The 60325-nt window shown below is 44.0% G+C and overlaps 1 protein-coding gene and 1 long non-coding RNA gene across 8 annotated transcripts; one reads left to right on the forward strand and one right to left on the reverse strand.

The window, feature by feature from the left end:
- Positions 1 to 8120: 8120 nt before the first annotated feature.
- LOC132507383 (uncharacterized) lies at positions 8121 to 27368 on the reverse strand. 3 transcript variants are annotated; one of them, XR_009536163.1, is made up of 5 exons: positions 27043 to 27368; positions 13274 to 13404; positions 11045 to 11119; positions 10777 to 10944; positions 8121 to 8979 (listed from the first exon to the last, which is right to left on the reverse strand). It is a non-coding gene; the product is annotated as an uncharacterized LOC132507383 (long non-coding RNA). The 3 variants fall into 3 exon arrangements; XR_009536166.1 differs by lacking the exon at positions 13274 to 13404; XR_009536165.1 differs by lacking the exons at positions 11045 to 11119; positions 13274 to 13404.
- Positions 27369 to 27678: 310 nt separating this feature from the next.
- Positions 27679 to 49452, forward strand: DDX59 (DEAD-box helicase 59). 5 transcript variants are annotated; one of them, XM_060126706.1, is made up of 8 exons: positions 27679 to 27833; positions 28975 to 29795; positions 30871 to 31038; positions 33896 to 33985; positions 41321 to 41572; positions 42800 to 42952; positions 43466 to 43594; positions 48458 to 49451. In XM_060126706.1, the coding sequence occupies exons 2-8, from the start codon at positions 28986 to 28988 to the stop codon at positions 48719 to 48721; spliced, it is 1866 nt and encodes a 621-aa protein (XP_059982689.1). In that variant the 5' UTR covers positions 27679 to 27833; positions 28975 to 28985; the 3' UTR covers positions 48722 to 49451. The 5 variants fall into 5 exon arrangements, with proteins under 5 accessions (XP_059982689.1, XP_059982725.1, XP_059982716.1 ...); XM_060126742.1 differs by having other exon boundaries at positions 43466 to 43581; positions 48458 to 48624; XM_060126723.1 differs by lacking the exon at positions 27679 to 27833 and adding an exon at positions 28244 to 28258 and having other exon boundaries at positions 48458 to 49452.
- Positions 49453 to 60325: the final 10873 nt, after the last annotated feature.

Genomic DNA, 60325 nt, shown 5'->3' on the forward strand with positions numbered 1-60325 from the left:
AAATAGTAATAAAAGGGGACATCCTTGTCTTTTTCCCAATATTAAGGAGAAAGCATTTGGTCTTTCACCATTAAGTGACATTTTAGCCATAGGATTTTGTAGATTCTTTGTGAAGATGAGTTAATTCCTCTATTCCTATCTTGCTGAGAGTTTTTTTTTTTAATCATAAATGGGTGTTGGATTTTGTCAAATGCCTTTTCTTTGTTAATTGATATGATCATTATGATCCTATGATTTTTCTTCTTTAGTCTGTTGATATAGTGATTACATTGATGGATTTTCAAATGCTGAACCAGTCTTACATACCCAGAGTAAATCCCACTTGGTCATGGTGGATAATTTGTTTTAGATACTATGTTGGAATCAATTTGCTAACATTTTGTCAGAATTTTTGTATCTAAGTTCAAGAGAGATACTTGTCTGCAGTTTTGTTTTGTTTTACTGTCTTTGATTTTATATCTAAGTAATACTGGCCTCCTAACACATGAGTCAGGAAATATTCCTTCTGTTTCTATTTTCTCGAAAAGACTATGTAAAACTGGTATTAATTCTTCTTTAAATGTTTGATGATCTCTCCAGTGAAGACATCTGGGACTGGATTTCTTTTAGGGAATTTTAAATTACAAATTCAGTTTTTTAATGGCTGTAGAATGATTTAGTTTCTCTATTTCACCTTCATTGAATTTTGGTAGTTGGTGGTTTTTAAGAAATTTGTCCATTTCTTTTAAGTTGTCAAACTTATGAACATAAAGCTGTTCATGGGATTCCTTGAAGGATTTAGAGTAGCATCCCTGATATTGTTTTGTGTCAGCTCTCTTTACTTTTGTCAGTCTTGCTAGAGATGATCAATTTTAGTGATTTTTTTTTTTAAGAACCAGGTTTTTTTTCATTGATTTTCTATGTTTTTCTATTTCCAATTTCATTATTCATTTCATTTTTTTTTTAAGTCTCCTTCTACTTGCTGGGGCCTTATTTTGTTTCTCTCCTTTTAGTTTCTTGAGGTAGGCACTTAGATGACTGGTTTAAGACCTTTACTTCCTTCTAATGTGTGTGTTTGATGCTATAAATTTCCCTCTCAGCACTGCTTTAGCTGCATCACACATATTTTGATATGTTGTATTTTTACTTTCCATTATTTATATTTTTAAAAAATTTCCATTGAGACTTTCTCTTTGACCCATGGATTCTTTAGAATTATGTTGCTTGATTTCTCCACGTGCAGAGGAACTAAGACCTCTGGCCAACAGCCATCCAACTTGCTGGTCGTATGAGTGACCCATCTTGGGTGCAGATTCTGCAGCTCCAGGTAAGTCTTTAAGTGACTGTAGCCCTGGCCCCACTGTGAGTTCATCTTTGTAGCCTCCTAGCTAAGCCACTCTTGATCCACAAAAACTGTGAGAGATGATTAGTGTTGCTTCAAGCCCCTACGTTCTGGGGTAATTGTTATCTATCATGGATAATTAATACAATATAAGCTCTGTTCAGATTAATTTGTTATTTTTGCTCACTTTCTCAAGTTTTTTCCTCAGCTGGTGGTTTGTCTATGATATATTCTCTGAATCCTTGTATATTTACAAGTATCTTTCATTCAAACTGATGGGTAAGTGATAATTCACCTGGGTATAGAATTCTTGGATTTCAATCCTTTTCTCTTAGTACTTTGCAAAGTTTGCTCCACTGTCTTTTAACCTCCAGAACTGAAGATAAATCACATGCCTGCCTGATTCTCTTTCTTTATAGTTTGCTCATTTATTTTCCTGGAAACTCTTAAGATTTTATCTTTATGTTGAAGTTCAAAAATTTTACTCATATATGCCTAGATATGGTTCTCGTTATTATGCCTGGAACTTAGTCAGCCGTTTGAAGTTGCAGACTCTGGTCTTTCTTCAACGCAAAAATATTTTCTTCTATTTTTATCTCTTCTCCACCTGCTCCTTGCCCTCCTTCTAGAATCTATCCTCCAAGGTCTATCTTCCAAATCCCTTACCTTTATGCTTTTGTCTATGCAATTTCTATCTCTTTGTGCTTTTGCTCTGTCATTTGAGATTTTATTCCATTGAATTTTCCAGGCCTCTAATTTGAGTCTCAGCAATGGCCTTCATTTTACTAAACTTTTAGTCAGAAAATAAAGGTTTGATTTATCTAGAGAGTCTCTTTTATGCTGCACATAGATCTCCTTTGTGTTCTTATTAGTTTTTTCTTACTGTTTTTCTTACAAGTTGTTGTCTGTCTCTTCCAGTGGCTCTATTTCCTAAGGGACTTAATCTGATAGTTTGATTTGCTCCTTCTCTTTCCGGTTGTGGAATCCTGGGAGAAGCTTAAGTATCACTGGTCCAGGGAGGATGGAAGGACAATGGTCTCTGATTGTCTGATGGCATGGCAGCAGACAGGTCCTCAGGAAGGAAACCCTTTTGCTCCCTGATCTCCTTTAATTCTCCTGGCCTCAGTTTGGTTCTTCTCCAGCTCTTTGGGGTCAACAAGAATATACCCATGTACAAGGGGCAGAAATCAACCTGCTGGCAGGCCAACTATCATGGCACAATCAGGGGGTCTGTCTACTAGACATCATCGTTTTTAGTTCTTTACATCAGTTCCATCCTACCCTGACCCCCAACCTCCATCCTGCCCAGAGTGAAGAAGGCATCACACAGGTCTGTGATTCCCACCCCTCTTGCCTACTGAGTGGCCCCAGCAGAAGGAGTTGGAATGCAGTTGGAGTTAGAAGCAGAGGGAACGTGAGAGACAGTAAGCTACAATCTTTCCCTTGCGTAAATTTGAAATTAATTATTTTTTCACATTCATTCAGATCATCTTTCATGCTAAGTAGACAGAGTGCAAATAAAGTTTTTGTGGTTCATCTAAATATAAAAACATACTTGGAACTAAAATTCCAAGAACGTTTTATAGACTCCTTACAGAACTCCAGCCAACCAAATGATTTTTGTTCAGACTCTCCAATGTGAATGTTTATATGTAGACATCAAGCATGAGAAATGTCAGACCTGGCATAAAAACGGAACAAACGGCAGAATCTATGGTTTTAGAAAGGAACGGTTATTTGATCTCTGTGCAAACCTCAGCATATTTCTTCTCTCTCCCTTTTTTTATCCTCTGGAAAGCTATAATTTGAATTTAAGAGCAGTAGTTAGGAGCAAAATGCTAATCAAAATCAGAAAACCATACATTAAACCCTCTCATGAGTGAGGCACTATGTAAAGCAGAACCCAGCAACCGTTCTGAAGACTCGAAGCACTTTTTCTGACCCCAGCATCAGCCCCTCACTGTCCCAAATTTCTTCTTGCTGATCCCAGGATTTCCCCAGATGGCTCCGCTCCTTGGCTATGAACAGTCTGGTTTCTCTTCCAGAAATCCCATTCTCCAAGGTTAGCCTCAAAGGGGGCTACTCCTGCCATTTTTAAAGCCGGAAACAAGCCTTTTCATTTGAAGGGTTTTCACTGCTCCACGTTATTGAGAAATAGGGAATTAAAAGTAAACAAATGTTGGAAAAGTTACAGAAGTTTAAGAACTTACCAAAAGTTATCTTAAATACGTGTCCTTAGGCCGCAGTAAAATGTAGCTGAGGCTGGGATGCCTCATCCAACGTCTCTCTTTGGTTGCTCACATAGAGAGTTGTAAGCGCCAGCCTTGCGGGGCTTCCCCCTTCTGTTTCTATCACCCTTATTCCTCTGGCTACAGCTCAGGGAGACTTCCTCTCCCAGGCCCCCACCCTAAGCCCCTCTCCTTTTCTATCAGGTTCGGATATTCTGATGATCTTATTGGAGTAGAACTTTGGGTGCCCTAGTAATTCCACCAAATGCCTACAGGCATTTGAAGTGGGTCATTTATATCCCCAGAGCAGTTCTGTGTCTATAACCTTCATACAAGACATGTCATTAAATTATCCTTTAACAAGTATCACAGATGGAGGGAATTATAAAGCAATTATGAAGTCAGTGTCCTTAGTTTTCAGTAACAATCAGGCTCACGTGTAAGTCACAGCTCCAAATCCAAGTGGGGTAATGTAAGTTGGAGAAGAGGTTCAAAGCAAATTCAAATGATTAAGGACTTCCCTGGTGGTGCAGTGGTTAAGAATCCATCTGCCAACGTAGGGGACACAGGTTCAAGCCCTGGTCCAGGAAGATCCCACATGCCGTGGAGCAACTAAGCCCATGCGCCACAACTACTGAGCCTGCGCTCTAGAGCCCGCGAGCCACAACTACTGAGGCCATGCGCCACAACTACTGAATCCCTCGCGCCTAGAGCCCGTGCTCCGCAACAAGAGAAGCCACCACAACAAAGAGTAGCCCCTGCTCGCCACAACTAGAGAAAGCCCGGGTGCAGCAACGAAGACCCAATGCAGCCAAAAATAAAATAAATGTTTTAAAAAATCAGAAAGAAAATTCAAATGATTACTAAAGGTCTGGAAAATAAGAATATACTAAGAAGATAACTAGTTTATCAACCTTGGTACTATTAACACTGGAGGATAATTCTTTGGAGGGCTGTGTGCATGTGTGTCCGTGTGTGTCCGTGTGTGTGTGTGTGTGTGTGTGTGTGTGTGTGTGTGTAGAACCACCCTGCGCATTGTAGGGTGTTTAGAGCATCCCTGCCCTCTACCCACTAGACGCCAGTAGCATTTGCCCTCCAGTTGTGACAACCAAAAAAGGCCGCACACATTGTCAAATGTCCCCTGGGGATAAAATCACCCCAGTTGAGAATGACTGGGTTAAAGGTTAAAGATATTCAGCACAGGGGGAGAGAGAAATTAGGAGTTTGGGATTAACATGTATATATAGAATAGATAAACAACAAGGACCTACTGTATAGCACAGGGAACCATATTCAATATCTTATAACAACTTATAATGGAAAAGAATCTGAAAAAGACTATTATGGATATATACAATTGAAAATATATACAATTGAAAAAATATATATATACATCTATATATAAAACGGAATCACTTTGCTGGATACCTGAAACCAACGTAACATTGTAAATTAACTCTACTTCCGTTTAAAAATGGTTTTTAAAAAAGAAATCATAAAAAAGATGTTCAGCACAAAACAGAGCTTTTAATACAGGTTCAAATACATGAAGGGGCCTCACACTGACGACAGTCAGTAGCTTTCTAATTCCACTGAGGACAGAGGAATTTCAACCTGACGGATTTGGATAAAACATAGTTGAACTTCTTGTGAGGCTTGTTACGTAACTACATGGGTTACTGAAAAGGACTGGAATTCCCTCCTTTGCCCATCTTTTTTAAAAAATTAATTAATTAATTTATTTATTTTGGCTGCGTTGGGTCTTAGTTGCTGCGCGCGGGCTTTCTCTAGTTGCGGTGAGCAGGGGCCACTCTTCGTTGCAGTACAAGGGCTTCTCTTCGCAGTGGCTTCTCTTGTTGGGGAGCATGGGCTCTAGGCGCGAGGGATTCAGTAGTTGTGGTGCGTGGCCTCAGTAGTTGTGGCTCACGGGCTATAGAGCGCAGGCTCAGTAGTTGTGGCGCCCGGGCTTAGTTGCTCCGCGGCATGCGGGATCTTCCTGGACCAGGGATTGAACCCATGTCCCCTGCACTGGCAGGTGGATTCTTAACTGCTATACCACCAGGGAAGTCCCTGCCCATCTTTAAGATGAGATAAACCCTTTGTTTCTAAGGTAACTCTGATGCGGTGATGCGGTCGTTCGTTAGAGAAGATGTGATAGAACACCTTTGCATTCCCCTCTGCCCGCACGTCCCTTAATCTCGCACAAGGCAGGAGCCTTGCAGGGTTCACGTGCCTGTTACCAGCACCACCCTGTCGGTCAAACGGGCCTTTGCCAAACGGACAATGTGAAGTATGAGTGTTGTTATTATTTTGACCTTATTAGGAAGAATAGAGGAATCCATAAAAGTGGTCTTCAGTGTTTTCTTTTGAAGATACATCTTAAAGGGCTTGGAAGAAGTCTATCAGTTCTAAGTTCCACTGGGTATTATATTACCCTGAATTATTTACTCAGTGTAAGTGGTAAGAAGAAGTATTGTTGGCGTCTTTTAAGAACCACAGGGTGAGAACAAGAGGTCTGTGTAAAAGGAGAGTTTGACTTCCTAGAAAAGAAGCTGTTAGAAAGAGGAAGGAACGGCTTGATGCCTTTTAAACTTATTTATATTCCCACGTCGTTCCACAAAGATTTCAGGCTGAATTCTTGATAATGACGGAATTTTCAAGCTCTTAAATCTACAGTAATATTCGTTACCGAGCAACGTGTGGCAAAGAATTCTTGCAGCCTGTGATCAGGCTAGGGCTTCAGATTCCGGCAGCACGGTGCAGAACAATGACGCTTTGTATATCTCTGCTATATAACAGTTCATTCATGCGAATAGATGAACTAGTCAGATATCTTACTTGGTTTTTAATTATCTTATTTAATTATTTTAATTGTTTATTGTGTTATTTTCCATGTAGGAGAGTTAGGAATAATCTCAGATGTCAGTTAGGATTTTTTTTCTATTGCAAGTTACAGAAAGCCCACTACAAACTGGTGTAAGGAGAAAAACAAAACAGGGATGGAGAAGAGGATTTCCTGGATCTCGTGGCTATGAAGCCCCAGTGGAGAGCAGACGTGAAACGTGGCTGGATCCTGGGCTAAAAAAAAAGTTCTTTCATTGTCATATGCTCCACATGGCAAGATGGCAGCAGAATTAAAGGAACCTGCTTTTCTAGTAGCTGGAATGAGTCACGTGCCAATCCCGACCCAGTCACGCTCGTCCAGGGACTGTGGGGTTCTGAGAGGTTTGGCTAGGTCACAAGTCACCCCCAGACTCCCCCTCAACCAGATGGACAGAGAGGAAGACTAGATTCCCAAACAAAACCCGGAATTGTGACTGGAGGTGGACTGAACGGGTGTTAGCCAAGAACAAACGTCTTTCACACACGTTCCTTGTATTTGAATATTTCAGTGAAGCTCTCAGTTTAGGACGGCTACGCTGCAGTCTGTGCTCCCTGCTTATCTGGTGTGAAACTCCTCGGATTCAAGCTTTGTTCAGCAGTCAAAGCGGAGTCCCAACGGCCAGTGTCCACTGCCAGGCTGGTTGTTCCAAAGCGTCGGGTGCCGGGCTGTGAGTGCGTCCGTAAGAGCTAAGAGCTAAGAGCGTTCCTCTAGATGAGGACTTTGTTTTTTGTTTGTTTGTTTAATTTTTATTGTATGTTGAAGCATAGGTGATTAACAATGTTGTGTTAGTAAGACCAATATACGATATCGATATGCGGAATCTAAAAAGAAAGATGCTACAAATGAACTTGTCTACAAAACAGGAAGAGACTCACAGACTCAGAGAATGAATTTAAGGACTTGCCTTGTAACGCCACGGAAAGCTTCACTGGCACAGGGTAGCTGCTGGAGACGAGAGGCCCTGGGGCAGCACCTGCCCACCTCCAGGCAGACCCCCCCGAGTCGGACACTGAAGGCTCTTGGCTGGAGGACCCGACCAGACGCTGTGGAATGTCCAGGCGCTGCCCGAGGCCCTGTCCCAGCCGAGGGCGAGTCCCACTCACAGACGTCCTGAAACCATCACCCACCAGGGACCCTGCTGGCGCTGAGCTGCCTCCTCCCGGACTTCTCCTTCGCGAGGTCGGTACCCCTTCTGGGTTCTCCCTACTCCTACTAAGCTGTGCTGTGTGCTCACCACGTGCACTACATCCTATGATTCCTGAACTGAATACTGGCTCCGTTCTGTGTGTCTCCACTCCCGTGACCCTTACGCAGCCTCACCATTGGGCCTGGTGACAAAACCGGGACACACTGTCATTATGCTATGTGGTCGCATAGATTCTATTTAGAGTTATCGTGGCAGAGATGCCAAGAGCCCCCCACGCTGCCTCTTCCCTCCTTCCAGAGCAGGGAAAGTTTTACCCCGGCCAGACACACACTACCTCCCCCAGCTCCCTGACAGCAGGTGCAGCCACGTGGCAACGCTCCAGCCAGTGAGATGTGAGGACAAGTGATGTGTACAGTCGCTAGGTCTTATCCTAAAAGTGACTGTGGGTGAGGCTACCCTTTTCTAATAACATACATATATATTTTAATATAATATACATGTAATTTCTTATATATAATTTATACTTCATTATTTATTATATTTTAAAAAATATATAAACCTGTATTACCAATATTTCAAAGAGCAAGCAATGTTTACCCTGGGGAAGAGAAAACTTAAGAGAGTGGTTTTCAAACCACTTTTAGGGACTTCCCTGGTAGTCCAGTGGTTAAGACTTCGCCTTCCAACGCAGGGGCTGTGGGTTTGATCCCACACCCCCCGCACTGGGGGAGCTAAGCTCCCACATGCCTTGTGGCCAAAAAACCAAAACATAAAACAGAAGCAATACTGTAACAAATTCAATAAAGACTTTAAAAATGGTCCATGTCAAAACCGAAAAATCTTTAAAAAAAATAAAATAAAACCATTTTTAAAGATTTTAGCGTATGTTCTTGTTTTCTAACCACTGAAATAAATTTCTAACCTCAACAGAGCATCACGGCATCTAAGGAAAAGCCCCCAACTGCTAACCTTGGCTGTTCCAAGGAGCTGCTATTGTCCAATAGGATGGCTGTCCCCTCACATTCCCTAGACTCCAGGTAGGAATCACTGACTTGGGGTGGGGATGAGAACACTGTCTCTAAGACTTGAAGTGCTGTCCTGGGAAATGGGGAAGACTGGTTCCTGGTGAGGCAACAGTGAAGCTTCATAAAATGTGGCTGAGATTTCCTATTGGAGGTGTTTATAGAGAGTGGATGGTTACCTACCAGGGATGCTGTCGAAGGACCTCACACCTTGCCTTTCCACCTTCACTTGGATTGCACCTTAATTTGAAAAGTGACCCCGTGGCGTATGGCCCTGGGAGACCAGGAGACAGTCTTGCTGCTTTGGAGTCAAAACCGCACCAAAGGGCTTCACTGGTTGGTTTGAAATATTTGGTCTTCTAAACTCTCGTTCATTCCTATGAAGACATACAGAAAAAAAAAATTCCAAAGACAAAACACACAAGAAATCAGAACATCACCATCTTCGCCAGGCCTGCTCCAACCCCCTTGACCAGCGTATCACTTGCAATCGACTCTGAAGAATCAAACGTGTAAAGACCAGGGAGCTCAGTACCCTCATGAAGTCGGTGGCTTTTAGAAAAATCATCACCTTCGAGCTGTAGATGTTTCACTGACGCCCGCCCTTGGGAAACAAGCTCATGAACTCAGCAAAGTCTGAGAATCTGTGACTGATGAGGTTTAATGTGCTGACTTGTAAAGGGTGTGAGCTCTGGACAAGAAGGGTGAACTAAAAGGCACACCTCTTTAATTACAGGATTTAAGCCAAGAAAAGGCAAAGACAGTGGGTGGGGTTTGTGACCCTGTCTCTGCCTTTAGTAGAGAAAGCCTTCTGGGTAGCTCTTGAATTTTTTTCTTTCTTAACGACCAGTTTGTTTAAGAGCCAAATAAGGGTCACGTGTTACATTCAGTTTCTATGTCTCTTCTAAGCCATGGGTTCCTCCTCTGTTTCAGTCAGGCTCACTTCCTTTCTTTTCCTGGAAATGTATTTGTCATTTTTTCCTGTAAGTTTTTCCACAGTCTGAACCTTGCTAATTGCATGCCACTGACGTTGTTTAAAAGCCTCCTCTGTCTCTTATATTTTCTGTAATTCATACATCTAGAGGCTCAATCAGATTTAGGTTCAAGTTCTTTGGCATGGACACTGTGTAAGTGGTTTTGCGTGCTTCCATCGGGAAGCACGGAATATCTGTCTGTTTCTGTGACGCTGGGATTGTTCAGAGGGCCCAGGCCCTGCCAGGCTGACTCATAACACTGTCAAGTTCTGTCCTTTTTTCACCTAATGCTTTTAGCAGCCGTTGGTGATCTTTGCTTACACCCGCTCTTTCACTGGAGGCTGCAGCCCTGTGATATTTCTGGATCTAATGAGGCCTGCTTCGCTTCTTAGCTGGAATCTCTCTACAAAGGGAAACCATTTCATCAACGAGTGGTTACCCTCAGGTACAGTTTGTACAGGAAGGCCAGACAAGTGTTTGATTCTTTCTTTTTATTTATAAGTTGTTAGAATGATAGGTTGGTTCCTAAAAGAAAACTATGACTATTTCTTCTACTCACAAAACTTCTGAGGCCAGATGTGTGGGATGCTCTGTCCCATTAAGCAATTCTGACACTAACTACCCAAAGTTAGTGCAGACGGGCTAGAGGCACAGTCCCTCAAGACCATCCCCAACTTGAGATGCTAGTTGCAAATCCCGGGTACCTGTACTTCTGACCAACCAGCTATAAATCGGAGATCCCCACAACCCTCACCTCAGCTTGATCATTTGCTCACAGAAGTTAGGAAAGCACTTACTATCACCCATTTATTACAAAGGGCACAACTCAGGAACAACCAAAGGGACAAGATGCACAGGTATGGGGGGAGGGGTGGGGCATCCATGCCCACCACTCCCAGGACTTTGACGTGTTCACCAGCCCAGATGCTCTCCAAAACCTGTTGTTTAGGGTTTTTACGGAGGCTTCATTTCTTAGGCGTCATCATCGATTAAATCATTGGCCATTGGTGATTAAGTCCACCTCCAGCCCCTCGCCCCTCCCCCGAGGTCAGTGGGTGGGGCTGAAAGGTCTGACCCTCTAATCAACCCAGCCTCCCCTCAGTCCCATCCTTAGGGTCTTTTCTAAGTCACCTCATTAACATAAACTCAGGTGTGGTTGAAAGAGGCTAGTTATAAATAAGCAAGGAGGCCTCATTTTACCCGATCGCTCAAGAAATTCCAAGCGTTTCAGGAGCTCTGTGCCAGGAAGCCAGTGTAGACACCACATACATATTTCTTATTATGTCACAGTTCCCTGGCGTCCTCTGTGGGTGACTCATGGTTCCTTCTTTTCTTTTCTTCTTTTTTTTTTGTCATTATGAAATCTATCTACATAAAAGACAAACATAAGAAAGGCTAAGCAAAATGATTTATTACATTCATTTTCCAATTTTTTACGTTGTAAAAGGAAATCGATTCCACATCCTACCGTATAACATATTTAAGCTACTACGGTGTCTTAATCTGTTCCAGGTGCTCTACCGAAGTACCACAGACGGTCATTCTGTAAACAAAAGAAATTTATTTCTCATAATTCTGGAGGCTGGGAAGTCCAAGGTCAACACCGCGCCAGCAATTCGGTGTCTGGCGAGGGTCCAGTTCCTCATTCATAGACGGTGCCTTCTCACCGTGTCCTCACGCGATGGAAGGGGCGAGGAAGCTCTGTGGGGTCTCTTTTATGAGAACACTAATCCCACTCATGAGGGCTCCACCTTTCTGACCTAAGCATCTCCTCAAAGTCTCACCTCCTAAGACTATCATGTTGGGAGTTAAGATTTCAACAGATCAATTTTGGGACGACACAAACATTCAGATTAGAGCATATGTTTTTTTTTTTAAAAGTAATTGCAAGGTAAACTAAATACTGATATTTTTACTCACAAGATGAAAATTATAATTATAGACATACAAATTGATACTTGGCTATTTACAGAAAGCAAGTGAGGTAAAGTTGCAGCAGCCATATTCATAGGGAAATCTTATTTGATTTAGGAAATGTAGCATCTTCACGTTTCTCAAAGTTGAATCCTAATCCAGAAATATTTGTAATGCTTTTTAGGAATAATCCAAGTGGCACACTTGGATTAGGTAATCCTATTACCTATTAGGTAAATCTATTACCTTTCAGAGAAACAAGCTAACCAAGCTTGTGGTACAAGCTTTTGTATGACCCACTCTTATAAAAGGGAGATACTGGGACTTCCCTAGTGGTGCAGTGGATAAGAATCTGCCTGCCAATGCAGGGGACACGGGTTCAATCTCTGCTCCGGGAAGACCCCGCAGGCCGCGGAGCAACTAAGCCCGTGGGCCACAACTACTGAGCCTGTGCTCTAGAGCCCGCGAGCCGCAACTACTGAGCCCTCGTGCCACAACTACTGAAGCCCACATGCCTAGAGCCCGTGCTCCGCAACAAGAGAAGCCACCACAGTGAGAAGCCCCAATGAGGCAACGAAGAGTAGCCCCCGCTCACCACAGCTAGAGAAAGCCCGTGCACAGCAACGAAGACCCAACGCAGCCAAAAATAAATAAATAAGTAAAATTTTAAAAATAAATAAAAAGGAGATACTCTAGGTGTAGGAACGAGAATGTTTAAGGTGGAGAATATTAGGGGCCAGGAACTCCCTTTGGTTGTTATCTTACCCAATGAGAATATGCAAACAGCTCCTGTTAGCAGCTCTCTCTACTCTGAGAGCCACCAATTACCTTAAACTGGAAAATAAATTCTTATCGTTTAGTTGGTAACTTGGTAGATTATTACATCCTTGTAAATCATTCAAATATTTTTGATGTGCCAAGGCCTACAAAGGTGTTGGTGACAAAAAGGGGAAAATTCAGGGTCTCTACCCTCAAGGAATTACAGCAGGTGAGGCAGACAGGAGACAGGCAATCTTAGCAAAGGGCTCTGATAAAGCCTCAGTGTGATTCTTTTTCCTCCAAAATAAGTATTACATAATAATCCTGAGTGGAAGCGTGTATCTTGTACTTGACAGCATTTCTCCGACGCGCCACCCTCTGGTCTTTTGCTTAAGCAAAGTCTCCAAGGGGTACACACACAATTGCATCCTCCGCTCTTTGACACACATCTGGGCTGTTACGTAGCAAACACTTCTGACAGCGGGTTCTAGCCCAGCTGCGGGTCTGCCTGCATCGCCATATAAGGGCTTTCCCTTTTCCACCTTAGAATTCAGGGGCAGGTCACGACTGCAAAGATGTAAACGTTTACATAAGTGGTCACTGAAAAACCAGCGTTGGTTTCCAAGCTTTTTTCCATTTTTTTTTAAGCTCCAGACCGAGTATTTAAATGAAATCACCCCTTTGTAGAAAACTGAAGGCTGCTACCCACATTCCCAATTTCCAGGCGCCTCTGCAGAACTCCGGCTGTTTCTCAGAACACTGACTTCAAGGATAAAAATTCAAAAACATAAGCAAAAACCTTCAACTTGAAATTTCTTGCAAAGGCTTATGTTCATGCTCTTTAAGAACATATATCTTCTTCCTTCACATAATAATAATAATTTCTATTTTATACTGCTTTTAACTTTCGGAAGTGTTTTTCTATGAATTATAGCAGATTTTGTGGTCTGGTCCCCCCTCCCCCTTTTTAATGTAGTTATTTCTAATTTCATGGCCTATGTCTAAGAAGAAAATTTGATATTACCTATTCATGGATTTTTCTCACTGTTTAAGCAATGTAGCCTTTTGACTAAGTAGATCTCTTTTAAGCAAGTATGACTTGAAAGTTATTTTCCTTAAGCCCAGTTATCATCTGATACTGATTGATCCACCCACCTGCAAAAAAGAATTAATCAACATATTAACATATGCTATAATAAAGAGAAAATCTCCAATTCTTTAAAATACTTTTATATAATCTTTCAGACTATTTATAATCTATTTTAACACAGTCATTTTAATTCCCACAGTATATTATTATACTGTCAAATTGAAATTTAAGATTTTTTTTTTTTTTTTGCAAAACACTGTTGCTTGTATCTATCACTGTGAAGGGATTACCACCAAATGCTAACCCGTCATGGGGTAAGGGAAGGATGTGCTAAAGTGGATTAAAGTATTAAACCCAATTTGTGAAACCACACTGAATATATTACCATTGCAAATTAAGATTTTTAAAGTGCAGAGGTTCTTGGGATGCAGCAAACAATGAAAAGTCAAAAATGGAAAGCCATGCAGCCTGGAATGAATCACCACACAAGACAAGAAAAGTAGAAACACCCACCAGATATCATTATTTGATGGAAAAAAAAAAAACAGAAACGTTCCTCTATTCTACAGTAGAGGACAGTTAGAAGATGTAGGAATGGCTTGGGAGAATGGAGCAGTTTGCTTCTGAAGACAGTGATTTAACTTAAGAATGGTCTTGGGGCTTCCCTGGTGGCGCAGTGGTTGAGAGTCTGCCTGCCAATGCAGGGGCACGGGTTCGTGTCCCGGTCCGGGAAGATCCCACATGCCACGGAGGGCCTGGGCCCGTGAGCCATGGCCGCTGAGCCTGCGCGTCCGGAGCCTGTGCTCCGCAACGGGAGAGGCCACAACAGTGAGAGGCACGCGTACCGCAAAAAAAAAAAAAAAAAAAGAATGGTCTTAAACCCAAGAACTTCTATACTTAATTCTAAGAAGTTACCTTGCTGAGACAAACCATTGAAACGAATAACTTTCTTTTTTCTTACGACTAGAAACGCTTGTTCACTGCAGGGGATACAGATGAACAAAAAAATAAAAACCAGCATAAGCTCACCTTCCAGGAAGAGCTACTATTAACACTTTAGAAAGCTTTCTTGAGATTCACATACCGTACAATTCACCCATTTTAAGTGTATAATTAAATATTTTAAAATATGTGTACTGGGTTGTACAACCATCACCACAATATAATTTTAGAACATTCCATCACCCCAAAAAGAAACCCATTAGCCATCACTTCCCATTTTTCCCTACCACACAGCGCCCCCTACTCAGCCCTAGACAACCACCGATCTGCTTCCTGTCTCTGTAAATCTGCTTATTCTGGACCTTTCATATAAGTGGAATCACAATATGTGGTCTTCTGTGACTGACCTCTTTCACTTCGCTTAATGTTTCCAAGATTCATGCAAATTGTAGCATGTATCGGTACTTAATTTTTTATTGCTGAATAATATTCCAATGTATGGATATGCCGCTTTTTAAAAATCCATTTATGACGCACATTGGATTGTTTCCAGGTTCTGATGGTCGGGAATAATGCTGCTATGAATATTCCTGTACAAGTTTTTGTTTGAACACCTGTTTTTGAGTCTCTTGGAGTGTAGGAGGAGAATTTCTGGGTTACATGGTGACTCTATGCTTAACATTTTGAGCAACTGCTAGACTGCTTTCCAGAATGGTTGTGTACCACTTTACACTCCCGTCACCAATGTAAGAAGGTTCCAGTTTCTCCATATAACACTTTTTATTGTCTGTCATTTTTCTCTTTTAAATAGCAATCCTAGTTGGTGTGAAGTGGTATCTCCTTGTGGTTTTGATTTGTATTTCCCTAATAAATAATGGTGTTGAGAGTTTTTTCTTATGTTTATTGGCTATTTGTATATCTTCTATGGAGAAATGCCTATTCAAACTGTTGGCCCTTTTAAAAATTGGGTTACTTTTCTTTTTATTGTTGGGCTGTCAGACCTCTTTATATACTCTGGATATAAGCCTCTTATCAGATATATGAATTACAAATCATTTCTCCCAATCTGTGAGCTGTCTTTTCACTTTCTTGACATCATTTCTAGCACAAAAGTTTTAAACTGATCTATTTTTTTCTTTTGTCCCTTGTGCTTTTGGTGTCATATCTAAGAAGGTTTTGCCTAACCCAAGGTCGTGAAGATCACTCCTATGTTTTCTCCTAGGAGTTTTAACATCTTAGCTCTTACATTTGAGTCTGTCCATTTTGAGTGAATTTTTGTGTATAGTGTGAGGCAGGGACCCACCTTCATTTTTTGCATGTGGATATCTGGTCCCACCACCATTTACTGAAAAGACTATTCTTTCCCCTACTGAATTTTCTTGGCACCCTTATTGAAAAACAGTTGACCATAAATGTAAGGATTTATTTCTGGACTTTCAATTTTATTCCACTGATCTAAATGTCTACTATTAATATTTGCCACAACTCCTCCCTCTTTTTTTCTGGGTATTTATTAATATTTTTCAAAATAACTGGATGATACTAAATACAGTTTTTAACCTTTTTTTTTAAAAGAAATCACTAACATCCTCTCATGTCATTAAATATTCAACGTAAGTTTTAATGGATGCCTTTTATTCCATTGTACAGATATACAATATTAATTTAATTCCCTTTTGGTGAATATTTAGGCTGTTACCACAACAACATTATCATCAAATGACGTAAAAAAAAATACACCCAAAATATACCTTATGTGTATCAGTAATTAGTTTATAAGGAAAAAACCTAGAGTGGGAATTGCTATGTAAGAATATTTTTAAGTCCTTGATACATATAAGAGCTTAAGCGTCCCTCATTGAAATCTTGACTAATTCTAAATTCACATTTTATCATAGACTTACACAAAGAGGGACATCTCAAAACTAATAGTTTTTGATAGCTTGACTTAAAGTCAAATAACCAACTCTTCCCCCTGTGTTAAATATCTCAGTTTAATGTTATTTTCTTCTCCTATATGAAGTACTGATTTGTTTTGCTGCACTAGGTAAACTGTCACTGAAAGTGAACATTTCAAATGAAGCAACTGAACGAAACCACCAAGGTTTGTGGCAGGTGTGCTGAAGTTAACCCCACAGTACAGAATCTAAGTTGGATACGATGGGAAAGGAAGACATAAGATGGCATACATGTTGGGAGAAAATAGAGAAATTAATAGACTAGTGGTCCCAGTGTGGTTGAAAAATGATCACGGCAGGAAAAGTAGGGCAGGGAAAACTGGGAGGAAGGAAGATTATTGCCAGATAAAAGAATATCTGAATTGCCGCTCTCAATATGTCCACTGCTGAGAAATTTAGAGTTGCCTTGGAAAAACTTAAGATCTCTTGAGGGGACTTAGCTGGTGGTCCAGTGGTTAAGAACCTGCCTGCCAATGCAGGGGACGCGGGTTTGATCTCTGGTCCGGGAAGATCTGACATGCCGCGGAGCCACCAAGCCTGTGTGCCACAACTACTGAGCCCACATGCCGCAAGTACTTAAGTCCGTGCGCCCTAGAGCCCATGTGCCACAACTACTGAGCCTGCGTGCTGAAACTAATGAAGCTCGCGCGCCTAGAGTCCATGCTCCGCAACAAGAGAAGCCACAATGAGAAGCCCGCGCACCGCGACGAAGAGTAGGCCCTGCTCGCTGCAACTAGAGAAAGCCCGCGCGCAGCAATGAAGACTCAACACAGCCAAAAAAATAAATAAATATTTAAAAAAGAAAAAAAAAGATCTCTTGAGAATATAATGTCCCAGAAACAGGCCTAATCTTGAAAGGGACAGTCCACGCAGCATCTTTCCCTCTGGAAAATGGACGCACACTGGCAGATTTCTAAGTGTTCCAACGGGCATGGCTCTTGTATGATGTCTTCAGAGTATACCAGCTTTGCAGTGTTTAATCTAATGAAAACTGTATGTACCTCCCTTTGCTAAGGTCTACATATGCAGACTTTATAGTGTAGGGGACCAAAATTTCCACCCCAAAATGTCTCTTTGGGATATGGATTATTTTGAGCTGAAAACAATCAAGGCCAAAAGACGCAGGGAGAAACTCTGACCTTCCCCCAGCTGCCTAAAAGAATTTCGATAGAGGGCCTGTTCCCAAAATAGAGCTATCGCCAGAGATCTCTGCAAAGAATACGGGCCGGGTCGGTGTGGTGGGGAAGTCGGCAGGGCCTGGAGACCAGAGTCCACTCTGTCCCATTGTGTCTGCTGGCTCAGCAAACTCGCTCACCAAGCATTTGCTTTTCCATCTCCATGTAAATGGCCTTCCTCCCCTTTGAGGTCCCAAACCACTACCCGCAACTTCCTCTTTTGTCTTTAGTTGAAGACGGTATTTAAGGTGAGGGTTTTGGCCATTTGGGGGAGTTACTCAGTTTTTGTGGATCTCTCCCATGAAGACATGTTATGAAACTTTGCGTGATTTTCTCCTGTTAACGTTTAATGTCAATTTAATTCTTAGACCATCCAGAAGAACCTAGAAGGGTAGAGGGAAATTTCTTCCTCCCTGACAATTGTTCAGTACCAGTCTACTTTTTCTAACCATCCAATGACTTTGTAAGTTCGAGGGGTATTTTTAAGATTTTTTTTTTTTTGATGTGGACCATTTTTAAAGTCTTTATTGAATTTGTTACACTATTGCTTCTGTTTTATGTTTTGGTTTTTTGGCCGCTGGGCATGTGGGATCTTAGCTCCCTGACCAGGGATAGAACCCGCAGCCCCTGCATTGGAAGGTGAAGTCTTAACCACTGGACCGCCAGGGAAGTCCCATAAGTTCAAGTTTTAGGATGAAGTTTTAGATTTGTAACACACACCTAGTTTTAACTAGACACCTCCTAATTTGGCATCCCAGAAGCCTCACTGCCAAGACTTATGTAGTTCTGTGAATATATCTGTGCCAGGAGTTTGGGCAGAAGGAATAATATGATTACCAAGATCATTAACTCTATGATGTGTTCAAGATTAGTAGGAAGACGTTTCTAAAATTATTAACAATAAAATATTTATCACGCTATTGTATTAAATTCATCTCTATAAAAGCTTTAATCTTCCTGCTCTGCTCTGTGGTTAGAATAAAGCAACTCGAGTGTCAACCATGGTTCCTTTCTTTCACCCTCCACATCCAGTCAACCAGGGAGAGCTAGTAACTCTACTTCTGCATCTCTGCATCTCTTGATTCCGTCCACTCCTCTGTATCCCCATGGCCTCTACCTGCGTTCAGGCCACCGTCTGCTCCAGCCTGAATTATTACCTCAGCTTCCTCCCTCAGTTTTACGCCCAACAATCTTTTCTCCACACTGCAGCATGAATAAGAAATAAACCACTGTTGTTGTTGTGTGCCACTGAGACTGGGGGTCACTTGTTACTGCAGCATAACCTGGCCTAAGCAGATGATCCCTAACTTCTTTCAGTTCCTTGCATGTGCCGTACTCTCACTTTGGGCCTTTCCCTCCTCCTCTTTTTCCTGTGTCAATTGTCCCAGTTTATCTTTGGCCTTTCAGATCTCAGCTTAGGTGTCATTTCCTCTGGAAGGCCTTCTCTTTTCCCCCACGTCTGGTTTGTGTTCCCATCCTACACACTCCTCCGACATTCTGTACGTCCCCTGTCACAGCATTTACTGTGTAATTATCGCCCCACCTCTACTGTAAGACAGAGACTACGTCTTTCTTGTTCATCATTGTATTCCTACGCTCGCCATGTGGTAGATGCCAGAAATCCCTTGAATGAGTAAATCAATTTTTAGAACTTGAAGATTTTGTCATAGTGTTTATCGGGAAAAGTCACCGACAGCAGAAGGTAGTTGAGTCCAAGTTGTGGTCTGATTCATTGTGATGATACAAGTGAAAAAAGTATCCATGCAGCCAAATGCTATCAACCTGTGCTTTCCTGTCTTCCCCTCGACGTAAGTTATACGGGTTTCCAAGCCTCCATACTAAAGGAATAAGGAGTAATATATATATTTATAACTGAATCACTTTGCTGTATACCTGAAACTAACACAACATTGTAAATCAACTATACCCCAATTAAAAAAAAAAAGGAGTAGCTATAAACGAATAGGTGTGAGACTGAAGGTCCCTGGAATCAAAGAACGATAGGCATTATTGTTTCTGTACATGTCTGAACAGCGCATGAGGATAACATACAGGTCAGCTCACATTCTTGCAGCATTTCCGGTTCTAAGACACAGCCTAAGGCAAACTCTTAGCATGGTTATGCAAGATGTACGCATTCCACAACTCTTGTCTAACTGAGTCACCCTGGATAGTTTCCTGTCCCTCCCTGCCATAAAGCATAATGCACAAGAACAATGCATTCATCGTGCCATCTGTGATCCCCATGTGAACTACCACGGGTAAGGCTTCCCGTGGTCCCACAATTAAAAGACCATCTGAAAACCATGTCGGTGAAGACGTTTTGTGCAGAGAGCAGGAGTCGCAGCTTAGGTTAACTAGACTGTGCTCTGGTGAGACCTAAGAGGAAATCTGACTCTGAGCTCATTACTAAAGAGCATACGGTGGGGTACAGCCACATGTGAGGCCTGAGTGGTTCTGAGGTTGACTTATTAACACCAAAAGATGAAGGGCTTGATGTTTAATAGTAGGCTTCATGTAGCATGCCTAACTCACGTGCAGAAATGAGTTTAACTCACTAGGCTATATATTAAGAATGAAACACCCCACATGTAAAAATTGCCTAGTTTTTGAAAAAGAAAAAACAGAAGAAAAAGACTGACTAGTTTTCTTAAAGTCATAGTAAGAAGAGGCATGTATACAACAAGGGTCCAAATCTTCTATGAGAAAACTGATGAGCGTCAGGCAGGGCAGGGTTATGCAACACGTATTAGCTTGAACTATTTCTGAGGTTTCCAAAGGATTAGAAAGTGCTGGGAATGCTAGAAACGATGGTTAGAACCAGGTCCCTTGATTGAAAGTTAAGGGGACATGGTTTTAGGCCCAACGTAAAGAAGCACTTGTGCGGGCTTCCCTGGTGGCGCAGTGGTTGACAGTCCGCCTGCCGATGCAGGGGACGCGGGTTCGTGCCCCAGTCCGGGAAGATCCCACATGCCACGGAGTGGCCGGGCTCGTGAGCCATGGCCGCTGAGCCTGCGTGTCCGGAGCCTGTGCTCCACAACAGAAGAGGTCACAACAGTGAGAGGCCCGCGTACCGCAAAAAAAAAAAAAAAAAAAAAAAAAAAGAAACACTTGTGAATGTTACCTGTTTCTTCATTAGTGCAATTCAGATAAAATACCTACTTTATAAGATTGTACTGAGAATTAAACATGATAATGTTTGTAAAATGCTTTGCACAATGCTGGTTAATTAAATGGTAATTATAATTAAGCAGAGATCTCCAATGAAGAACTGGGCTTCCCTGTAAGGTAAGAAGTTCACTGCCTCTAAAAGTACTTAATAAGTCAACTGGTCATGTGCGGTAACACAACTCCTCCTGTTTGGGTACGGAGAGTGGCAGGGGCTATGATTGGACTCTGGTAAATGTACTCAAATCTAAGATTCTAAGACATATTGATGCTTACATTTCTTTGTACACACTGATTCTAAAATAAAATGGCCCCCAAATACACAAAACTAAAATTGCTGGAACTACAGGGAAAAATGGACAGATCCACCATTTTAATAAGAGATTGACTGACCTATTTTATCTATTCATGGGTGATAGATAGGCATACTGATAGGCAAATCTGAACATGAGCGTTAGTAAAGGTGTAAAACGTCTGAACTACCAAGCAACATTCTTCTCTGGTTTAGACTATTTCTAAAAATTGACCATGGACCAGCTCATACAGCAAGCCTCAAGGATCTTTGATTCTCTGGCCACAATGCAACAAATATATATGAACAAAACATAAATACATTTTGAATTAAAAAGTGCTGGGCTTCCCTGGTGGCACAGTGGTTGAGAGTCCGCTTGCTAATGCAGGGGACACGGGTTCAAGCCCTGGTCTGGGGGTATCCCACATGCCGCGGAGTGACTAGGCCCGTGAGCCACAGCTGCTGAGCCTGCGCGTCTGGAGCCTGTGCTCCGCAACAAGGGAGGCCACGACAGTGAGAGGCCTGTGCACCGCGATGAAGAGTGGCCCCCGCTTGCCACAACTAGAGAAGGCCCCTGCACAGAAACGAAGACCCAACACAGCCAAAAATAAAAATAAATAAATTAAAAGTCCTTAAATAACTCATGGTTTAAAGAAGAAATAACAATGGACATTTTAATATACGAGAACTGAATAAAAATACTATGTATCAAAACTTGTGGGATGCAGAAAAAGCAGTATTTGAGGAAAACTTATAGCCTTAGATGCTTATATTAGAAAAATAGAAAGATTAAAGGTGAATATGCTAAACTCATTAACTGAAAAATAGAATAATCTGAAGACAGTAGTAGAGAGAGAAAAAACATAAAGCAGTGAAATGGAAAACAAACTTGCAATAAAGAGGATCAACAAGGTCAAAAGTTGATTCTTGGGAAACGTACAATGAGACAAACTTTTTGGTGAGATGGATTAAGAAAAAAAATGAGAGAAAGATCAAGTCAGTATTAATGAAAAAGAGACATAGTATTATATATAAAATACATTTTAAAAAGATAAAATGAAGAACTTTCTGAAAGTAAATATGAAACAGTTGAAAAGAACATTAAAACACATATAACTTAGCAACACTGACCCAAGAATTCCTTAAGAAAGGCTGAATAGTTCTATGACTGTGAAAAACAATAAATCTAAAGGTAAAAATCTTTCTATCCACACAAAAAAAACTCGACACCCAGATAATTTATAGGGAGCTCTGCCAAACTTTCAGCAGACAGGTCATTTCAATATTATATAATTTATTCCAGAGAATAATGGAGAAAAAAAAGAAATATTCCCCAATTCATTCTTTGATGCCTGTAAAACCATGGATAGTGTGAGAAAGGAAAATTACAGATCAGTTTTACTTATAAACATAAACTTAAAAATCCTAAACAAAAAGTTAACATAAAATATCAGATATATAAAATATATTATGGACAAATTAGGCTTATTTCAGGAATGCAAAGGTGTTTAACATTTGAAAAACCTTTAAATTATAAATATAATTCTTCATATTGCTAGATAAGGGGGAAATGCTTTTGCTGATCTCAACAGATTAAAAAAGAGAGGAGAAAAGCATTTGATATAATCCAGTACTCTTTCATGGTGAAACTTTTAGCAAATTCACAATGAAACAGAACTTCCTTAACTCGATAAAGGGTATTTGAAAAACCTGCAACACACGTCATTCCTAATGAGGAAATGTGTGAATTAAAGTATTTTAAAACCAGGAACTAGACAAGAATGTCTGCTATCATCACATGTATTCAACCCCGTGCTGGAGATGGTAGCCAGCATGATAAGGTAAGAGAAAGAAAAGGAAAGGAGGGCTTCCCTGGTGGCGCAGTGGTTGAGAATCCGCCTGCTGATGCAGGGGACACGGGTTCGTGCCCTGGTCCGGGAAGATCCCACATGCCGCGGAGCGGCTGGGCCCGTGAGCCATGGCCGCTGAGCCTGCGCGTCCGGAGCCTGTGCTCCGCAGCGGGAGAGGCCACAACAGTGAGAGGCCTGCGTACCGCAAAAAAAAAAAATAAAAGGAAAGGAAAAACAAAACTGTCATTACTTAAGATGTGACCCTCTAAATAGAAAACTAAAAATAATCTACATATTATTGGAAATATGAAGAGCATTTAGCAAGGTGGCTAAAATATCAATATGTGAAAATCAATTTCATTTTTATAAATCAGCAAATAATTCAAAAACACAAGTTTAAGGACTTCCCTCATGGTGCAGTGGTTGAGAATCCGCCTGCCAATGCAGGGGACAGGGGTTTGATCCCTGGTCCGGGAAGATCTCACATGCTGCAGAGCAACTAAGCCCATGCGCCACAACTACTGAGCCTGCACTCTAGGGACTTCGTGCCACAACTACTGAGTCCATGTGCCACTACTACTGAACCCCGCACGCCTAGAGCCCATGCTCTGTAACGAGAAGCCACTGCAATGAGAACTAAGAGTAGCCTCCACTCGTCACAACTAGAGAAAGCCCACACGCAGCAACAAAGACCCAATGCAGCCAAAAAAATAAATAAAAAGTCACCAAAAAATCTTATTAAAAACAAAAACATAAGTTTAAGACACATTTATGATAATAACATAAACTGTAATGAATCTAGAATAAATCTGACCAAAGATGAGCAAGTATCTCTAGAGAAATTTAGAAATTCTATAGAAATCGTTAAAGAAAACCTAAATAACTAGAGATATATAGCAAAATCTTACTATAGGAATTTCAATTCTCCCCCCAAACTGACCTACAGAATTAATGCATTTCCAATCATAATCACATCAGGACTTTTTTGTGGAAATTGACAAGTGGATCCTAAAATGTATATGCATGAAAAAAGGGCCAAGAATAGCCAAGCCAATCCTGAAGCAAACCTGCTCAACCAGACAGCAAAATGTATAAAGCTATAGTAACTCAGGCTGAAGGGTACTGGTACAGGGACAGAAAACTAGGAAGAGAATAGTGAGTCCAGAAACAGACGTTCACACTTTGGGGCCTCAATATGTGACCAGAGATGGTAACCGAAGGTCACTGGAGAAAGGATTCTAGTCAATATAGGGTGTTTGGACAATTGGCTGGCTATCTGGAAAACAGGAAAGGAAAGGAAATGGATCCCTACTTCATACCAGACAAAACCCAATTCCCTATGGACTAATGATTTAAATGTAGAAGGCAAAACTTTAAAAATTTCCCCCCAATTCGAAGAAATACCTTCCAGATAGCAGGGTGGACAAGGATATTTTTTTCTATTTGATAGACTTTATTTTCTAGAGCAGCTTTAGGTTCACAGCAAAACTGAGAAGGTACAGAGATGCCCCATCTACCTGCTGCCCCTACACAGGCCCAGCCCCGCCATTATCAATGCACCCCGCCCCACCAGATGGCACGTTTGCTTCAACGAACCTACAGACATGCATCACCATCACCCAGAGTCCATGGTTCACATTAGGGTTCACTCCACTTGTTGTACATTCCACAGGTTTGGACAAAGGTATAATGACATGTGTACCCCATGACAGTGTCACACAGAATAGTTTCACTGCCCTAAATATTCCCTGCGCTTTGCCCATTCATCCCTCCCTCCCCTCAACCCCTGGCAAGACCAGGATTTTTTTAAGACATCAAAGTTTGCTAATTACAAAGGAAAGGATAGACATATTTAACTATGCTAACCTTAATATTTATCTAAAGATAGTATAGAAATAAAGAAAGTGAAAAGATCTTGGACTGGACCCTGGCCTGGGGGTGCGGGGGATTGCTCTAAATCATTGGTCCCCAACCTTTTTGGCACCAGGGACCGGTTTCGTGCAAGACAATTTTTCCACGTACAGGGGTTGGAGGGGGGTAGTGGAGAGATATGGTTCAGGCGGTAATGTCAGCCATGGAGAGCGCAGATGCTGCTTCACTCGCTCACCCACCGCTCACCTCCTTCTGTGTGGCCCGGGGGTTGGGGACCCCTGGTCTAAATGACATTATTGGAACAACTGATGAAGTTTCAATGTGGACTGTATATTAGACGTATCATATCAGTGCTAAATTACCTACATTTGAAAATTCTTCTGTGCCAACATAAGGAAACATCATTGTTTTCAGAGGTGCACGCTGCAACTTACTCTCAAATGGTTCAGCAAAAATAATTTATATATTGTCTCTCTTACACACAAATACAGCAAACTGTGAATCTATGTGAAGGGTATACAGGAGTTCATTGTATTAGTCCTGAAACTTTTCTGTAAGTTTGATTTTTTTTTTTCAAAATCAGAAGTCAAAATTTTAAAAAAATATTTGAAAACACACGCTATAAACAGGGAGAAAATATTTGCAACACATACCATTGACAGAAGATTGGTATCCAGAATGTTTTTTTAAAATAAAAACGCTTAGAAGAGGAAAAGAAACATGAATGAACAATCAGCACATGAAAAAATGTTCGACATTATCAGTAATTAGAGAATGCAAATTAAGACCATAATCTTGTACCAATTTACTCTCAGTAGACTAGCAAAAATTAAGAAGTTTGACCAAAACAATGATTGGAAAGAATGTGGAATAACAGGAAAGGGCTGATCCGTGCTGGTGGCAGTATAGATTGGTACCAGCACTTTGAAAACATTTTGGCAACATCGTGTAAAGCTGTATACCCCATCCCTCTGATCCGGTCCTGTTACTCCTGGGTTCAACTGAGACGAGTGCAAGAGGTGTGCACAGGAAGGCCCTTGCCAGCCTTGTGAGTATCACCCAGGCAGGCTCAGGTTTTGTCAGGCATGAGCTTATGTAATTGGAGAAAAATCACAACAAATTGCAAATGTGACAAAACCCAGGAAAGTACCATACTAATTTTAAAATTAACTGTCTCACACACCTCTATACCCTTTTCCTTCATTCTTTTGGCTGCATAGGCTTAATCCCCTCTTAATATGACAATGATTTCCATAACATCACTTTCCATAGAGAAAATGAGAAGATTGCGCTTCTTCTAACATAGTTTACTGAACATTTTTAATTATTAATATTTGGGATGTAGAAAACATGTGTCTTCACATCCAGACAGACTCACTGTAGTTCTGTTATAGGGTTACGGCCTACAAACTCAGAGAATCTGACAAATTTTACTTTGTGTGTTTCTCATCATTAAAGAAAACATGTAAAGTGCATTTATAAACATAGAAGCATGACTACGTTCCTGACAGGAGAGAACTTCCAGGTCAGAACTGGATCCTCCCCTTACAATTTTACACATCTGAGTTTTTTCAGATTAGCTTCCAGCTCCCTACATTTCAAACTAGGTTTCTGCCCCAACACACACATAGGTCAGGTGCTGGATGTTGTGGGACATTCCTATTCTGATATGACCATCTGTTCATGCACCTTCCTACCCTGGGGCGAAAAGCAAGAGCCTGACATTAGAGACTGCAAACCTCACACACTCTCCACTGAACTCAAACGCATCCCTGATGCAACCCACCTTGGCTCAACCCCAAATGCCTGCAGCCGTGTATCACCCAAGCTGAAAAGGGCTGAAGGAGGGGGCGCAGGAACGTAAAGAGAAAGTGGCCCTCTTCCATCGTGGTTTAAATGTCTTCCTTCTGTAGATTTTACAAACATATGACCATGGGAACACACTGCCAAGGCTCCTCTTTCGGGTCGATGGGAGAGACCCATGGGAGGGGCCCTGAAACTCCAATTTCATTAGCTTCATGGTCGGTTTGCCTCCAATAATAACAAAATACTGGAGACAAGTGTCCACAGAAAAATGGATAAACAACTGGACATAAACGACTTCACAGAAACGCAATGTTACAGCAGTGAAAATAAATGTTCTACAGCTTGCTTACACTTAACAGCTTGGGTGAATCAAAGAAACGTTCAACGATAAAAGCAAATCCCACAAGACTGTGTATCATTTGTATAAAGCTCAAAAAGAGAAAAGTCAAACAATATATCCTTTGGGAATGCCTCCACCTATAATCAAACGACTAAGAATGTCAAGGGGAGACAAAGTTCAGGACAGGGGTGGTCGAGGGAAGAAGCAAGGGGTAGAACCCGGGAAGCGCCCGTATATATGCTCCACGTGGATAATGTGGAGTCACAGGCTTCCGTTTTCTCAGTGTGCTTTAAAACTTACATATTTGCTCAACATGTGATTTCGTGTGCATCCAGTATTAGCCTGAAAGCGCTGGAAGTCCTGGAGCCCTGCGTCCCTCCTTCCGGTCCCGCGCTTTCCCCGTCACTTCACTGCCAGCGGCTCGGGGACCAGCTCCAGCGAAGTGCGACCCCCGGGACCCACCCGGCACGTGACTGTGTGACTATCCCCGCAGTCGGGTGGGGCGGGTGGAAAGGTCCAGAGTATCTCACGTGCACACTAAACCTGCTCCGTTAATTCCAGTTATTCGCCGGCTAGAAGCAGATCAGGGTTCGAGGTCCACGGGGCCTCACCCACTGCCCGCAACACCCCTCCCACCCCCGCCTCCAAGCTTGCCGACCCCCCCACTCCCACCCCCGTCCCCGCCCCCGCCCCTTTCCCGGCGCCTTGACTCTTTTCCTCCAGCCCCACCCACTAGATTACGCGAATTTTTCCAGGATGATCCCCACATCCGCCCCTCCCCACGGAACCCGCCCGCTTCAACCAGTCTCCGGGATTTACAACCAGCCGGAAGCCGGGAAAGGGGCGTGGAAAACGCGCGGAACTGTCCGCCCCCGCCCCCTCCCTTCCGGCCTCTCCGTCGGGCCCCGCCTTCCCCGCGCGCAGCGGCGTATCCCAAAAGCCGGAAAAGTGGAATCTGCGCTCCGCACGGTTCCCCAGCGGCAGGGTGGCCGCGTGGCCGCGTGGCCGGGCTCATCGGCCGGAAGCCCGGCCCAGCGCCTCAAGGGGGAGCTGCACCCGAGAGGGAGCGGACGCGGCCGCAGTCCGCGCGGGTGAGCGTGCCCCCGGCCCCACGGCTCGGGCCTGCCTCCCGTCCTACTCCTCTCGTGCGGGACCCGGGCGCCGAGCCGTGGCGGCGGGACGGGCTCCTGCGCAGTCCCCTCCCCCACTCCCTGTCATCGCCCCCACCTCCGGCCTCTTGCCCAGCGCGCTCCGCCCGGGCCATGGCAGCGCCGTGACGTCACGCGCCTCTGCGTGCGGAGCCGCGGTGGAGCGGGCGACGCACGTGGGGGTTGACGTCGGGGGGAGGGACGACGCCCAGGGGGAGGGGAGGGGCGTTGGCGCGAACAGGAGCAACGCGTCTGCAGCCCCGCCAGCTCCGCCTCTGTTCCGTCGCGGGGACCTGCGTTTCGAGCTCCTCCCTCTCGAGTGCAGCCGCCCCCCACGCCCACCCCCTTGACCTTTTCGGGGACTTGAGGTGGTAACCCTAGACCTTCACTTGTAATTTCGTTGGAATTTTTCTGGAAAAATGGAATCTGGCAATGTATCCTAAGAATTTTTGTTTTGAGAAAAATGTTTCTTAGCATGTTTGGCAGCCCCCAAATTAGGTTAAAGCCTGTTTACCAAACGCTGTTATTTTGCAAAAAACTGTTTGGTTGTAAATGGGAAGCGCTGTGGTTGGAGGCTTGCACACGCTGAGAAGGTGTGAGCTTCAAGTCCCTCAGCCTCCAGGTGCTGAGTCCCCCGTGAGAACTGACCCTACGTAAGAGAACACGCGTGTGTACTTCGCGCTCAGCTCTGACCTTGGAACCTAGTAACTGCTGCACACGTATTACTAGTGATCTTGTGGCTTCGTTTTAAAGACTCCAGTTGTGAAGTAGACCTTTTTCTTTTTGTGTTTTCGTTTGTGAACGTGTAACAGAAGGGTTTACCCCAGAATTTCTGTGATGTCTGGTATGTCAAAGTGCAAGTCAGTCCACAGACGGAGGTCAGTGGTGTGAAGCCGTGTGCAGTGTATGCAGACAGAACTGTCCTCACCCGGCGGACTCGGGCGGGGGCGGAAGGGAAGCTTGATGGGAGCATCGCCTTCTTTGTTCTTTTGAAGCAAAACCTGGGGACATGATGAACTTAGGGTTCTTTATCTGTGACTTTATTGAGGGTAAAATAAATCTCAGTGTATAATTTCTTCCACAGAATATTGAAGGATGTTCATTCCAAGATCCCTGAAAGTCAGGCGGAATGCTGACGATGATGATAGAAGTTGTGCAGCCAAGAAAGTCAAACCAGAAGCAGAAGACCCCCAGCTGGGTGCGGGCGGGGATGGTCCAGCCGATGATGCCTCGGGTACCAAAGAAGCTGCACTAGCGGCACATCACGGCGCCCAGCCGTACCCTCTCCCCGGGCCTGCCAGCCAGGTGCCTGAGGGGGGTCTGGCTGGACCTGGGCAACGGGCGCAGGACAGCGATCTCCTCGAAGAGCCGGTGAAGTCCTTCTCCAAAACACAGCGCCAGGCCGAGCCCGGGGAGCCAGTGTGCGTGGTATGCGGGCGCTACGGAGAGTACATCTGCAATGAGACGGATGAAGACGTGTGTAGCCTGGAGTGTAAAGCAAAACACCTTCTGCAGGTGCGCGGAGCGGAGGCGCTGTTAGCGCCGGGCGGTCCACAGAAAGCGGATTCTGAGCCAGCGGCTCCACATCCTGCTTCGTATGTCTACACCGAGCACGCCTTCATCTCGAACCTTCGGGAGGACCAGATTGAAAACCTCAGACGGCAGCTGGGAATCGTGGTTCAAGGGCCAGGCGTCCCCAGGCCCATCATTGACTTTGAGCATTGCGGCTTCCCTGAGGCCTTAAACCTCAACCTGAAGACCTCGGGCTACGAGATCCCCACCCCCATCCAGATGCAGATGGTCCCCCTGGGGCTTCTGGGCCGAGACGTGCTGGCCAGCGCGGACACTGGCTCTGGGAAGACGGCCGCCTTCCTGCTTCCCGTCATCATGCGAGCTCTGTTTCAGGTAAGGTAGAGCTCACCTGTATGAGCCTCAAGAACAGTCAAGGTGTTTACCAAGCGTCATCCTCAGCTACGTTAAAATTGCAAACTGAAACCAAGTACTTCGATCTTTAGTCACTGGAACTAAATTTTATTATATTGAACCAGTCTCTTCATTGAAGGTCTAAAAAATTGCTTTCCTTACAAAGTGTTGTCTTTTTAACACATTTTCTATTCAAGGAACAGGCTTTGGGTTTGGGGCGAAAATCCTGCTGACCAGGTGAGCTGTGATTTTTGTGTCAATCTAGCCTGCTTCGATTTTGTGTTTTGAAAAACCTGATACCAAAGTCAGAACACTATTGTAGAGTTTCAAAATATACCGCTAAGCGTGACCTGCGTTTCATCTTAAAATGATACCACCTTGCCTTACTCGTTGGTTTATAAGCACTCCTGCACATAATTAGTTTAACAGACGTTTTGAGTAATTATTTGCCAAGTACTAGGGAGTTTGTGAGGTTTGGAGGATGGCAAGGGGGGAAAGGAGTGAGAAATGTAGGCGAAGGGAGAAGAGATAGAGGAAATTTTGGAACACTAAAGCGTAGTAGAAGATAATGTGAGAAAAAAATAAAAGACTAGATTTTCAAAATATAGACGAAACTCACCGGAAGACCAAAATAGAATGTTTGTATAAGTAAGGTCTCCTGACAAAGAAAGAAGTGAATCTACAAGAGCGCCGAGGGGAAGTCGAGGGTAGGATGCCAGGCTTCACCCAGATCTTCAGGGCAGCCAGCAGGTTTCTCTTCCGAGGAGGCTGGCTGGAGGTTGCACAGGCCAGTCGATGGGAAGCCAAGCTTCAGTTTTCCCGCCTTGATTGAGGCAGACGCCGCTCCCTGGTCCTGATGGTGGGATCTTTCATTGTCTGTCTGTGTTATGTGAGAAATGGGTGCAATATATGCTGGTTTTGGAGGAGAATTCTGCAGTTGAGCAGAAGGCCGGTGGGCTGATGGGACCACTTTCAAAGAAAAGTGCTCCTGGGGCTGCCTTGAGGCTTGCGTCCACAGCAGCAGAGCTCACTGCTGGTGTGTTTCACATCTTTGCAGAGCAAGATGCCATCCGCGCTCATCCTTACGCCCACGCGGGAGCTGGCCATCCAGATAGAGCACCAGGCCAAGGAACTGATGAGCGGCCTGCCCCGCATGAGGACCGCGCTCCTGGTGGGGGGCCTGCCCGCCCCCCCGCAGCTCCATCGCTTGCGCCAGCACGTTCAGGTGGGCTCCCTGGACCGAACGCCTTTGCAGAGGACCTAAGCAATGCAGGAACTAAGGGTTTTCGCCCCCTGAGGAACTTCAGAGTGTGATTTTAGGTGGCCTTTAAAGTCTTGCCACGTGAGCCTTAATTTTAAAGTTCGTTTTCTGTGGGAAAGGCCAGGAGCACAGGTTAGGGAGGTGCCTTTTGTTTTCCCAACGCAGTTGGACGTTCTCACAGCCATTATCACCTTTAATCATTGCGTTTGCTCTGGGAGGTGGGGTGGCGTACCCCCTCTTTTCACGGCTGAGAAGATGAATCTCCGAAAGGTGGGCCTTACCTCAGGATCGTGGCTGATACACTTTAGAGCGGGATTCCTACAAACAAGGACATTGTCCTTCATCATCACAGTCCAGTTATAGACCCAGGAAGTTCACGCTGGTCTGTTGGGATGCGTTAACATTGGTGTCACACTTCCGACCCCACTCAGGTTTTGCTAGTTGTCCCGTCAGCTGTTTTCCGTCAAGCTCAGAGTCTTCCGTTGCTTGTAGCTGTCATGTCTCTCAGTGTCTTCAGTTTGGAACCGATCTTCCTTTTTTCTCAGGATCTTGGCACTTTTTAAGGATTACAAGCCGCTTACCTGGAAGAACAGCCCTGAACTGACTAGATTCAAGTTGTGGCTCTTGAGTTTAGTTCTTTAACAGGACATCACAGAAGAGATGCTTTCCTTTCCATTATGTCCTTCTAGGTGGCACACAGTTTCAGTTTGTCCTTTGACTGGTGCTTTTATCTGTCAAGTTAAAACTGTAGAGTTTGTACCCTTTGTGTTGAATAAGTATTTTAAGGGGAGTACTTTCAGGTTGTAAATTTATTGAGCTTCCCCAAACTTTCCACTTATTTACTTTTTTATATCAGTACGGACTCATGGTTCCCTGTTTTTTTGACCAGTGGAAGCACCTTCCAGTCGGTTTCTGTGTCCTTTTATCATATCCTTGTCATTCTTTGACTACTTTCTTACTTTCCATCTAAAGAAGATGTTCCATCCTTGCCTCGTTCTTTCCTGGCCTCGGCCCTGGAACTCTCTCCACGGAGCCCTGGCTCTACCTGGTGTGGAGAATAGTCTTCAGAAACCGAGACCCGGGCTCTACCTGGGCTCCTTGCTGTTGGACTGTCATTGCTTCTGGGACCTCAGCCTATCCGAGACCATGAGTTCATGTTGATATTTCCAGTTCTCATTCATCACAAGGTTCCTTTTACGTTTTCTGTTTCCACGTTGGTAACTCTGACGATGAGAAACCTGCCATCCCTTATCCTTTATGTAGTTATTTATCTGCCCCATCCCCCGGCATGTCACCAGTGTCCCTCCGTCACAGCGATGCCTTCCTCCCTGGACTCTGCCCTACACGGCCTCACCCCTCCTCGCCCGGCTGCCACACCCCCTGCCGCCCGGGCCAGGACTCACAGACACCTACCCTCTGGGAGGAAAAGCAGCTGAAGCGTCTGTGTGCTCGGCAGAGCTATATTTCAAGAGTAAGGACAAGACGAAGACCTACTCAGATAAACAAAACCGAGAGAGTGTATTGCCAGTGGACCATCTAAAGGAACTTCTGGAGGAAGCCCTTCTGCAGATAAAGAAGATTCCAGAGAGGAAGGTGGGGAGTGGAAGGGAAGCTGGTGCAAAGTCGGCAGTAAGCGTGTGGGCGAAGCTAAACAGACACAGGCCAAGCGAACAGTGACCAGGAGCAAGCCGTGGTTTCAAAATAATGGGGTGAATACCATCCCACAGCGTGTAAGGGCAGGCGAGATGCGATCGCCGTAAAGCAGCGCCCTGGATCTTTCAAGCACAAGCTAAAAGTGCCGGTTAACTTTATATTAAGTTATAGATTTGTTGACATTCAAGGCGAAGCACTCAAAGAATTTAAAAAGTTGGTAACTTCCAAACCATCAGAGGGGAAAAGGGAAGAGAAGGAGTGAACTCAAGTCAAAGTAATTAAAATTGACTTGATATCTGTGGATGTCTGAAGTACCCACGCCAAACCCTGTGTTCCAGGGATACAGACCTTTTATCATCCGCGGCGATGTTACCACTGTGCGGGTGTGGACTGGAAAAGTGGGTACAGCTGAACATAGGAGGTCATTTGTAACTCCACCGGAGCTATCCCGACGCTGTCTCCTATAATCCCCACGGTAGTTTTCAGCATTTCCATCTCACGACGGGAGAACAGAGACTCACACCATTATTAAATGCTGGAGCCATGATTCCTGCTGAAGTTTCACTAAGCCCCTACTTTTAACCACAACTTCAGCTAATATATGATAAAACTGTTAAGACCCTTGAGTGACCTTAGAGTTCATTGTACCCAGCCTCGTAATTTGAAAGTGAAATAGCAGGCCCAGAGAGGGCAAGGGGTTTGCACTTGTTCACGGAGCCAGATAGCGGTGAGCGTGCTCGTAAGGCCCTCCCAGCGTGGGCCCTGCCAGGTTCTCAGGCCTCAACAGCCTTCTCCCCCCTCCACCCACGCCAGCCTCCCCGCCTCTGAGCTCACCGGTCACGATGCCCTTCCCTCTCCCTGGACCTGCCGGTCGTGCTCACTCCCACTACTCCCGTGGGTGTTGGCTTGTGTTTTAGCAGCACTGAGTACATCCCTCCGTTGATAACACCCTGTCGTGATTCTCGTGAGCACGTGTTGGCTCTGTTTCTTCCTTAGTGTCATGACTTTCACGAGAGCAGAGACCAAGTCTGACTTACTCATCATCGAGTTCCGAGTACTTACACCAGAGTCTGGCATGCATTGGCCACTCAGTAAGTGTAGAATGAAGGAATACGTGAGTGAATGAACACGATCGAACTTTCTAATTTGCCTTTTCTCTTTCGTTCAGGTTATCATAGCAACTCCTGGGCGACTTCTGGATATGATAAAGCAGAGTGCTGTAGAACTTGGCGGTATAAAAATTGTAGTAGTGGATGAAGTAAGTAGTGGTGTTTAAAAACAGTTTTATATAATCTGTGAAAAGCGCATTATAGTTATATAATTGCATGTATGTTTTCAGGCATTTTCTCTCCCAAAGGAAAACAATTCAGGGATTTTTTTTAAATTGGCAATAGTGGTTCTTAAGCTGGTTCTTGTGTAGCACTGCAGCTAAACTGAAATTAAACCACCACTGTCTTGTCCTAATTGATTGAAAATGTAAACTTAACAGGCATACTGTATTCTCAAGTGTTAAGTTTTTTTAAACATGCTGGGTGTCATTTGTCTACAGAAAAAAGAAAGAAATCAGTGGCCAATCACTCAGTGGGAATTTTGGAAGTAGCTGATGATGCTTAGTTGGAGGAGGTTCTTTACTTTTTTCTATGTGGACGCAGGTGTCTGTGGTTGTCTGTGGTTGTGTTTTCTGTGTTGCATATAGCAAATAGGCATTTTTATACTTTGGGCTTGCTTAATAAGAAGTGAATGTGTTATTATTTGATGGTAATCCAGCACGTACCAACGGGACAGGGTGGGGGGCACGGCTGTCCTGCCTGCATGCTCGTCCCGCTGGCTGCGACGGGGCAGAGGCTTGGGCTTACCCAGCAGTGATCAGTGCCGACCAGTGACAGCAACCTGGCCTGCGTCTGTGGCACCAGGGAGTAGCCTCGGGACAGCCTTGGCCACAACACAGCCAAGACCCAGAAGACGGGGGTTTGAGCCTGTACCGTGCCTGCTGTGAGACCTTGGGCAAGTCATTTCATTTTCCAGAGTCGTGGCAAGGAAGAGTAGTGGTTGTGAAAACGTCTCGCACTGAAAAGTCCCGTATAAATGTAAAATAATATCCAGTCCTTTAGAAAGTGCTGCTGAGTCAGCGTTTTCCTGGCCCGGCCTTTGGGGGACCTGATGTGTTGCATTGGGTTCTCGTCCTTACTGCCACCCTGAACGTGTGGCCGGGTTTACCCTGTGGATAAGCCCATGTCCTTAGGTTTCCCCTCCCCGTCTCATGAGCCACAGGATGACCCTTGTAGGGAATTCATTCATGCCCCCCTCTCTTCAGAGCATTTTCGTTTTCTTACATTAACAAGGTGTCCAGGGCACCCCAGGGCTGCGCTCAAGGTGATGGTGCCCGAGGAGTGCTGTCCGGCAGAAGTGCACCGATGCCCAGCTCCTCGGTGACTGGGGACGTGGCTCCTGTGTGGTCAGGGGAGAGGAGCCGGTCAACAGCACAATCGGTCACATACTGAAACTGAAGTCAGCACAGAGGTGCTCTTTGGGTGCAGGGGACGAGCCCTGGGTGAGATGGGTGGCGTCACAAAGAAGCTGTAAACACCCTCCAAGCCTACAAGGTGCCCTGTTTACAAGAGCAGGCGAAGGTCTGAATTCGTCCCGAGAGCCGAGGTTTGCCCTCCCCCGATGCTAGCTGTCAGTAGGACCGTGTATGTGCTCAGGGTTCAGGAGGAGAGATGAGAGGGTCGGCGCGTTGGCTTCTCAGAGGTCACGGGACTTGACCTGGGCCTCGGAAGAGGGAAAAGGATTTAGAAGATGAGAGGATGCATCCAGTGTCCCAGGTGAAGAGACTAAGGCGAGCAGACTGTCGGGTCGGGCAGTGCACGTGTGCGGGGCCGGCGGGAGAGACGGGCGGGTGTGCCACGTGGGAATTGGTGGTTTACGAGGTCTGCTGCCCATGCGGGGGAATTAGAGGAGGAAGAAGAAAGCCAGCCAGCAGCCCAGACGAGGGGGGAGGGTCGGAGATGGGCTGGAGGCAGGCGTCGGGTTTCGCCTGAGGGTCACAGTGAATCACTTACGGGTCGTGTGATGACCGGACACGCGGGAGGACGAAGGTGGGTGGGGTGTGCCTTGATTTAGGGCCCACAGGAACGGGCTGGGGCCTGGTAGACACACTCGAGTTGGTTTTGGAGATGTGGAATCTCACATGGGTGCTGGATGAAGGGGCAGGTACCAGACCCATGCGTAAGAGTCCGCGGGACGTGCTGACTTCTCTAAGGAGGAAGTTGAGAGAGATGAGCAGTGGGCTGAGGCTCTGCCTTCTGCAGCTGAAGACAAGTCAGTGAACAGAGACGTGGTCTGAGAGCCCAGAGGGAACCGGGAACAAATGGTGTCCCTGGGGAGAGGGGCCCCTGTTCGGGGGCGGGGGGAGGGGGCCGGACCCAGGAATGGTCAGGCCGGAAGTCTGACAGTCCTCTAGGATTAGGAAAATCTGCTGCCACCCTCCGCGTCCCCCGTGTCCCGAGGATTCTCTCCCACCCCTTCCGCCTGCTCTTCCTTTGTTCCGTGTCCGTGACTCAGAACCTTCCCTCTGGAGCCGCCCTGCAGACCTCAGGCCCCCTCGTCTCTGCTCCGGGGACCCGTGCGCAGACCGTCCTTCTGCAGCGTGTTCCCTGCTCCACCCCGCGACCAGGCGCACCGTTTGCCGTTTCCCCGGTGGCTGAGATGGAGAACCAGAGCTCGTGCTTGGATGCTCTGGTTCCGTGGGTCTGGGGTGGAGTCCGGGAATGTTGGCACTGCTTCCCTTTAGGGAGGCTTGGGGCATGCGGACCGTCCTGCCTGCTGACGTACAGTGCTGAGAATAGTGAATGCTTATCTATCAAATCCATCAGGGCTTTTCCCGTGCTAGCCTTTGTTCTTGGTTGTGAGGATGTGATGGAAAGCGAGGTGAGCTGTGACGCAGGCGTGTACACAAGGTGACGGGACAGAGGTGCCCGAGGAGAGGGGGCCCCTCAGGTGGGAGGGGCCTCTGGGGGGCTGAAGAGCAGCAGCTGCCATGCGGAGATCCGTCTGGAGGAAGGACTCCGAGCGGGAGAAGGGCCGCCGGCCACAGGGGGACAGGTGAGGACAAGTGGTGAGTGGGGCAGGTCCGGGGAGGGAGCCGGGCTTGCAGGAGGGGCAAGGGGGAGGCCACCCCGGGCGGGCGCCCTCCTGGAGTGATGGGAGGTCTCGGGAGGCTTGGGCCAAGGAGGAGCACCTGTGACACGTCCTCGGGCATCTGTCTCATTGCCTGAGGTGAGCGGGTTCTGGTCGGCCGAGGCGGGAGTCAGGGGTCCGCACGGACGTCCGCGGAGTCTGCGGGGCTGCTGATGGATCGGAGGTGGGGTGGTGATGATGAGAGACGAAACAGAGGTGCCGTCTCCCGAGATGCTGCTGGAGCAGGACTGGGTCTGGCAGTGGGAGAGACGGTCCGTTTTGAACATGTTAAATTCCAGGGGCCTTGAGGTCCAGCAGGGGCCACGGAGTGGGCAGTGAGTCTCCACCACTTGAGTCCAGGGAGGCGGTTATGGCCCCGAGTGAGGTTTGGGGCATCTTTGACGTGTCTGTGGTGCTCAGAGCCCTGGAACTTGTTGAGCTTCCTGGAGAGAGAGCATGGGTTGAGATGGAGGGAGCCTGGGACATAGCCCACCGGCTCATTGACGTACAGAAATTGTCTGAAAAAGGAGAGCCAGGGAGGGAAGGAAGACCAGGGCTTGAGGGAGTGCTGGTCAGGATGTGCCGTGCTGTCATTTAACTGTATCATGTTTCAAGGATACGAACATAGTAAGTTTCCCTTCTGGACCATCAATTCTGGAAAGGTAGGGTCTCCTTCCGTGTCCTCACCGTCGAGCACACAGCATTGAGCTTGGTGTTCATGACGTAGGTTTGGAGCCAGTGGTCCCCAGTCCACACCCCAGCTCCACCACATCGTAGGGCACTGTGTCATGTGCCTCAGTTTCCACATCTGTAAAGCGGGGTCACGATGGTGCCCACTTCCCACCATGCTCCCTTGAAAGGTGCCCAGCGTCCAGTAAATGCCCATCGAATGGGGACTGTCAGCCACCGTTGGCTACGAGTTAAGGTTTGCGGAGTGGAGTGAATGTTTAGCCTGGGGACCCTCAAGAGTGAAGTTTTGGTGGCAGAGATGGAAGTCAGATTGTCTGGGATTAAGGACATCACGAGCAGTGAAGAAATGCAGGTGACACCAAGAACAGTCCCCAGAAAATTAGGCCAGGTTTGCTGGTTAATTAGGGGACACCTACGCTCACCTCTTACCTTATTAATGCTTACTCTGTATCCAAGTGCCGTCTCCCCCCGGGGACTCAGAGATTTGCAGAGTAGCCTTGTGTTCATTGTGAGTGGCTCTACTATTTGAATCACCTTAAATTTTAAGTAGTGCTTTTAATTCTAAGAGGTTTTTTAAAGTACATGTTCCCCCACATTTTAATCTGTTAACATCCCTCTAAGGTAGGTAGGAAATAGATTTATAAATGGAAACTGAGGTGTAGAAAGAGTAAGATTTTCCCAAGGTCTGATTGATAATAGCTTTCAAAAAACACAGTTTAGATGGGAACCAGTCATGAATATTGTTTAGGTAGGGGCGTGTGTGTGTGTGTGTGTGTGTGTGTGTGTGTGTAAAACAGAACTTTCATGAAACAATACTTACCCTTGTGACCTGTGATTTCTCTATTCTCATATGTTTTATTCTGTCCTATTTTGTGGTTTTAAACAACGCTCTTCATGGCCCATTCTGCAGTTTGAATAACAACTGTATTCTATGAGTAATCCACGTACATTAAAGAGAAGTTAGAAACAGGAGGAAAAACACGCATATTCCCATTGAAATAACCATAAATAACCATAGTCATTGTATTTCATTTTCTCCTGGCCTTGAGAATTCAGGCATTATTCTGTAGACGCTGGGAACCTTTAACGGATTTTAAGCCTGAGTGTATTACACTCAGACTCATGTTCTCCACGTGGAGAATAGCCTTTGAGCAAGAAGGCTGGTTCCCAGGAGGGAGGGGGGAGGGCTTGAGCCAGGGTGGTGGCTGTAGGGAGCTGGGGTAGGGTTTCCAGACACAGTTAGGACATGGATAGTAAGTGAGGCAGTGCTGGTGTCTGGATAGTGGGATGATGGGCGAGTTTGGTTTTCTCTACTTTGTTTTGTTTACCAAGTTTTCTACAGTGAGCACGTTATTACTTCTAGTATTTAAAACTAATAATAGGGCTTCCCTGGTGGCGCAGTGGTTGAGAATCTGCCTGCCAATGCAGGGGACACGGGTTCGAGCCCTGGTCTAGGAAGATCCCACATGCTGCAGAGCAACTAGGCCCGTGAGCCACAACTACTGAGCCTGCGCGTCTGGAGCCTGTGCTCCGCAACGATAGGCCGCCATAGTGAGAGGCCCGCGCATCGCGATGAAGCGTGGCCCCTGCTTGCCACAACTAGAGAAAGCCCTCGCGCAGAAACGAAGACCCAACACAGCCAAAAATAAATAATAAATAAACAATTTTTTAAAAAAAGAAAGTATACTCTTTAAATAAAATAGTAATAATAATAATTGCATCTTAAAAAGAGTTAGACAAAGACTTAAAAATGGTTGTTGAATGTGGCACCTGGGGAGTGATTGAAGACCTGAAGGAGCCGGTGAGGGGCGGGAGGTGAGCCCTGGACCGGACAGTGGGGGGAGGGCGGGGAGGCGGGGGAGGGAGACTGCAGGGCTGGAGGACTCTTCCAGGAAGTTCGGGTGAGAAGAGAAACTGAAGGAATTTATTTCTCATGGTCTTATTTTTTCTGAACCAGGAGAAGCAAGGTCATCTACTGAGATGAATGGGGCTTAGTGGGATTACTGAGGCATGTGGGGATGTTTGCAGACCACTGTGGGTGTGTGTTCTCTCTGTCTGCTAGTTAGTTGAAACACTGAGAAGGACCTTGCTGGTACTTTTATATACTTTATCTCTTTAATCCTCATCACAGCCCCAGGAGGTAGTTACTATTATCATTTCCATTTATAAAGGGAAAAACTAAGGCTTAAAGCTCTTCATTAACTTGCTTGAGGTCATAGATAGAGCCAGGATCGAACCCAGACCATCATGATAATTTCATATTTTTTAAATGTCATAGAGTGAATAATATTAAAACAAGTGATCAAGCTTCAGTCTAACTGACAGCACATTAGTGGACACTAAAACAATTCAATGTCTTATTTTCCAAAATTATAGATACCCAGATTATATTTGAAAATCAAGATAGCCTTAACTTTTGTTATTTTTTTTCTTTATTTTTTTTTTTGTTGTACGCGGGCCTCTCACTGCCGTGGCCTCTCCCGTTGCGGAGCACAGGCTCCGGACGCGCAGGCTCAGTGGCCACGACTCACAGGCCCAGCCGCTCCGTGGCATGTGAGATCTTCCCGGACCGGGGCACGAACCCGTGTCCCCTGCATCGGCAGGCGGACTCTCAACCACTGCACAACCAGGGAAGCCCCTGTTTTTATTTTTTTTTAATGTTTATTTATTTTTGGCTGCGTTGGGTCTTAGTTGCGGCATGCGGGATCTTTCGTTGTAGCGCACAGGGTTCTCTCTAGTTGTGGCACACAGGCTCCAGAGCGTGTGGGCTCTGTAGTTGTGGTGTGCGGGCTCCAGAACACGTGGGCTCTGTAGTTGCGGCTCACGGGCTCAGTAGTTGCGGCACGCAGGCCCCCGCAGCATTTGGGATCTTAGTTCCCAGACCAGGGATTGAAACCTCGTTCCCTGTGTTGGAAGGCGGATTCTTAACCACTGGACCACCAGGGAAGTCCCTCATTGTTTTTAGAAACCAGCAATGCAGAGGTATATACAGAAGTGAAAACCCCCAAATTAAATTTTTTTTGTTAATTTAAAATCATATTTTATTATAAATATATGTTCATGGTAAAAAAAAAAAAAATTCAAGAACTTCCCTGGCGGTCCAGTGGTTAAAACTCTGTGCTTCTGATGCAGGGAGTGCAGGTTCAGTCCCTGGTTGGGGAACTGGGATCCCACATGCTGCACAGTGTGGCCAAAAAAAAGATCAAACTTTGTGAAAAGCTATAAAATGAAGAATAAAACTGTTCCCCCCCCCCAGCTCACAGGTCTTCTCTCCAGAGTTAGCAATTAACTTTCCTGAGTGTATACACAAATGGTCTCATGTTATACATAGTGTTCTCTATTTTGCTTCTTTTCTCCTAGCAGGGATAAAGAGCCTTCTGGTCATTTTTCATGCTAGCACCGTGTTGTATGGTATGGATCTATCATAATTTACTTACCAAGTCTCCTCCTGTTGGATATTTAGGCTGTATATGGTGGGGGGTTTTTGGCCACTATTACTAATGCCATAACAAAAATCTTTGTATATCATTATAAACGTAGTTACACAATATGTAGTTTTATATAAATATATTTTTTTCCCAGTTAATCCTTTGGCTTTTGACATTGTGGTGTATTTTTCCGTGTAAAGAGTTTTAAGTTTTTTACGTTCTTAATTGTATCCGGTTTTTTCCTGGGGTGGCCCTGGGTTTTCGTGTAGGACTAACTTTACAATGATTTTGTTTAGGCTGATACCATGTTAAAGATGGGCTTTCAACAGCAAGTGCTTGATGTTTTGGAAAATGTGCCTCGTGACTGTCAGACCCTTTTGGCTTCGGCCACGATTCCAGCCAGCATAGAGCAGCTCGCAAGCCAGCTTCTGCGCGACCCCGTGAGAATCATCACTGGGGAGAAGAACCTGCCCTGCTCCAACGTGCGCCAGATTGTGTTATGGGTGGAAGAACCAGCCAAAAAGAAGAAACTGTTTGAAATCTTGAATGTGAGTGGTAAAGCGGTCAGCCCTGCTTTGTAGATTGCACTTGCATTTTTCACAGTTTTTTGTTTTTTGCTTTTTTTGGCCACATGGCTTGTGGGATCTTAGTTCCCCAAACAGGGATTGAACCCGGGCCTTCCGCAGTGAAAGCATGGAATCCTAACCACTGGACCGCCAGGGAAGTCTCCACAGTTCTTTTTTTTTTTTTTTTTAATAAATTTATTTATTATTTTATTTATTTATTTTTGGCTGTGTTGGGTCTTCATTGCTGTGCGCAAGCTTTCTCTAGTTGTGGCGAGCGGGGGCTACTCTTTGTCGCGGTGCGCAAGTGTCTCATTGCAGTGGCTTCTCTTGTTGGAGCACGGACTCTAGGTGAGCGGGCTTCAGTAGTTGTGGCACAGAGGCTCAGTAGTTGTGGCTCGCAGGCTTTAGAGTGCAGGCTCAGTAGTTGTGGCGCATGGGTTTAGTTGCTCCGCGGCATGTGGGATCTTCCCGGACCAGGGCTCGAACACGTGTCCCCTGCCTTGGCAGGAGGATTCTTAACCACTGGGCCACCAGAGAAGCCGTCTGCACAGTTCTTGAGAGAGTGCTTTTTAGATGCAGCTTCAGGGGAACCTGCTGTAGATGTTTAATAATAAATTGCTTTGCTTACTTCAGAATTCTTTAGGGTTCAAATAAATTTTTATTTGTGAAAACATGCAGTATAGACGCGAGGTTGGTTTTTTTCGCATTATTACAGAAAGATATTTAAATATCAAGGTTATTCCCAAAGAATATTTTTTTTGTTTCAAAAATTTTTAGTAGTTTTATATATAAGGTAAAGACAAGTTCTTTCTTAGCTGTTCTGTCCTTGAGAAATAGAATTTTTTTAACAGTTTAAGCAGAAATTTGTTAAGTGGGTGGTATGTACAAGCGTAGTTGTTAAAAATACAGTATTAAGTTAAATATGGGTTATTTTGACTTACGAACAATTTTGGCAATTTTAAATTGCACTTAAAATCATTTCTGCAGTTTTTATGAGGTGATGCAGAAGCGTGAAGGACGTACGCTGTTTGCCTTCTGTTTGTGCATATTTTAAAGAAAGCACTCATTTTAACAGAATGTGCCTTTTTTCCTTCTTAGCAGTGTTGGTAAACCTGTTGGTAACTAGCTTATACTAAAGCTCTCAGAAAAACGTCCCATTGTAAATTATGTTATAGCAATAATTTTAAATATGTGTTTTTAATGTTTCAGGATAAGAAACTCTTTAAGCCTCCAGTGTTAGTATTTGTGGACTGCAAACTAGGAGCAGATCTGTTGAGCGAGGCCGTTCAGAAAATCACAGGTCTGAAAAGCACCTCTGTGCACTCGGAAAAGTCACAGCCGGAAAGGAAAAACATACTGAAGGTGACACCCAGCGTTCTGTTGTCTTCTCTTTCCTGTAAATCTGTTTTGCCTCATTTTCAAGAGATACCATATTATCTGCTGCTTTTTAAAGCAGACCTTTTTTTTAATGACCCTGAGAACTTCAGGCACGCAGGGGTGTGAAGTTAATTGTTTCTCTCGCTCAGGCCTCTGTGTTTTGGGTGCAATAAGCTTGTCCCCTAGGGATTGTCTACTAAATAGATTAATCATTCAGAATCCGCCATTTCTGAAATCAGGTCACTCTGGACTGAGGCATAGAGTAGTTCACCTTTGGAAAAGGTTTGCCTGAATAAATTATTGGAAAAAATTGGGAGTTGGGGTCGGAAAGCCTTTAAGCTACATATGTCTCTCAGATGTACTAAGACCTATACTTACTGCGAAGGTATTGCAACACCAGTGTTGAAGAAAGTGTTGAGAAAAGAAAGGATAATCTGAACGACAGAAAACCACTCGAGAAAAATCCTCAGTAATGAATTTTGTTGCTGTTTTGGAAAGGGTTTACTTGAAGGAGACTATGAAGTTGTCGTGAGCACGGGGGTCCTAGGAAGAGGCCTGGACTTGGTCAGCGTCAAGCTGGTTGTCAATTTCGACATGCCTCCCAGCATGGATGAGTACGTGCATCAGGTAGATTTTATATGTTACCACCGTTCTGCTCATGAATTTTCTTATACAAGGCATTGTCGTTATAATGGTAAGTTAAAAGAAAGCAGGGCGTAAAACTGCATGTATTTTTGCTTTTAAAATATATAAACTAAATTATGTTTTTCACAACTATATGGATGCGTAGAATGCATTAAAAATCAGTTGGAAATAAAAAACTAAAACATTTATTTAAAAAATTTAAGTGACTAGCTTTTGGTGTAGTTTAATTTTCTTTCTATTTTTTGTTTTCTTCAGTGAGTATATTAAATGGCTTTTATAAGCAGAAAAAGAGGGCTTTGTGTAAAAAGGTTGTTTTAAGTTGCTGCATCTGGCCAGAATAAAGTCGATCTGCTGAAGTGTTTGTTTTTTTAGGAATCATGTCTTCATCTCCTCTTCATACCCTTATTCGCTCTAGACTTTCACCTTTCAGACTTTGGTTCCTTTCCTTTGCTGCCAGAGATAACAGCAGCTCTTCTTTCTCTCAGAAATAAAGCCTCTCTGAGCGCCACGTTATCTCACTGACCGCTACCTGTCTTCCTTCTCCGGCATCACTTACAGACTCTTCAAGTAAAGCCTTTCTCTGATGTTCTTAGAATCACCTCTGAATGTCACATTTACTGAAGTTGCCCACTGAAATGCCTGTAGCGCCCTTACTGAGTTGTTGCTTTATTTTTCATAAGACATAATAATCTAACAGTCTGCTCTCTCTCTCTCTCCCTCCTTCTCGCTTTCTCTCTCTTTTTTCCTTTCTTTCTTTTTTTTTTTTTTTTTTTGGTACCACCTCATTTACCCGTGCCTCAGGGATTTGACTATTCCACAGGAGCTGACTGTTCACGTAACTAAACTTTATTTTCTTCCAAACTTTCAATTTTTTTTTTTTTTTTTTTTTGCTGTACGCGGGCCTCTCACTGTTGTGGCCTCTCCCATCGCGGAGCACAGGCTCCGGACGCGCAGGCTCAGCGGCCATGGCTCACGGGCCCAGCCGCTCCGCGGCATGTGGGATCTTCCTGGACCAGGGCACGAACCCGTGTCCCCTGCATCGGCAGGCGGACTCTCAACCACTGCGCCACCAGGGAAGCCCCAAACTTTCAATTTAATGATTTTGGCTGGATGGGACTTCCCTGGTGGTGCAGTGGTTAAGAATCCGCCTGCCGGTGCAGGGGACTCGGGTTAGAGCCCTGGTCTGGGAAGATCCCACGTGCTGCGAAGCAACTAAGCCCGCGAGCCACAACTACTGAGCCTGTGCTCTGCAACAAGAGAAGACACCGCAATGAGAAGCCTGCACACCTCAACGAAGAGTAGCCCCCCTCGCTGCAACTAGAGAAAGCCTGCATGCAGCAACGAAGACCCGATGCAGCCAAAAATAAATTAATTAATTAATTAAAAAAATAATAATAATTTCGGCCAGAAATCTGTCTAGAGTATTAAAATATTTAAGAAGCTTCTTTGCTTGTTACATGGAACACGCTGGTTATACCTATGTACCCGTCTCTTGCTCTCCCCAGGCCAGCCCTGTGGCTGGCAGTTACCACGCTGCACCCACTGTAATACAGGCAGCGTGCCTCGGGGATGCTGACAGGTGCAGAGCTGCGTGCCTCTCCTCAGAGGGGCCACAGGTCCTTCTGCTTTTCTAGTTCTGTATTTGGGTGTTTTTTGTTTGTTTCAGTCATCAAAGTACACATACACACGATAACAAAGCACGCAAATAACGAAAGATATGAAGTGAAAGGTAAGTCTTTTCAAGGAAGCCCTCCTACCTTTGAGTGGTTCCCCCAGTTAACACTGCAGAAACGGTAAATGCATGCGTGTGTGCATATATACAGATGTGATGTGCATACCCTGTCACACCTTCCACATAAATGGGACCATATTATACCCTCTATACTGTTCCTTCTTTCTTTTTTTTTTTAACGAGGAAATATATTTATTTTATTGAAGTATAGTTGATTAACAATATCATGTTAGTTTAGGTCTACAGCACAGCGATTCAGCTCTATATGTGTGTGTGTGTGTGTGTGTGTGTGTGTATAAATAATATATTCTTCAGATTGTTTTCCCTTACAGGTTATTACCTAATATTGATTAGAGTTCTGTGTGCTATATAGTAGGTCCTTGTTTTTTATTTGTTTTATATATAGTAGTGAGTATCTGTTAATCCCAAACTCCTAATTTATCCCTCATTCCACTCCCCCTTTCCCCTTTAGTAACCATAAGTTTGTTTTCTATGTCTGTGAGTCTCTCTGTTTTGGAAATAAATTCATTTGTATTTTTTTGTTTTGTTTTTTTTTAGATTCCACATACGAGTGACATCATATGACATTTGTCTTTCTCTGTCTGACTTACTTAGTATGATAATCTCTCTAGGTCCATCCATGTTGCTGCAAATGGCATTATTTCATTCTTTTTTATGGCTGAGTAGTATTCCGTTGTGTATTTATACCACATCTTCTTTATGCATTCGTCTGTCTGTGCCTTCGTTCTTTATTAAAGAGACCTTAGACAGTTTTCCTTATCAGCACACACACTGGGTGCCGTTTAATAAGTGTTAATATGTATTGAGTGCTTAGCCTAATGCCAGGCACTGTTCTAAGCTCTTTAAATGTTTTCACTTGTTGAATCTGGCTCGTTCTATTTTCGTGGCTGCTTGGGAATGTATTATATGGATGTCCTGTAATTTATGTAACAAATCCTTCATTGCTGGACAATCAGATGTTTCCAGTGTTTTGTTATTAATGCTGCAGTGAACACCTGTATACACAGCTCCCTGGACCTCTCCTGCAAGTGCATCTGTAAGAGAAATTCCTAGTGGGAGAACTGCTGGGTTAAATGATATGGGTATTTAAAATTATAGTCAGTATTCCCACGTGTCTGATTTTTAATTTCAGGGGTGGTAAGCTTCTGGAGAAATAATTTGTATTGTTAACATCAGCTGTCTTTGGCCGGGCTGCGTGGCTTTGTGGGATCTTAGTTCCCCGACCAGGGATTGAACCCAGGCCCACAGCAGTGAAAGCTCCGGGTCCTAACCACTGGACCGCCAGGGAACTTCCTAGCTATCTTTTAGAATTTGGAGACCGTTGTAGTTAATTTTTAACTGCTTTTTATCTCAGTATAACATATCTAGTATAAATTACATCTCAGATGTAATCCACATGCTATACAATTTGCCAATTTAAAGTGTACAGTTCATTGGTTTTTAGTATATTCATAGAGTGATGCAGCCATCCGGATAATTGATTTTAGAAAATTTTCATCGCCCCCAAAAGAAACCCCTTGCCCCTCCGCAGTCACCCCAGTTCCTCATCACATGCACACACCGTCATTCTCAGGCAACCGCAACTGTACTCGGTAGATTTATGTCTTCTGGACATTTCATGTAAATGGAATCATACAGTATGTGGTCTTTTGTGACTGGCTTCTTTCACTTAGCATAATGTTTTCAAGGTCCACACGTTGTTGTAGTATTTTATTGACAAATAATATCCCATTGTAAGGATACACCATATTTGTCCATCCATTCATTGGTTGCTAGACATTTAGGTTATTTCCACTTTCTGGCTACTATGAATAATGCTGTGAACGCCCAAGGCCATGTTTTTGTGTGGACATGTGTTTTCATTTCTGTTGGACGTAAACGTAGGAATGGAATTGCTGGGTCCATGTTGAACATCTTGGGGAACCACCAGACTGTTTTCCCATGTAGCTTCATGTTTTACATTCCCACCAGCAAAGTATAAGTGTTCCATTTCCTCCATATTCTCATTGACATTTACATTCTTTTTTTTATTATAGCCAGGTTCATGGATATGAAGTGTTTTGGATTTGCCTTTCCCTAATGACTAATGACGTTGCACATCATTTCATGTACTCATTGGCCACTTGTATACCTTTGGAGGATTGTCTGCTTAAATCCTTTGCTTTTAAATTGGGTTGTCCTTTTGAGTTGTAAAAGTTCTTTATATGTTCTAGAGACCCTTATCAGAAACATGATTTGCAGATATTTTCTCCCATTCTGTGAGTTGCAGGTATTAATTTTTAGTTTTATTGAAACAACTCAGTAAGGTAAATAAATCAGGTAAAAACAAAAGCTGATACTGAAAAACAGCATCTCTCCCTTATTTCTCCCCAGTCTCATTCTCTGCAGGCCACCCCTTCCAGCTTTTTTAGAAGTTTCTTCTTTTACAGCGTTAAGAACGTTCTGTCTATTGGCGGGAACTATCTATTCATTTAGATAATCTGAGTATACTTTAAGTTCTACATTTCAATTAAGGAGCAGAAATTGACCATGATTGTGTATTTCCCTCCCTTCTGAAGAGTTTCTCAGTATATTTGGAGACACGTTTTGTTCCTTCTCACGGGTCTCCACAAATTTGTGTCTGTTTAACTCTGTCAAAATGAGAAATAACTTTATGCAAAAATGGACTTGCTTCAGTCTCACATTTCAAGGCACTTAAGTACTATAAAGGAGATACAGTCCTTTTACTCTTAATGCAATAGCTTTCAAAAAGTTTCTACCTTAACTCACTCACAATAAGAAATATCTTTGCCTCCTTACCCCCTACACGTACATACAAACATGCACACACGCGCATAACTGAAACAAGTTTCACAAACAATACTCACTTTTCTTGTTTTTATTTTCTATTTGGGTTGTTTCCTTAACACTGTGCTAGTGGCAGCCCACTAAATTGATCTCACAAGTATATTGAGGTGAACAACTCAAAAAATGCTCTCTGAACAAATGTTCATCTCAGTGAAGCTTCTGTAAATACTAGTCTTCGTTTTCTTTCAAGAGACATTAAGATTCTATGTGAACATTTTGAAAACGTCCTTTGCATTTCATTTCAGGTTGGAAGAGTGGGGAGGTTAGGTCAGAATGGAACAGCGATTACTTTCATCAATAACAACTCGAAAAGACTCTTCTGGGATATTGCAAAACGAGTGAAACCCACAGGGTCCCTTCTCCCCCCGCAGTTGTTAAATTCCCCTTACCTTCACGACCAGAGGAGAAAGGAGCAGCAGAAGGATAAACAGACACAGAATGATCTGGTTACGGGGGCTAATCTTATGGACATTATTAGAAAACATGATAAAAGTAATTCTCAAAAATGATTTGTGATACCACGTTGAATAATTTTTATTGCATATTGTCAGTGAAATTTCTGTACATTATTCCTGTATGGTTTGATGAATGTGACATGCACATGAAACAAAAAGTTAACATGATGTAAAAAGTTTTAATAGACTATCAAATTTATACAGCAATATTGTATTTATTTTCCTTTTTAATTTTCATAAATTAAAAACAACAACAGAAAGTGAATTACTAAATGAAGTAAAAATTTCTTCTCTCTGGAAAAAGTCCTTTTTTTTTTTTTCAATAAAGATTCCTTGTAGCTATCATCAGAACCAGAAACCCACACATCCTGACTCAGATGGTGATTCTTCTGTTTTATATCCACTGTGCTGCATGCACATTGGCACCTGGATTATTGTTGAATCAATGAATATTAGCAGAAAAGTAAATGATAAAAAATGGAAGAAATGGTCAGTGCCCCTTTTGGAAGAAATGTTAATTAAATATCTATTTTCTCTCTCCGTTTTCCTTTCGGCTAGATAAACGTAAATTTATTTTACATCTGATGTGGGCTGCTCATCAAATAATGTCGACTTATGTGAATGTTGCATAGCAATATATAGTTTTATGTTAACGCCACTTTGCTAATTCAGTTGACTTATTTAAAAAATAAATGTGCAAGATGTATTAGTGTACTCCACACATCTTTCCTGAGCTCACACTATGTTCTGGACGTTTGTTCAGTGCTCAGGACACAAGTGGACATTGTGCCTGCCCTCAGAGCTTACAGACTGCATAATAAACCAACTTTAAAGTCTGGGGAAGTTAACAAAACCAAGATGTATTTCTCACTTATGGCAGGACTGGCAGCTCTCCTCTGGGTCTGAGTTCTTCCATCTCTTGGTGTCACCGGCTTAAACACGTGGCCTCCAGGGTCGGCCTGAGAAACACGTGCAGGTGCTGGCCCGTCTGGGCTCAGGCTTCCAAACCTCTCAGCTGATGATTTTAAACACTGGGAGGAAGGATGGGCATTTTGCTTTGATGCAGCAATCCTTTCATTTCTTTAAAAACCATTAGTATTGGTTTAGCTGGGTTAGTTAGAAGGTATGTTATTTAAATGTTGACACTTAAACAAGCATTGTACCCTCAGCATCCTCCCCGGGGGTGAGGGACCAATGCAGGTAACTAAACCCTAGCGTTTGTGGTCGCCACCCAATGGGAACAGTGGGGTCAGAGTCTCCCCAGAGTGCGCGAAACCTCAGGACTCCCTCTTGCCCCATTTCTGTCTGCCCACTGTTGAGCGGTATTTCAAGGGACCAGGCTGCGGCAACCCTTAAGGCCCAGGGCGCTGTCAGAGGTGCAGTGAGCACAAGTCTGCACACACACCAGGCGCTGTCGACGTGTTGGTAATACTCACCAAAGAAAGGGCAGCTTTTCAGGAGACTCAGACGTGTTTATAGATAAAAGCAGTATGACCAGAAATGCAAGAAAGCTTAGCAAATCAGCATTTGCAGGGGAACGTATTTAAGCAAAAACAAGTACTGTTGGGCTGTAACATCACCTCCCTGGTCAGCTTAACGCGCGGGCACCCTGGCTTCTGCTCCCACTGCTGGGCACACGATCCTGTGTCTCTGTTCACCTTCTTCCAGCCACGCGTGCCGCGTGCTCTCCGTTCTGGGTTTTGTATTGTGTGGGGCATGTGGACCACGCTCTTGGAGACTCACTTCTCAAGGCAGCAGGTGGAGAAGACAGCGGTGGGGAGGGAGCCCTGACTCACAGGCTTGTTATGCGGACCAGACCTCAGTGCTGTGCAGAGCGCGGCGGTGGCGGCGGGTAGAGGGAAGAGGGAAGGCACCAGTGCCCTGCCCTCCCTCCTCGTCCCCCACCATCCCCCCACTCCTATTTCTGGTCCTTCCTGCTTCTCCATATCTCAGCCTCTCACCCCTTGAGATCTTGGCAACACCTTCCACCTCTCCCATCTCCCCTCCTGTTGGGGACAGGTGGCTGCAAGGCAGTGGTTTCCTCCCTTAATATATCAATAATTTACAGACCAGAAATTAAAACTTGTTTTCATTGGTCCCAGTGTTGCTAATATTTTTTTCCCAATTAAAGATGTTATTTTTTTAAAAAGCTACCTTCTCTCATTTCATGAAAGAAAGAACGTGAGATCTAGAACAAGAAGGAAGGACATACTCTCTGAATGAGAGCCACTTCTTCCCAAGAAGGGAGAGATGGCAACCTTACACCGATGAGCCATATGATAAAATTTTAAGTAATAGATGTTTGTGACGAATTACTATACAGTTTGAAATTTTAATTAGCTGAAATAACTAGTCATGTATGCTCTCAGACATTTGTTTTGCTCTTCTGCTAATTGTGTTACATGACAGAGTTAAAGAATTCCCTCTTTAATTGCTTTATTGCCAGATGGAAGCAGACATCTTTTGTATGTCAAACACCTTAATGAAATTAAGCAGCTTTTAGACTCTGCAGTATGCAGTGCCACTTTATAAGATACTTTCAATGGCATTCTATTCATATTTCTAATACCAAGCACATTGTTAAATCAGAATTTTTCTTCCAAAAGCCCAAGTTTGTGTGTGTGTGTGGTTTCATAACATCTTTATGAAGAACATTGCCACATACTTAAACTGTGACTCACGCTGATGAATTTAATAAATCTAAGTTGGCTCCATGAACTGTCATATTTTCTGATAAAACAATACTATTGGGGTTTCCCTGGTGGCGCAGTGGTTGAGAGTCCGCCTGCCGATGCAGGGGACGCGGGTTCGTGTCGCAGTCCGGGAAGATCCCACATGCCGCGGAACGGCTGGGCCCGTGAGCCATGGCCGCTGAGCCTGCGCGTCCATAGCCTGTGCTCCGCAACGGGAGAGGCCACAGCAGTGAGAGGCCCGCGTACCGCTAAAAAAGAACAAAACAAAAAAACACAACAACAAAAAACAATACTATTTTCTGTTGACAGGCTGAGTATTATTCGGGGTGTGCCCTTCTTTGGAATTAATATCAGCACAGGCCTTATTGCCTTGTTATATTTTCTGCTTAACACAGTCAACACAAATTTCGCTCCATAAACTAGGTAGGTATCCAGAGGTGACAGGTCATTCAAGGTGACTTTCCTGGAAGCCACTTGTAAAACGACTCCGGGCAGATAGGACTCTTTCGGTGTCTCCCAGGCGCACTCAGAGTGACCCCAGAGGCACTAGGGCCACAGTGTGAAAACCAACCAATGATAATTAAGGAAACACACTTCTCTTGTTCTGCTGTGGGTGGGAGGACCAATTTTATAACGGCACATGTGGTGTTATTGGACAGAATTACAAATAAAGTCAGTATAAGACAAATGTTTACTTTTTGGGTGTGTTGACAGTCATTTGTAAAATGTTTACAAACAGTGATTTTAAATTTTGAATTTTAGCTTTCCAAAAAGTTTGCATATCCTTCTTTTTCTCACTTCATCTCAGAAAGATGAAAACTTGGCAAAGCCTTTTGCAAATTTTTTTCATTAGAGGAAATTAATTCTATCTCTAATCTTTAGCTTTTCTCATCTGTAAGATGAGAAAAGGATTGCTTTAAACTTCTCTGAGGTCTTCCCAAACCTACATGTTCTGTGCTTCCTGCTTTTAAATCTCTCCCTGTCTGGAATATGCTTCAGAATCACACAGGGTGGAGGAGTCTGGAGGGAAACTCGTTTGGCCAGGAATTGATCATTATTGAAGCCAGTGCTGGGGGCGTGGAAATTCATTATTATTCGGTCTACATCTGATGTGTCTGAAACACTATATTCCATAAGAAAAGCATACAGGGCTTCCCTGGTGGCACAGTGGTTGGGAGTCCGCCTGCCGATGCAGGGGACACGGGTTCGTGCCCCGGTCCGGGAAGATCCCACGTGCCGCGGAGCGTCTGGGCCCGTGAGCCATGGCCGCTGAGCCTGCGCGTCCGGAGTCTGTGCTCCGCAACAGGAGAGGCCACAACAGTGAGAGGCCCGCGTACCGCAAAATAAATAAATAAATAAATTTAAAATAGCATACATATATGTATATATATATAATCTGCAATCCTACCCTTTTATTTGTGCCCTAGTTACAGATCTTCAATTCTCCACTGAGCCTTTGGCTCAAATTGGACCCATCTAGAGCCAAACTGACCAGCTTCCTTGCAAAAAGCCAGTTTCCCTCTTTCCAATTTCCCTGTTGCCTGTGGTGCAGCTGCTTCCTATGCTCAAGATCAGGGAGCCATCCATAGAGAACAGACTTGTGGTTGCCAAGGGGGCAGGGGTGGGGGAGGGAAGGACCCGGAGTTTGGGGTTAGCAGATGCAAACTATTACATATAGAATGGATGGACAACAGGTCCTACTCTATAGCATATGGAACTAGATTCAATATCCTTGGATAAACCGTATTGGAAAAGAATATAAAAAAGAATGTATATATGTAACTGACTCACTTTGCTGTACAACAGAAATTAACACAACATTGTAAATCAATGATACTTCAATTAAAAAGAAAGATCAGGGAGTCATCATCAGCCCATTTCTCTCCCTAGCCTACGTTATCAGCTTAGTCACCGAGTCGTTCTGGTTTTCGTTCAAAATGTCCAGATTCTTACGCTGCTACGGAAGCCCGGGACTCCATCACCTCAACTCAAGTTCTACTAGCTGCTTCCAAACTGGCTTGTTAATTCTAGGACCCCTGTCACTCAGGATCTCTCCAATCCAGAGCAGGAGAATATTTTTAGAGGATAATTTCACTACTTCTCTGATGTTTCCTTGCTCAGAAAACTTCGGCACGCTTTTGACAGTGATAGCGAACCTGAGTCCTTCTGGCCGGAGTCCGGATCGCTCCTCCGCCTGAGTGCACGGTACAGCATTCTCCCCACTGCTCCCAGCCCGAACCAGCTGTTCTGCACGGGGGCAGCACTGAACATCACAGCCTGGAGATGAAACGGGGACACATCCCGGCAGCTACAATTAGCAGCTGGCCGCCAGGAACTGATGTGTCACTGGCGTTGCTCTGTCTCCCAGCACAAATAAAGGAAGGCCAAGAATCTGCTAACGGAAGGGCAACTTAATGAGGGAGGGAATGGTTTCGCATTTTTTCCGAATCCTGGTGATATTTTCATTGGGATTACAGACAACTGTAAATGCTTGGAATCAGGAAATAATAAGAAAGTGAATTCTGAAACCAGGGCAGCATTTTAGAACTGACAAAGTTGCTATGATTTGAGCTAGGCAACTGAGTGCATTTAATTGAATGTGGTGCTTTGTGGGGAGGAAATTAAGACGTTTGTAAACCATTGTTACGATTTCTGAGATGTTTCGCACAATTAGAGTAGTTTATGACTTTTATGAATGCAAAAATATAAAAGATGCAGAGAATTTGTAATTGAAAGTAGCATCTTACATATGTGTGTGTGTGCATGCACGCGCGCGCACACACACACACATGGAAAGTACCTTTGGAAGAATAGTAAGAAGGGGAATGTGTAGCCTATGAGGAGAGAGCTGGGAGATTTTCACTATATGTCCTTTTAATATAATGCACATGGCTCCTCTGGTGGTCCAGTGGTTAAGACTCCACAATTCCACTGCAAGGGGCGCCGGTTCAATCCCTGGTGGGGGAACTAAGATCCCACATGCCATGCTGTGCAGCCAAAAAAAAAAAAAATTAAAAAAAAAAGCACAGTATGGGAAAAGAATCTGAAAAATAGTGGATATATGTATATGTATAACTGCTTCACTTTGCTGTACAGCAGAAAGTAACACAACATTGTAAATCAACTCTACTCCAATAAAAAATTTTAAAAAAGAATACAAACTACTAGATATAAAATAAGTAAGTTACAAGGAAGTAATGTACAGCAAATGGAATATAGCCAATATTTTATAGTAACTTTAAAAAAAAATTTTATTTATTTATTTATTTTTGGCCGTGTTGGGTCTTCGTTTCTGCGCAAGGGCTTTCTCTAGTTGCGGCGAGCGGGGGCCACTCTTCATTGCGGTGCGCGGGCCTCTCACTGTCGCGGCCTCTCTTGTTGCGGAGCACAGGCTCCAGACGCGCAGGCTCAGTAGTTGTGGCTCACGGGCCTAGTTGCTCCGCGGCATGTGGGATCTTCCCAGACCAGGGCTCGAACCCGTGTTCCCCGCATCGGCAGGCAGATTCTCAACCACTGCGCCACCAGGGAAGCCCTATAGTAACTTTATATGGAGTACAATCTATAAAATATCGAATCACTATGTTGTACACCTGAAACTATTGATAATATGGTGTTGTAAGTTAACTATACTTGAATTAAAAAAACATAGTGTTCAAAAAAATAAATAAAATCATGCACAGATTTCATATTTATTTATGGGCAAATGGTTACTAAATTTCCTTTTAATTCTTTCAGATTTGGAGGTGGAGGGGAAGTGTGGAGTTTGTGTGTTTGTAAGTAGCAGACCTGGCTGCTGTGGTTAAACACGGAACAGGTTTGGGTGGGACGGGAGGTGGTTAAAGCTGAGTGCAGGACACTGAGTGGAACAGAGAATCAGCCCAGGGCCCCCAGACTGGCAGGCAGCCCCACTGGGTCAAAATCTGTGCTGACGGATCAATAAAGCCGGGGTGGGGTAGAGGGGGCACCTGCAGGGAGTTGGGGGGACAGTGCAGGGAAAGGGAACCCCCCTCCACCGCCTAGTTTCTCAAGGAAAAACCTCTCCCCTCCTAGAAATGGAAGCAGAAATGAAACTTTAGCTGGAGCTGAGGGTGGCAGCAGGGCAGGGAGCCTGGCATTGAGAGAAAACTCCGTCTATGAATGCGGAATCCATCTCCCCCTCCTTCCACCTCCAAGGTGCAGGGCGGGGACAGAGAGAAGCACAGCCCGGAGGGTCCAGACCAGGCGCCCACACAGACTGGTGCCCACCACCCTGGCAAGGCAGGGCCCTGTGCCATCCTGATGATCCCGTGCTGGGTACCTGTCCCACAAAGGGAGAATTGAGTTCATGGTGTCCTCAGGTAAGAAGGTGAGTTTACAGCTGAGCCAGCGAGGAAGGAGTATCAGTTGCCACATTCCAGGAATGGGCCAGATTACTAAAGATTCAAACAGTTTAGGGAAACGGGCAGAAACGAGGCTAATGAAATTCAGTCTCACAAAGCTGGAAGGTCAGCCATTCAAGCAGAATCCATAATACATTTAAATGGAGCCTTAACGGGGAGAACTGCTGAAAATAATGAGGAAAGAGCCCGAGGGCAAAATATATCATCCACAGTCTAGGTGCCAATGGGATTTCCTTCCAGAGCAGTGAGGCACTGGGGGCTCTCCATAAAGGCACCTCTCACGCCTCGTTTAGAATCTGGGGGGCAACCCTGGGCTTGCAGCTACTCAGAAAAGGGCTTAACATAAGGCAGAGTCTTGTGTTAAAGGGGGAACAGGAGAAACGAGAGGGAAGGCTGGCCTGCAGCTCAGGAACCTGCATTTTCACCCTCTTCCTGAGCTGAGCACAGAACCTTTACACTCAGGTGTCGCGAGTTTCTGAGAGGGGTTTCCCCAATTCTTTTCGTGATTTTGTCCTGACTCTTTTGCTGACTTGGTTCTTCTCTCTGTTGTGTGTTTTTGCAGCAGAGCTTCTAAATCAATTGCAGGGAGAGAGCTGGGGATTTGAACCAAGAAAAAGGAAATGGAATGATTTTGAAATTAGCATTAATTGAACAGAGTCAGGTTCCTAATAGCTGTGAACAAGCTATGGATACAAATTCATGAAATCTGAAACAGTCTCAGACTACAGACCTGCTGGCAGCAGGACCAGCAAAAGCCCAGACAGATGAGGTGAGAGACCACGGAGTGTGCAGCCCGAGATCGGAGCTGTGGAACTCTGTTCCCTTTGTCCAGCTAGAATGCCATTACCCTGTGATTGACGAAATACATTTTGAACCCACATCCTAAGACCCTGCTCTGTTATTCCTATATGCAATGAGAAAGAGAGAGAGAGAGAGAGAGAGAGAGAGAGAGAGAGAGAGAGGGAGGGAGGGAGGGAGAGCCCCTACACCTGCACTGTCCAATATTATGGCTCTTAGGCACTTAAAATGCGGTTGGTCCTGGAAGTGTAAGGTACACACTTGGGTTCTGAATAAAAAACATAAAATCTCTTATTAATCATTTTATGTTATCCATCGACAGATGAATGGATAAGGAAGATGTGGTACATATACATATATACACACAATGGAATATTACTCAACCATGAAAAAGAATGAAATTTTGCCATTTGCAGCAACATGAATGGACTTGGAGGGCATTATACTAAGTCAGACAGAGAAAGACAAATAGTGTATGATATCACTTATATGTGGAATCTAAAAAATACAACAAACTAGTGAATATAACAAAAAAGAAACAGACCCCACAGATACAGAGAACAAACGAGTGATTACCAGCGGAGACAGGGAAGGGGCAGGGGCAAGATGGAGGTAGGGGATTAAGAGGTCAAACTACTATGTATAAAATAAATAAGCTACAAGGATGTATTGGACAGCACAGGGGGTGTAGCCAATATTTTACAGCAGCAATAAATGGAGAGTGATCGTTAAAAACTGAATCACTATGTTGTACACCTGAAATGTATATAATATTGTAAACCAACTATACCTCAGTTTAATAAATTTATGTTGATTATGTATTGAAATGATATTTCTGATATGTTGGGTTACATAAAATATATTATTAAAATGAATTAACCTTTTCTTCATATGGCTACTACGGGATTTAAAGTTCTCACGTGGCTGACATATTGGACAGCCCTCCTTTAGACTTTCAAATAGTGGAACAGATCCCTAGGGCTGCAGTTTGCACTCCCCCTTGTTAAATTCAGGAGACTGGGCGCAAACCGATCAGCCAGAAGTTTGTTTTCACTTTCCTTTTTCAGGAAAATGATCTCAAACTGCTCAGACCTGATTGTTGTCAATTGGAGTGGACGTTTGGGGCCAATGAACAGTTGCGGTACAGAAATTTAATGAATAATATTGAAGACATGCAGCTGGGAGAAATAAAGGACACAGTGGAGAAGACTAATTCTGTGAGCATTATTTCATATCATTTCATATGAATTAAACCCATGAAGTGCACACAAACGTTCACCATGGCTTGGGGGAAACACTGTTATCACAGAGGACAGAAAATACCATCATTATTCATCTCTGTGCTGCAGGAAACTGAGAAACATTAATCCAAACAGAACACTACACTCTCTGTTGAGCCCCAGACCATTAGATCCGAAAAAAAAAAAAATGCAGAACTCTTTCTGATGGCGGATTTCTTTTTTTCCTGAGTGAATCAGAGAACAGACTGTGGTTTAAACCAAAGAAAAAAAAATGAAGCCTTCTGTAAACGAGTAAAGGCATGTGGACGGGTATGGAATGATTCATGAAGCTGTGAGGCTGACAAGCCCGCCTTTTCTCCCACTGAAAAGCCTGGCATGATGTATAATTCTTGCCATCCAGGTGGCCTCTTATTTGACAGCTGCCCTTTGAAAACCACAGATAAGAGAAGCAGTCACTCGACACAACCTTTTTTATGCTGTTTTTTAAATGAGAAAACTCATTTATATGAACACACACTGAAAAGGGGTTATAAAAACAGCTAAATTTGTATCAATTTAGATAATTCTAGATACTCCTAGTATTACAATTTAACAATAAAAGCTATGTGATTCTAAACTATTTTGGGCTTAAGATGGACCACTGAGTGATTTATACACATTCAACATCCTTCCTGAGGTCATCTTTTTAAACTTGTTGAAAGTTAAGTGGCACAAAATCTTTCATTCTCCGCTTTAGAAAAATAGCTCCAATTCTACTTAGAAGAGTCAGCATCATTTTTAACAGGATGTCAAAAATGACTTTGGGCCATGTTGGCAAAGCACAGAGGGGAGAAGACACCTGATCGAAGGTCAAACTTGGCCTGTTTTTAAAAAAAAAATGTTCTTCCTAAGTGAGCCCCAGAGCTCCCTTTATGTAGAAATAGGTTACCCGGTAGCCTTTGGGGTTGACAACGGTTCTAAATTTTACTAATCTTCTCTGGAATGAAACCAGCAGGATTCAAAGAGAAAAGAGCGGTTGGACTAATCCCTGAGTTCTTTTCATATTAAAAAAAAAAAGGATTACTCACTTAATGTCATTGTTTCTTTTAAAATTCCTGGCAGTGTTGCTAAATGTATTTAGCTTATGAAACTGATCATAAAGGTTTTCATCAGCTTCATCAAAACATACAAGACTGCTATATGCCTGCTTCCAAGACTGTTGCTCTAACATGCACTAGAATTTAGAGAGAAAATAGAAAATATGACAGATTTAAAACTACCCTTACCTTTGTTTAACTCTTGTGCTTATCACAGTGCCACAGAAATGTGAGAATTGGGAACAATCTTAGTGAAAACAACAGGTCAGGGTAGTGATGCGGGACACCAGCAATGGCGCCCCATTTCCTGAGTTCTGAACTTGGCTCTGTGACTTAATAGGCTAATAAGATCAGGCAAGTTATTTAACAACTTGGAAACTCCGTTTACCTCATCTGTAAAACAGCAATAATCACAATAATAGTACCTGCCTTACAGGGTTATGGAAATTAAATGAGATAATGTACGCATCTTACATAAAGAAGAGACTCAGGAATTGCTTTACTGGATAATTTAATCCAGTCATTGAGTTTCACAGGTGAGGAAACTACACACGGAAACCCCGCCTCAGTTCCCTCCACTGAGCCTCGACGGAGCTCAGCTCTGATCACTTCTCCACTTCCCATCTGGGCTTTAAAATTAATCCCCATAGTCCTGTTTGGTTATGGACCCCAAAATGCAGCCAGTTACAAACACCTACACACCCAGAAAATAATCCTCATTTTAATAATTTAAAAATTATGAAATTGGGTAAATTATAATAGATCTGTATCCTAAGAGACCATTAATTAGCATGAGTTAATCATTTTTCTTTAAATCTTAACATAATAGAAGGCTTCAGATGTGCTTGCTTTACTTCTGAACACTTTCTACATGTTTTCTTTTGGTTTGTCTCCCTCTGGTGGATTAAAAAAATACTTCCTTTCATTTTCAGAATAACCATGGATTTTTTGGAACAGGTTTTGCTCAAGTTAAGAGTTTGTCTGAAAAAAAAAAAAAAAAAAGAGTTTGTCTGTTGTCAGCCTGGTTCACGTTGTGGAACTTCTAGAAAACTATCTTTCCTGGGTGGGAATCTCTGCAGAGGCTCAGATTCAGGGAGGGCACCTGCTCCCTGACACTAAGAAGCTCATGCAAAGACACAGAGGAGTAGTCAGAGAATGACGTGTGGTTTGAATGGCTGAGAATAAAGTACCAGAGATTAGGGGTGAAGGGCAATGGTAAGAGATGAAGTAGAAGGTTGAGCAGGGACCAAATCATTGGGCTTTTAAAGTTATGTTTGAATTTTATTTTGTAGGTAATGGGAGTTGCATTAGTTAGGATGAGGCTGCAAAAACAGGAAGCCCAAATAAGTAACTTTTAAAACAAAAGGGTTATTTCTGTCTAAAAGTCAGGAAGTAGGCAGTCCAGGGTTTGACATAGAGCTCCCTGTCATCAGGGATCCAGGCTCCTTCCAAAAAGTCCTACTCCATCCTT

The sequence above is a fragment of the Lagenorhynchus albirostris genome, chromosome 2 (genome assembly GCF_949774975.1).
Source record: "Lagenorhynchus albirostris chromosome 2, mLagAlb1.1, whole genome shotgun sequence".
NCBI lineage: Eukaryota > Metazoa > Chordata > Mammalia > Artiodactyla > Delphinidae > Lagenorhynchus > Lagenorhynchus albirostris.

Bases quoted from the DNA above. Each gene is read 5' to 3' on its own strand.
- DDX59 (XM_060126706.1), top strand. From the start codon at position 28,986: ATGTTCATTCCAAGATCCCTGAAAGTCAGGCGGAATGCTGACGATGAT. The intron at 41,573-42,799 runs GTGAGTGGTAAA...TTAATGTTTCAG, and splicing joins AACTGTTTGAAATCTTGAAT to GATAAGAAACTCTTTAAGCC. The intron at 43,595-48,457 runs GTAGATTTTATA...ATTTCATTTCAG, and splicing joins TGGATGAGTACGTGCATCAG to GTTGGAAGAGTGGGGAGGTT.